The sequence below is a fragment of the Bubalus kerabau genome, chromosome 5 (genome assembly GCF_029407905.1).
Source record: "Bubalus kerabau isolate K-KA32 ecotype Philippines breed swamp buffalo chromosome 5, PCC_UOA_SB_1v2, whole genome shotgun sequence".
Taxonomy (NCBI): Eukaryota; Metazoa; Chordata; class Mammalia; order Artiodactyla; family Bovidae; genus Bubalus; species Bubalus kerabau.
The window spans coordinates 14,589,653-14,658,350 of record NC_073628.1 but is presented as its reverse complement, the minus strand read 5'-3'; the positions used below and the strand labels follow the sequence as shown (position 1 = coordinate 14,658,350).

At 49.8% G+C, this 68,698-nt stretch overlaps 4 protein-coding genes and 1 long non-coding RNA gene across 8 annotated transcripts in view; 2 read left to right on the top strand and 3 right to left on the bottom strand.

The window, feature by feature from the left end:
* Positions 1-6,020, bottom strand: part of PRPF19 (pre-mRNA processing factor 19) — a 9,422-nt gene extending 3,402 nt beyond the window's left edge. Inside the window, exons 1-10 of the mRNA XM_055581145.1 lie at positions 5,767-6,020; positions 3,943-4,092; positions 3,669-3,745; positions 2,776-2,917; positions 2,607-2,680; positions 2,404-2,466; positions 1,501-1,542; positions 1,300-1,374; positions 875-950; positions 594-703 (exon numbers count right to left, since the gene is read on the bottom strand). Coding sequence (XP_055437120.1) covers positions 594-703; positions 875-950; positions 1,300-1,374; positions 1,501-1,542; positions 2,404-2,466; positions 2,607-2,680; positions 2,776-2,917; positions 3,669-3,745; positions 3,943-4,092; positions 5,767-5,785 — 828 coding nt within the window. The 5' untranslated portion in view covers positions 5,786-6,020. The remainder of the gene's footprint in view (positions 1-593; positions 704-874; positions 951-1,299; positions 1,375-1,500; positions 1,543-2,403; positions 2,467-2,606; positions 2,681-2,775; positions 2,918-3,668; positions 3,746-3,942; positions 4,093-5,766) is intronic.
* Positions 6,021-14,257: 8,237 nt separating this feature from the next.
* LOC129652481 (uncharacterized) lies at positions 14,258-25,168 on the bottom strand. Of its 2 annotated transcripts, XR_008714558.1 has the most exons (4): positions 25,138-25,168; positions 24,247-24,341; positions 22,362-22,407; positions 14,258-14,514 (listed from the first exon to the last, which is right to left on the bottom strand). It is a non-coding gene; the product is annotated as an uncharacterized LOC129652481 (long non-coding RNA). The 2 variants fall into 2 exon arrangements; XR_008714557.1 differs by lacking the exon at positions 25,138-25,168 and having other exon boundaries at positions 24,247-24,382.
* On the top strand, positions 24,391-32,991 carry TMEM109 (transmembrane protein 109). Its single transcript, XM_055581143.1, has 4 exons — positions 24,391-24,542; positions 29,964-30,208; positions 31,099-31,201; positions 31,400-32,991. The coding sequence occupies exons 2-4, from the start codon at positions 29,972-29,974 to the stop codon at positions 31,789-31,791; spliced, it is 732 nt and encodes a 243-aa protein (XP_055437118.1). The 5' UTR covers positions 24,391-24,542; positions 29,964-29,971; the 3' UTR covers positions 31,792-32,991.
* A 994-nt stretch (positions 32,992-33,985) lies between these two features.
* TMEM132A (transmembrane protein 132A) lies at positions 33,986-47,044 on the top strand. Of its 3 annotated transcripts, none has more exons than XM_055581140.1 (11): positions 33,986-34,206; positions 36,769-36,983; positions 37,191-37,409; positions 38,318-38,649; positions 40,660-40,809; positions 41,811-42,006; positions 42,090-42,233; positions 43,745-43,947; positions 44,458-44,734; positions 45,142-45,333; positions 45,756-47,044. In XM_055581140.1, exons 1-11 carry the CDS (start codon positions 34,107-34,109, stop codon positions 46,812-46,814), a joined length of 3,087 nt encoding a protein of 1,028 aa, XP_055437115.1. In that variant the 5' UTR covers positions 33,986-34,106; the 3' UTR covers positions 46,815-47,044. The 3 variants fall into 3 exon arrangements, with proteins under 3 accessions (XP_055437115.1, XP_055437114.1, XP_055437116.1); XM_055581139.1 differs by having other exon boundaries at positions 41,808-42,006; XM_055581141.1 differs by lacking the exon at positions 45,142-45,333 and having other exon boundaries at positions 41,808-42,006.
* SLC15A3 (solute carrier family 15 member 3) lies at positions 47,040-61,944 on the bottom strand. The gene is made up of 8 exons (XM_055581142.1): positions 61,386-61,944; positions 57,680-57,969; positions 53,737-53,884; positions 51,976-52,086; positions 50,990-51,158; positions 48,722-48,880; positions 47,741-47,896; positions 47,040-47,264 (listed from the first exon to the last, which is right to left on the bottom strand). Exons 1-8 carry the CDS (start codon positions 61,941-61,943, stop codon positions 47,110-47,112), a joined length of 1,746 nt encoding a protein of 581 aa, XP_055437117.1. The 5' UTR covers position 61,944; the 3' UTR covers positions 47,040-47,109.
* Between the last annotated feature and the right edge of the window lie 6,754 nt (positions 61,945-68,698).

The following is a 68,698-nucleotide window of genomic DNA, read 5'->3' as shown; positions in this document are numbered from 1 at the left end:
TAGGCATCCCACACTTAAGAATTCAGGGGCAAGTTAATTCTCAGAAAAACTGGTAACAGGGAGAACTCACATAGTGTCACGAACCTATTATTTTGGTTAGTTAGGACGTTAAAACTCGTAAGGTAAAACTACCATCTTCCATCAACACAACTGCGTAAGAGAAATAACATACTAACACGCTCAGCATCAAGTTTCCATCCCCCGGCCTGGAAGACTGTGGGAAATCTGGACCTATCCATCCCCCTCAGACACATGGGGCAGAATTTTGTTGAACTTTGTGCTCTGCAGTCTGTATTTTAAAATAGTGTAGAGATTCTTCCTTCCCTAACATAAAACTTTTCAATATGCTTTTCAAACTATATATTTCCTTTCTTCCCTGGTTTGAAGGCCACTGTTTCAGGAGTTTTGACAGAATAGTGGGCAATCCCATGACCCGAAACCTGGCCCTGAACCGCCAGTGCTGAAGAGCTGGCACTCTCAGGCCCGTGTCACTTCACCAAGAAGGCAACGGGGGTGGGGGCCTGGTTCTGGGACCTCACACCATGGGAACAGGGCTCAGAAATAAGGGCTGAGGGTGCTAGGGGAGCGCTTACCTGGGACGGGTGAAAGACCACGCTGGTAACCTTCTTGGTATGGCCTTTGAGGGTGGCCAAAATCTGCTCAGAACTCTTGTCGAAGACGACGACATTCTTATCTGCCCCACCTGGAGGGGACCAAAATGAGATCCAAAAATGAGTCAGGCTCCCAGGCCCCTCTGCCAAAGGTTCTTTTGTCCCCAGATCCAGAGAGGACAGGAGTGGGCACCCTCCTTGCTGTCCTTCTCCTACCCTTCCCCCACCCCCTTCTCGGCTTGCTGGGCTGGGCCCACTCTTACCGGTGAGGATCTTGTTGGTGTCGGAGGGGCAGAGGTCCAGGGCGAGGATCCCGGGAATGCTAGCACTGTGCAGCCCCTATGCAGAAAAAGCCACATCAAACCCAGTCACGGCTGAATCAAAGCAGGCCACAAAGCCACTCAACGGCTCCAGCCCCGGCCCTGGCCCCAGCCCCAGCCCTGGGGAACAAGAGTGACTTCTGTTCCTGGTCCACTGTGCTTGGCTTTCTGCCCGGATGCAGCAACTCCCATCAGTGATGATGGGGAAGGCCACAGCTGGGCAGGAGGAGAAACCCTGACAACTCAGCAGCCAAGGTGAAAAACAGTGAGGGCCAGAGGCCCTGGACAATGCTTCATGCTGGCCTGTCCCACCCTGGAAATAGCCCGGAGGACCCTGACTCCCAAGTCTGTGGGACCGAGCCACTCACCACATGTGATGCCACCTGCCGGTATTTGCTGAGCTCTTCGGGCTTCACCAGCTCCTCAGGCACAGTTTTCCCTCTCTGAGAAAAAGAAAAATCCCCCAAGAAGTTACTGCGTGCAGGAATTAATTGGCCATCCCCTCTCCTCCTAAGGGAACCACCAGCTCCTCCAGGTCAGCTCTGGGCCCTGGCCCTGGGAGGACTCACCTTCTTCCGCTCTGTGGTGAGCACGGTGGCCTTGTCTTGAAGCTGGGGGAGAGAGGGGAATAAGCTCAATGTGAGACAAATTAATTTGCCAGAAAAAAGCACAGTGAATGCTCGTCACATCTACGCTTTCGCAAGCCATCACCAAGAACTCATCATCGGCCAGGCTCTGTGCTAAAGGCTTCTGTGCAATATCTTTTTTCACTTTCACTCCAACCTTATGAGGTGGGTGTTGATGACTTTGTTTCTCAGAGGAGGAAACTGAGCCCCAGAGCAGGTGCAGTCACTTGCTCAGGGCCACAGAGGCAATAGCTGGCAGGGCTCCCAGACCACGCCTGTGCCACTATGGTGGGAGCTGAGATACTGACAAGCTACATGGCTTGGAAAAGACACAAACTATCAACTGGTACTAAGGAGGATCCCCAAGTCACAGAGCACAGACACAGAATCAGGGGCCAGCTCTGCCTCTTGTGAGCTGTGCTTTTGACTCTGAATCTACAGATTCTTCATCTATAAAATCAAAGTGATCACTCCTATCCTGTCTCCTTCAGAAAATAAAAAATGAAAACATGTAACAAAATGCTTTAATATCTGCAAAGAACCCTAATAAGAGCAACAAATTGTACTTAATAATTAAAATCTTTAAAATTCCCACAAGTCCATAGAGTAGGTACTATCATCCTCACTTTAGTAGCAAGGGAAATTAGACATAGGATTAGTTAAGTCAGCCCAAGGTCATAAAGCTGATAACTGGGGACATCAAAACACAAAGCCAGGCAGCCTGGTTGAGTGTGTGCTCTGTACGACTCCACTCCATCTCCAATTGGATGGGGTTTTTACTCATATTGGACTCCAGGCAAAAGGGAGAGTCCATCAGCTTTCCCACCAAGCGAGAGCATGACGTACCTTCTGAATAATCTCAGGAGTCATTCCCACCAGTTCGCCCAAATCCATTGGCTCGCCTGCACCCTGAAGAGAACAAGGAGGAAGGAAGGTGAGAGGAGCACGGAATGCCAGAGGAGCACAGAATGCCCTCCTCCTCCCTTGCAGAGGAGGCTGATGGGCCACCACGCACACTCCACTGCTGGCGGGGCTGCGGGGACACTCACCACAACACTTGGCTGGGAGCTTGGCACAGCCTGGGGCACAATGAGACCGGCCTGAGGTTTCAGGGTCGCCAGAGCTGAGAGAGAAGGCAATGTTAGGAATGGGCTATTACAAAACAGGCCTGCCCCAGAGTGGACCCCAGAGTGGGGGATGGCAGGCCGGAGGCTGTACCTTCTCGGGCAGCAGTGACTTCCTTGGTGAGACGCGCAATGACACGGCAGGCGGCATCGTGCTGGTACAGAGCGTGGGACAGCTCCTGGCGGGTGGTCTGCAGCTGCTGGCGCAGGGTGAAGCTGTGGAGCATGACCGCATCCTGGGAGAGGGAGACGCCACAGTGAGGGGGCAGGGAGGTGTGGGGAGCACCCAGCAGTGGAGTCAGCCCTTGATAAGAGGACGCTCTTATCTTAGGCCAACCCCACGGCCTAGACCGGTATCAGTGACCCAAGCAAGATCTGAGTGACCCTGAACTCGCGAGCAGACACTCCCAAGCTCCTCATCGTGCCAAACCTTGGGCATACAGACAGGAACAGGGGCCAGCTCTTCCCACCCGTCTTCTCTAATTTACCGGCACATCTCCAGCATCATGCTGTCATCTCACCAGAAAGGAATAAAACCACTGGAGCTGCTGTTTATTGACTGCTCTCATTGTGTCAGGCACTGAGCCAGGCAGTCCTCAAGATGCAGTCCTTGACTCATTCATATTTACAGCACTTACTATGTACCTGGTTCTCACTGCTGGGGCTCTAATGAGTAAAACAAGTCCCTGACACCATGAAGTTTATCTTACTCCGAGTCTCTGAAAACCCTGAGACAGGTACTAATCCATGCAATATGGTCAGGAAAAGCAGCACTTGGATACTTGCCAAGGGACATGGCAAGTGGGCAACGGAGCAAAGGGTGGAGCCCAGATCTGTGTGACATTAACAACCGAGCTCCTCCTCTGCTTTCATCCTCCCCTCAAAACAGAAAATAAGGCTCCATCCCTCCCATCCCCACCCATGTCCTAGTCCAGTGATCCCCTCTTTTCAAGTGGCGAAAATATAAATTCTCTTCCAGGGACTCACCCACTCATCCTGCAAGGCTTTCAGAATGGCTGGGATGCTGGTGGCTGAGGGAGGCTTGGGCCGGATTGGGTGAGCAACTGCCAAGAGAGACAAAGTGGGCATGAAAACTCATGACCTAGGGCGTGCTGGCCCTCCCACACTCTTTCCCCTTCAGCCTGCACTAACAGACCACCGTCTCCTCCCCCGACTCCCACGTGCTATGTACCCGCCACCCTTCCCACCTTCCCAGGCTTTAGGCTACGACTGCCCTGGACTGAGGCTGGCCAGCAGGCACCTTTGATATCAATGAGCTGCTCCTCGGACAGAGGCTGGTTGTTGATGGGATCTGTGCCGTTCTCTGCAATATACTTCTCAATGAGCCGCCGCTCATACACATGATTAGAAACGGGGGACACACAGGGGTGTTCTGGCACTTCATTGGAGACTGCGGAGAAAAGGCAGGTGGTGAGCCTGGCGTGGTGACAGGGACCCTGGCCAAGGGGACACTTCACCTTTGGCTGGCCTCCACAAGACCTTGCCTCCCTACACTCAGCTAACAGGAATCAAGACCTGAGACCAAGCCAGTTTTGGACGGTACCCACAGTGCTTTCCAGCCACTTAACTAGCTTCTCCATCAGTCTCTGACAGTCAGGTAGTCAACAAATAATTGCTGCACGACTACTAAACGCTAGGCACCTAGGGAGCAGTCAATAATTCCTGCCCATCTCATTTCTGAACAAAAACGCTTAGGCACCCATTATACAGCAGGACAGGAAGATACACACAAAGCCCTTCAAATCTCAGACTAGGGCCTAGATGGATTCTCAGACAAATTACAAGGCGATGTGACAAGTGCTATGATAACAAAGTATTTATTTACATAGTGTTTACTAGGTGCCAAGCTCCAATGAAAACACTTTCCATTGATGAAATCATCCTCACCACACCCCAACAGAAGTATCCATTTACACCCCTGAGGATTGGGACTGTAGCTGCTCTCTGACTTCCAGTACAATGCAGGTGCTTGGCAAATGCTCAGTAAACATCTAACAGACCAGCGAATGGCGTGGAGCTGATGGATACTGAAAAGATGTTCCTCAGGACTGAAACAATGAATGTGAAAATACTCTGCACACTGTCATTTCTTTAACGCTTAAGGACTCTTTTTCTAGTCACATTTCCTTTCACTCTTTCTCTCCTTTGTTTTGGGTTTATGGGGAGGTTCTGAGAAGAGTCAAGAGCTTGAGAGTTAGGAAGCCGAGAGAGAAAAGGATGAGCAACTAATAACCAGATGAACAACCAGAATGCAAAACACCCACTCTCCTCAATAACACATCCAAAAGACAGGACAAAGCATTTGAAATAAGCATGGATTCAGGGTCAGAGAACCTGGCTCCGTCACACAGCTCTGCCACTAACTAGCTGTACTCTGTTTTACAAAAGCCACATTTCTCCTTGACCCTTACATCCTTATCTGTAAAACCGGATCTTTATTTCTGCTTTGGAGAATTCCTGTGGGGACATAACGACTTTGCAGTCTTGCAAGCACGCTGTAAACCAACAGAGGCTTTTCCAAATGTGCAGCTGTTTTCATCAGCCCTACAGGGTGAGGCTGGTCTGGCTCCCAGGCCTGTCACCGCCTCCAACTTACTGTGCGACCTTCGCAAACTGCAGAAGCGCTGCCTACCCAAGCGGGGCCTCAGACAACACATCCAGTGCCAAGGCCATTATTTTTGCAGTTTGGGAAACTGAGGACCTCATCCCGGCGCCAGATCACAAAGCCAACTGGAGGCGGATCCTGCACAAGCCCTCTGGCTTCCTGCTTCCTATAGAGACCTCTTTCTCCTGCACCACCAGCTCCCCGCTATCCAAGCCTCAGATCCACTGCGCAAACGAGGTGGGTTGCCTCTGTGCAGCCTGCGAGAATGCACTGGAGACGTTATGTAAACTATGAAGCGCTGCGCAAACTGACCTCACGCTGGAGGAGGAAGACCCCCACCCCCACCCCCCGGGCTGACAGGCCGCCGCCCTGCCTTCCCGGAGCCGCAGAGGCGCGCAGATCCTCACGCTCGGCTCTCCGGCCTCCGGCGCCCCGCGAGCGGCAGCAGCCGATACTCACTAGAGCAGATCAGAGACATGGCGCCCTCGCTGCACTCCGAGGCTCCTCACGCTGGGCTCCGGGATCAGCTTCTGGGCCCCCGCGGGACACTTCCAGTTCCCTCGCTGCTTCCAGACACTCAGCTGTGAGCGGGGAGCTGCCCCGCGGAGCGATGCTCGCGAAAGGCTTCACGTGGGAGTGTGGCCAGTCGCGCGCCTCAGACTCCAGAAATTAACGGAAACTGTCCTTTCCCATAATGCAATCAGGCAGGAAAGGGCGCGCCAGGAAATACTCGGCTATTTCCGGGACCTCTCGGCTAGTTTCGTAAAGCTCCAATGGCTGGGAGAGGAGATTCGAAACTACATTTCCCTTAATGCATGGGACCTTAAAGCCAATCAATTTAGCTACACTCTTTTGAGCCAGGGGCGGTGGAACGACCGTCTTGCAAATATTGGAGTATATGAGAATTAAAAAAAAAATGCTATTAGTCTTTTATTTCGTGAGCATGGTATACTTTGATTTACTTAGGTCTTCTGTAATATTTTTTCAGTATAGTTTTATATTATTGTCCATAATGGTTTTCCATATTTTATGTCTATTTTTGAGTACTTCATAATTTTTTATTCTATTTTCAAAATTTTAATTTATTTTTAATTGGAGGATAATTGCTTTACAATGTTCTGTTTCTGTAAGAATTTCTTAAAGAACTTTAAAAAATGCATTTTTCTGGGGTTTAATTTAGAGAGTCTGCATTTTCAGTTCATGCCCCATGTGTTTCTCTGGCAAGTGTTTCTCAGAGGACTAGCTTTGGAAGACCCAGTGAAGATGAAGATACACATGGGTAGAGAAGCTAACACTGGCTAAGAAACTCTTCTGTCTTGCCCGTACTACCAGTTTGCTCTGTGATTTTGGGCAAGTCATCTGCTTCTTGGACACATTGGCCTTTCAAGCCCTCAAACTTACCCACTCTGACTGGTTCCAGATCCTTCACCTGGAACACGTTCCTCAGTCTCTGCCCTTCTCCCCACCCCTCCCATCCTTTCCAAAGTAAATCCAATCTCACTCTAAATCGCACTTCCTCTGGAGTCTCTCTTATTGACCCCTGACTGAATTTTAGTCCCCATGGCACCCTGTAATTTTCCTTTGAGTCACTCTGGGATAGCTATAATAATTTAGTTCAAAGAATTTATGATTTATTTTTGCTTGTGCTGGGTCTTCACTGATGTGAGAGGGCTTTCTCAGTTGCAGTAAGCAGGGGTTACTCTTTGTTATGGTGTGTGGACTCTCATTACAGTGGCTTCTCTAGTTGCAGAGCGCAGACTTAGTTGCCCCTCTGCAGGTGGCATCTTCAGGAACCCGGGATTAAACCTGTGTCCCCGGCATTGGCAGGTGGATTCTTAACCACTGGACCACCAGGGAAGTCCCACTATAATCATTTAATTATGTACAAGTATCTGTTTGCTGTCTGGGTTCTCTGGCAGATTATAAAGTCTGTAATGGCAGGAACCATGATTCTTCTGGTCACTGCTGTTTCTCAGGGTTTAGCACGGTGCCTGATACATAGCAGGAATATCATAACTATTGTTGGTTGAATGACAGGCTGCCTGACAATCCAGGCATCTTAAGCATTTGTATGTGGTAGGAAATAAAATCAATCTATTTAGAGGGGAACTTGAACCAGAGGTGGTTAGACTTGATTGGATTGACTTGATTGGATCTACAGCAGATAAGCTATAGAATCATAACCACATTTCCAGCAGATTCCTCTGGAAGACATTTATTGGATGGGTTGCAGAGGGAGGCAGCAAGACCCAATCATTCACTTATTGGATAAATCTTTATGCTAAATGACTTTAGTTGTGACTGACTCTGTGTGACCCTATGGACTGACTATAGCCTGCCAGGCTCCTCTGTCCATGGGATTCTCCAGGCAAGAATACTGGAGTGAGTTGCCATGCCCTCCTCTAGGGGGTCTTCCCAACCCAGGCATTGAACCTGCATCTTTTACCTCTCCTGTATTGGCAGGCAGGTTCTTTACCACTAGTGCCACCTGGGAAGTCCCATCTTTATTGAGTACCCACTATGTGCCAGTCAGACATTATACTTGACATTGGGGATAGCACTTTGAGCAAAACCAGAGGTGTCCCCATGAAAGTGAAAGTGAAAGTCACTCAGTCATGTCTGACTCTATGTGACCCAATGGACTATACCATCCATGGAATTCTCCAGGCCAGAATACTGGAGTAGGTAGCCATTACCTTCTCCAGGGGATCTTCCCAACCCAGGGTTCGAACCCAGGTCTCCCTCACTGCAGGCAGATTCTTTATCAACTGAGCCACCAGGGAAGCCCATGTCCCTATGGTAGGGAGCTTACAGCTGTGACAGAAGAATGGAGGAAACAGGGAGTTGTTTCCAGGCTGTTGAGTTTCAAAAGCCAGGCCCTCATGAAATAGAAAGGATTCAGGGCAACTGATCTTGGAGTAACTATTAGAGGTGAGAATTTTATCTCAGTTTCCTCCTCACTTCCCCCAGTCTCAATCTCTGCACAAAGGAGATAAAGATTACCTAAGGTTGGGAAGCAAAGAGGTGGGGGGAATGGCTATAAGATAACTGTCAGTGGGTTCTCAAGATTGGAACTCTATGCCCTGCTTCCCTAGGCCAAGACTGCTGCTGCTGCTTGAGAAGCAAGGGTACACTCAGGTCAATAACCCAGAAGCTCCATTTCGCAGGTAGATTAAGTTACAACCTTGTGGACAACTGATAGAGGATTAAGCAGGACAGTGCACCTCAAACAACTAAGGATTAGGTGGATTCTCCCCCTTCACCCTGTTAATTTTCCAGAAGGTTTATACAGACTGTAAAACAAGGGTGGAAAGAGCCTTGAACTGTCTAAGAATGTCCCTCCACTCAGATAGAAAAGAGAGTTGAAAAGAAGTTTACTTGGGACTTTCCTGGTGGTCCAGTGGCTAGGACTCTGTGCTCCAGATGCAAGGGGTCCAGATTCGACCCCTGGTTGGGAAACTAGATCCCACATGTTGCAATTAAAGATCCTGCATGCCACAATGAAGACAGAAGAGCCCAAGTGCTACAGTTAAGACCCAATGCAACCAAATAAATTAAATATTTTTTTTAAGAAAGAAGAAGAAGAAAGGTGGACTTCTCTGGTGGCTCAGTGGTAAAGAATCTGCCTGCCAATGCAGGAGATATGGATTTGATCCCCGGTCCGGGAAGATCACACATGCCACGGAGCAACTAATCCAATGTGCCACAACTATTGAACCTGTGCGTTAGAACCTAGGAACCACAACTACTGAGCCCACATGCCCAACTGAGCCTGAGTGCCCTAGAGTCTGTGCCCTCAACAAGAGAAGCCACTGCAATGAGAAGCCTGTGCACTGCAATGAAGAGTAGTGCTCCCCCTCGCCACTCACCACAACTAGAGAAAAGCCTGGGTAGCAATGAAGACCCAGCACAGCCAAAAATAGATATACAAATAAATGAACTTTAAAAAAATTAATTTTTCATAAGGGGAAAAATAGTTACATTTCCTGCGCAGGAAATTCTGTGACATGAGATTGATAATCCTACGAATCAGAAATGATCTCACAAGCAAATGTGAAGATGCAACTGTTAGAAAGGCTGGCAGGTGTGACCAAGGATGCTATCAGAGTTTGTTCTGGAAGAAAGAGATCCTTAGCCAAAGCAGAGGGTCCGGGGGAAAATGAATGTGTCTGAAGGAAAGAAGCAATTTGACATGGGGACAGACTGGTTGCTACTCATGTGTAGTCTGTGTACAACAAGGAATGTCACTTACCATCCAGTCCTACAAGGAAGGATTAAGTCATTAGCCACTACAGTCCCTGCCCTAGGTACTTCTTGAATGGAATTCAGGACAAAGAACAGGATGAGGTACACTGTGCTTTGGAAAAGTGCACAAAACAGGCCCTTAGATAGTTAGCTATAAAAAGAAAATTTTTTATGAACCTCAATTCTTCTGTCCTCCTATACATAGAAAAGCACTAAAATCACAAACTGAGATACCTGTTCCTCATGACTAGTAGTAACCTACTGAGATGTATGTGAGATTGTACACACACACACACACACACACACACAGAAGTCACTCAGTCGTGTCCGACTCTTTGCGACCCCATGGATTATAGCCCACCAGACTCCTCGGTCCATGGGATTTTCCAGGCATGAATACTGGAGTGGGTTGCCGTTTCCTTCTCCAGAGATTGTACATACTCTTTGGCCAAAATCACAGGTACACTGGCCTCTCTCCCTCCCTCTCATCAGCAGTTCCTTAGAGCTATCGGAGAGGCTGTCTCTCAGGCTACAGTCCTCAGTAAGATAAGGCATAGAACTCAACTCACAGCTCCTATGTCGTGCACTTTTTTCCAGTTGACAGTTGGTGACCACACAGAGAGGGACCCAGAGCAGACTTCCCTCATTTGCCTGTACTCTAGAATGATCCAGAGCCCTGGTACCATCAAGGGCTCCTTGTGTCCATCCACCTCCTTGGTGTGTCCCAATGAAATTAGATGAGTCTCTCTTAAACTCCAGATCTCCCATCTCTTTTGACAATCCTGAGTTTTACTCACAGGTTGTTAAATTCCTTGGTATGAGAAGTGGGTTATCCTTGAACTTAGGTTCAAGAAGAGATACCTGTATTTCCTGTATTGAGAGACACTGGGGAAATTTTTCTCAGGTGAAGCATACTGAGGAGGACTTCCCTGGTGGTACAGTGGATAAGAATCTGCCTGCCAGTGCAGGGGACACAGGTTCATTCCCTGGTCCGGGAAGATACCACATGCTTCAGAGCAACAAAGCCCATGGGCCACAACTACCGAGTCCATGGGCTGCAGCTACTGAAGCCCCTGTGCCTAGAGCCCACGCTCTGCAAGAGAAGCCACCACAAAGGGAAGCCTGTGCACCACAATGAAGAGTAGGCCCCGCTTGCTGCAAATAGAGGAAGCATGTGAGCAGCAACAAAGACCCAGTGCAACCAAAAATAATAAATAAATACAATTATATTTTAAAAAGAAAGACATTGTGGAGGTTTGGACTGGGTGATGAGGTTGAAAGCCGACAGCTTCATAAACTCTAACAGAAAGTGAAAGTGTTAGTTGCTCAGCCATGTCTGACTCTTTACAACCCCATGAACTGTAGCCTGCCAGGCTCTTCTGTCCGTGGAATTCTCCAGGCAATAATACTGAAGTGGGTTGCCATTCCCTTCTCCAGGGGATCTTCCCAACCCAGGGATCGAACCGGGGTCTCCTGCATTGTAGGCAGATTCTTTACCATTTGAGCCACTAGGGAAGACCAAACTTTAACAGGGTTAGTTGGAATTAAAGTGAAGCTACCACATGAGAGCTTTCAGCTCCAAAGATAAGGGACACAGTTCCAGACACAGTTCCTTCTGGCTGGTTTCAGCTTTCTCAGGTGAGACATTTATGGCAGTGGGGAAGGTGAGTCCTTATACCAAGCAGCAGTCCCGTAGGGAAACCCACTCATTAATGTTCAAAAGTTGCTCATTGAAAGATGAACAGATAAGGATTGGCCATCCACTGCTGTGAGAAACTGGGGGGTGGGGGTGGGGGTGGGGGGTTAGATTGCTGGAGGGAGAAAGCAAGGCAGGTAAAAGAGCTGCAATGACTCCAGGGTGACACCTAGAGGAATTAAGCTCACAAACAGCACGTGTGTCCACCAGATGGTTTTCAGTAGTAATTTTATCTGGGCAAATGAACTTTAAAATGGGGAATCAGTTCAGTTCAGTTCAGTTCAGTCACTCAGTCATGTCCGACTCTTTGAGATCCCATGAATCGCAGCACGCCAGGCCTCCCTGTCCATCACCAACTCCCGGACTTCACTCAAACTCACGTCTATTGAGTCGGTGATGCCATCCAGCCATCTCATCCTCTGTTGTCCTCTTCTCCTCCTGCCCCCAATCCGTCCCAGCATCAGAGTCTTTTCCAATGAGTCAACTCTTCACATGAGGTGGCCAAAGTACTGGGGTTTCAGTTTTAGCATCATTCCTTCCAAAGAAATCCCAGGGCTGATCTCCTTCAGAATGGACTGGATGGATCTCCTTACAGTCCAAGGGACTCTCAAGAGTCTTCTCCAACACCACAGTTCAAAAGCATGAATTCTGTGGTGCTCAGCTTTCTTCACAGTCCAACTCTCACATCCATACATGACGACTGGAAAAACCATAGCCTTGACGAGATAGACCTTTGTTGGCAAAGTAATGTCTCTCCTTTTTAATATGCTGTCTAGGTTGGTCATAGCTTTTCCTCCAAGGAGCAAGCGTCTTTTAATTTCATGGCTGCAGTCACCATCTGCAGTGATTTTGGAGCCCCCCAAAATAAAGTCTGACACTGTTTCCCCATCTATTTGCCGTGAAGTGATGGGGCCAGATGCCATGATCTTTATTTTCTGAATGTTGAGCTTTAAGCCAACTTTTTCACTGTCTTTCACTTTCATCAAGAGACTCTTTAGTTCTTCTTCACTTTCTGCCATAAGGGTGGTGTCATCTGCATATCTGAGGTTGGTGATATTTCTCCTGGCAATCTTGATTCCAGCTTGTGCTTCTTCCAGCCCAGCGTTTCTCATGATGTACTCTGCATAGAAGTTAAATAAGCAGGGTGACAATATACAGCCTTGAAGTACTCCTTTTCCTATTCGGAACCAGTCTGTTGTTCCATGTCCAGTTCTAACTGTTGCTTCCTGACCTGCATACAGATTTCTCAATAGGCAGGTCAGGTGGTCTGGTATTCCCATTTCTTTCAGAATTTTCCACAGTTTACTGTGATCCACACAGTCAAAGGCTTTGGCATAGTCAATAAAGCAGAAATAGATGTTTTTCTGGAACTCTCTTGCTTTTTCCATGATCCAGTGGATGTTGGCAATTTGATCTCTGGTTCCTCTGCCTTTTCTAAAACCAGCTTGAACATCAGGAAGTTCACGGTTCACGTATTACTGAAGCCTGGCTTGGAGAATTTTGAGCATTACTTTACTAGCATGTGAGATAAGTGCAATTGTGCGGTAGTTTGAGCATTCTTTGGCATTGCCTTTGTCTGGGATTGGAATGAAAACTGACCTTTTCCAGTCCTGTGGCCATTGCTGAGTTTTCCAAATTTGCTGGCATACTGAATGCAGCACTTTCATGGCATCATCTTTCAGGATTTGAAATAGCTCAACTGGAATTCCATCACCTCCACTAGCTTTGTTCGTAGTGATGCTTTCTAAGGCCCACTTGACTTCACATTCCAGGATGTCTGGCTCTAGGTCAGTGATCACACCATCGTGATTATCTGGGTTGTGAAGATCTTTTTTGTACAGTTCTTCTGTGTATTCTTGCCACCTCTTCTTAATATCTTCTGCTTCTGTTAGGTCCATATCATTTCTGTCCTTTATCGAGCCCATCTTTGCATGAAATGTTCCCTTGGTATCTCTAATTTTCTTGAAGAGATCTCTAGTCTTTCCCATTCTGTTGTTTTCCTCTATTTCTTTGCATTGATTACTGAGGAAGGCTTTCTTATCTCTTCTTGCTATTCTTTGGAACTCTGCATTCAGATGCTTATATCTTTCCTTTTCTCCTTTGCTTTTCACTTCTCTTCTTTTCACAGCTATTTGTAAGACCGCCTCAGACAGCCATTTTGCTTTTTTGCATTTCTTTTCCTTGGGGATGGTCTTGATCCCTGTCTCCTGTACAATGTCACAAACCTCATTCCATAGTTCATCAGGCACTCTATCTATCAGATCTACGCCCTTAAATCTATTTCTCACTTCCACTGTATAATCATAAGGGATTTGATTTAGGTCATACCTGAATAGTCTAGTGGTTTTCCCTACTTTCTTCAATTTAAGTCTGAATTTGGCAATAAGGAGTTCATGATCTGAGCCACAGTCAGCTCCTGGTCTTGTTTTTGTTGACTGTATAGAGCTTCTCCATCTTTGGCTGCAAAGAATATAATCAATCTGATTTCGGTGTTGACCATCTGGTGATGTCCATGTGTAGAGTCTTCTCTTATGTTGTTGGAAGAGGGTGTTTGTTATGACCAGTGCATTTTCTTGGCAAAATTCTATTAGTCTTTGTCCTGCTTCATTCCGTATTCCAAGGCCAAATTTGCCTGTTACTCCAGGTGTTTCTTGACTTCCTACTTTTGCATTCTAGTCCCCTATAATGAAAAGGACATCTTTTTTGGGTGTTAGTTCTAAAAGGTCTTGTAGGTCTTCATAGAACCATTCAACTTCAGCTTCTTCAGCGTTACTGGTTGGGGCATAGACTTGGATTACTGTGATATTGAATGGTTTGCCTTGGAAACGAACAGAGATCATTCTGTCATTTTTGAGATTGCATCCAAGTACTACATTTCGAACTCTTTTGTTGACCATGATGGCTACTCCATTTCTTCTGAGGGATTCCTGCCCGCAGTAGTAGATATAATGGTCATCTGAGAAACGGGGAATAGGGTTTTCCAAAAAGAAGAAAAGAGGAGCCAACAAATACTTCCATAAGTATTTATTTAATTGGGAACTCAAGGAAACCCCACCCTGAAATGGCCAAGATGGGGTTGTTTCACATTCCAAAACTGGTTTTTGCATAGTTAAAGAAATTGGTTTGATAAAACATCTTTTCAAAATTCTGAACCTAGGGGAACAAAAGTCCTTCTAGGAGGAGCTTGCATTTCTCTCCTTGTGCCTTGAGATATAAGATGTTCTACCACGACTCTCAGGAACTCTTACATACATCACCTCCAATTTCTGAGACAGAGGGGAAAAAACAGAAAAGAGGCCTTTTTAAACTCAAGCAAGTAAATTTAACTTATTCTGTTCACTTACTTACAAAGAAATGAGTTTTATATTGTCATAACTGATTAATGACTAAGTTTTTAGTTTTTATTTTATTTTTTAATGACTAAGCTTTTCAGTGAAGCTATGGGATATCTGGCTGTGTATGTCTATATGTCTGTGTATATGTTATAGATATATTTCTACCTCTGGGTAGTAATGCCAAAATTAATTTGTAAAGGAGCTCTATATAATTGGCTTAAATGAAATTGAGCATGTATATAAATGCTCAGAAATATAAAAGAAACTAACCCAAATGGATTTCAGGTTCACATGAATCTGGGAAATATTCAGTATTACATTAATATCTGGTGGTAAACAAGTTTAAGCCTTTTGATTTGAATAATATTGAGATGACATAATCCTTTTATTGTATGCAGGGTTGTTAAAAGAGATCTGATTATCTGTAATCAGATAATCAATATAACCAAATCAGATAATCAAATAAGATCTGATTATCTCTTACAAAATCTGTCAGCAAGATAAAAAACTTGCTATAGTGAGATTTTTACAAGTAAATTAAGTATAAATGAGATAAGAGTTTTTAGGTAAACTCTTTAGGAATGTACAAACAAGACCAAGCACTAAATTTGAAGAATGATCACGTTTGAATATGGAAAGAGGAACTGCCACTGAAGGAGAGGAACAAGGCAAGCAGTCAGAGAAGAGATTCTCTTTAGTTGCTAAGTCGTGTCCGATTCTTTCGACCCCATGGACTGTAGCCTGCCAGGCTCCTCTGTCCATGGGATTCTCTGGGCAATAACACTGGAGTGGGTTGCCATTTCCTTCTCCAGGGGATCTTCTCGACCCAGGAATTGAACCCGGGTCTCCTGTATTGCAGGCAGATTCTTTACTGACTGAGCTAGGAATAATAATGTTTTACAGTATGTTTACTTAAAAATAGTTTCTGCAGATTTTTGGTAATTTGAAACTTTGGAGTTTCGCTAAGTTAAGTTAAATGATAGAAGTTTATTGAATATCTAGGTCATTTACTGGAGAAGGCAATGGCACCCTGCTCCAGTACTCTTGCCTGGAAAATCCCATGAACGGAGGAGCCTGGTGGGCTGCAGTCCACGGGGTCGCAAAGAGTCGGACACGACTGAGCGACTTCACTTTCACTTTTCACTTTCATGCATTGGAGAAGGCAATGGCAACCCACTCCAGTGTTTTTGCCTGGAGAATCCGAGGGACGACGGAGCCTGGTGGGCTGCCGTCTATGGGGTGCACAGAGTTGGACACGACTGAAGCGACTTAGCAGCAGCAGCAGCAGCAGGTCATTTACAAATAAAATAATATACTTCAAATTAATATAAAGATTCTTTTACAGAGAAACTAATGATATTTAGGACTATTAGTTAATATGAGACATTTTCTATAAGAAAGTACATGATTTTAGAAATTATAGCTAATAAGTTTGTCATTCTACAGAATGCTAGTTTAGTTCATAATTGCTTACTTCTTAACTTTTAATAGAAATTAGGTTTTAATGGTTTAAGATTATAATTAAAACATATAACTCAAACTTTTAAAAATTAATAAGGAAAATATATATTTGTATGCAAAGGAAAAATAAAGTATAAAGAAAGGAAGTGAATTTTGTTAAGGGAAAAGGAAATAATTTTGTCCTAAAAAAGGTTAAAGACAGAGAGAGAAAAGGGACAGGACAGGACAAAATCTGAAGGTAAAACAAGAAAGTTACAGAAGGTTATGGAAAAGAAATTCTAGGAAAAGGGTTTTGTATGTGAGCAGGACTGGCTAAGATTAGAATTAACTTAATTAGTTGAGTTTTACTATTAAAAATAAGCTGGTACAAAATTAGAATTTGTTTTTCTCTCTCTGTTAAGAGGGACAAAGTTTTTGGAATATTGATCTGCTTTTGATGGCAGATTGTCAAGTTTCTTTACCTTTTAAACAACCTATTGTAAACTTTTGTATTTGCCTCTGAAATATTCTTTTGTCACTTGATTGAGGGCAGGAGGAGAAGGGAGTGACAGAGGATGAAAATGGTTGGATGGCATCACTGACTCAATGGACATGAGTTGGAGCAAGCTCTGGGAGATAGTGCAGGACCGGGAAGGCTGGCGTGCTGCAGTCCATGGGGTCTCAGAGTTGAACATGACTTAGCAACTGAACAACAACAATTGTCACTTAGTCAAATAAATATTGTTTCATAGTGACCTATGATCCTATTTGACCGAGTGTTTTAATTTTTTTTCCTTTTTTAAAAATTATTTATTTATTTACTTATTTATTTTTTGGCTGCACTGAGTCCTCACTACTCCCTGTGGACTTTCTCTAGTTGCGGTGAGTAGCAGCCACACTCTGGTTGCGGTGCCCGGGCCTCTCACTGTGGCAGCTTCTCTTATTGTGGAGCGTGGGCTCCAGGGGCATGGGTTTCAGTAGTTGTGTCACATGTGCTTAGTTGCCCCTCGGCGTGTGGAACTGACATGGGACTGAACCCATGTCCCCCAAATTGAGATGTGGATTCCTAACCACTGAACCACCAGGGAAGTCCCTAAAATTTTTTGACATCTTTGACAAACTTCCTCAAACCAATTTTAAAATGAAGTTCTCTTGACCTCTAGCTAACCTGGGGATACTTCAGAGGATACCAAAACATCTCAAAGAAAGATAATAAGTTAATTATGCTTATTTGGTATGTTAAATTACAGGGGAAGCACTGTCAAATTCCTTAGGTTATAGTGTATGTTGTGTTAGTTGCTCAGTCATGTCTGACTCTTTGGGACCCCATGGACTGTGGCCTGTCAGGCTCCTCTGTCCACGGAATTCTTCAGGCAAGAATACTGGAGTGCACTGCCATTTCCTTCTCCACTATGGGTAATTGTTATTAACATAAATGTTCTGGAAATTATATGAAATGCCTAAAATCTGACTGTGTCCTGATAAAATGTTATCAGTCATAATTCTAGTTATTAATATTCTATGTCACAAAAATAACGAAATATTTTTGACAACTACATTGTAATCAGGTCTTTAGCCATGCCCTTTAAAATCTTTTGTCATTTATAGACAATTATTATTTCGCTCTGATGCTTCATAAAAATGCTTCATCTTCAAGAAGACTCATAGAAAGGGCTTTCTGATAAGTACAGGTTTCTGAAAATGTTTAGATTATATTGCTGACTGGGTAAAAAATTAAAAGAATTCTAATGGAAAACCTGATGGCATCAAACCCATGAAGTATCAAGATTAACAAGTGTGGCTTTTTGTCTGAAATATTACTGAATTGTAATCTTTGCTTTCCAGATGTAAAGAAACCTTTCCCCTTAAGCTAACTGTGATTTACAGCAATCTGATGAATTATATCTTTGTAAGCAGAACTGAAACATTTATCTTTTCTCTCTACTTGATCCCTCCAGAATTTGGAAACTCTTAGTGAGTATTCTTATTTTCATGGCAATACTGTTATTTGCATAAATTCAGTAAGAACCTATTCTCCTCACAACAGCACACAATTGGAAACATTGGTTATACTCTCAAGGCTTTGATTGGAATGTCATAATTGAGAGACATGTGCATAGACTCAGATATGACAAGACAGCATTAAGGAACTAAGACTGACTTTATGGAGCCATTAACTCCTTGAAAAAAATAGTCTGGTACCTTGCAACCTTATCAGGTGAATAATTCAAGCCATTTCCCAGCAGGTTCAAGAACCTCAAGACATTTTGGATCCTCAAGAAGGGAGTTATGCACCCAAATTTATAGGTATCTCAAACAGAATCTGATGGCAAGTCCTTAGCATGACTTTCCTGGCCTTGAGAAACCTTTTAAAGTTCAAATCTGAGAATCCTTATGAAAAGTTCTAGCAAAACCAATTTAAAAGAGCGTTTGTTGTTGTTCAGTAGCTAAGTCATGTTTGACTCTTTGTGACCCCATGGACTGAGGCACACCAGGCTCCCCTGTTCTTCACTATCTCCTCGAGTTTGCTCAGACTCATGTCCAGTGAGTCCATGATGCTATTTAAACATTTCATCGTCTCCCACCTGCTTCTACTTTTGCCTTCAATTTTTCCCAGTATCTGGGTCTTTTCCAATGAGTCAGCTCTTTGCATCAGGTGGCCAAAGTACTGGAGTTTCAGCTTCAGCATCAGTCCTTCCAATGACTATTCAGGACTGATTTCCTTTAGGACTGACTGGTTTGACCTCCTTGCAGTCCAAGGGACTCTGAAGAGTCTTCTCCAGCATCACAGTTCAAAAGCATCAATTCTTTGGCACTCGGCCTTCTTTGTGGTCCAACTCTCAAATCTGTACATGACCACTGGAAAAACCATAGCTTTGACTATATGGACCTTTGTTGGCAAAGTGATGTCTCTGCTTTTTAATATGCTGTCTATGTTGGTCATAGCTTTTCTTCCAAGGAGAGAGCATCTTTTAATTTCATGGCTGCAGTTACTGTCTGAAGTGATTTTAGAGCCCCCCAAAATAAAACCTGTCACTGTTTCCACTTTTCCCTTTCTATTTGCCATGATCTTGATGGAACCCCAAAATTTTGAGTTTTAAGCATGTATGGTCAATTATACTTATATATATAATCAGGTTAAGTTTATTGAAACTGGACTCATTTTGCAAGCAAATTAGTCTTAATCTGGCTATATTTTGTAGCGACAAGGATAGTTTTCAAAAGAAAAATTATGTTTCAGTAATATACCTTTGTAGATATTAAGTTCTAGTGCTGTTAGTTGTCTTTGAGTTTTGGTATTTACTGCCTAAGACTTACTTCCCAGATGATTCCTTTTTACCAATTTGCATTATTGTAAGGTTTAATGAACTATTGAAAGGACAGTCTAAAATTGATTCTGATGTTTACCCTAGTAATCTATCTTTGGATGAAGATCAGATGTGCCATGACCTGAAACAAGGAGATTTCAAACTGGAAAATACATCATTTAAAGAACTGTCTCCAAACCTAGATGAAAGGATTTTTATCATATTCTTAACTAGCTCGTGTGCAGTGAAACCAAAGAGAATTAACTCCTGCATTCATTCCTCCCACTTTAAAAAGGGCCCCTGTACCAGACTGGTCTAAAGATAGGACTGCTGACCTCAATATCACCTTAAAAGAATACCCACACCAAGATGAGAAGAAGATGACATGAGAAGTGAACAGCTATTCCAAGATGCTGGGCCTGACCTGTGTGATCATTTATAGTGTTTTCTTGGTTTCTATCATGGATACACAAATCCTATGCAGAGTTTAAAAATCAATCCAATTGTTGTATTTATGGTCAATTATCCATGTTCAGTACTTTTGGTTTACTTTGGTGGATTTTTTCCACTCCCATGCTTGCTTGGATGGCCCTTAGGAAATTTATTCTAGAAGAAAAAAGTTATATAGTTCTGTTCAAGTCCTTATTGATATTACTAGATGGGACTCCCTCACTTGGCTAATCAGTCATACCTGCTCTGACCCTGGCCATAAATACAATTTTTCTTTAAAAGTTAATCACTCAAGCTCAATCAGAACAATGAGCTAAATGTTAGTCAAAAATCATAACCTCCTGCTTACTGGGAGAGACCGTCCCTCAATTACGGGATGGATTTATATTGTTAATACCAGGCTATAGTCATTTAAATTTAAAGGCTTCCTTATGGTGGGAACAATTAAATTATACTAGAGATAAGGAGCTTAATAACATTAGGAAATTGGGCAGAGTGCCTTATGAACAACGTCAACTTATCATTACCCTTAAAGATAGCAATTGGTATGGAACAGATGGGTCAGGTGACCAGGGCTCACATCCAACGGAGGTTCTTGGTTTAAATGCTAACTTAAGGGACTTCCCTGGTGGTCTAGAAGCTAAGACTCCACACTTTCAATGCTGAGGGCCAGGGTTCTGTTTCTGGTCGGGGACCTAGACCCCACATGCTGCAACTAAGAATTTGTATGCCGAAACTAAAGATCCCTCACTCCACAACTAAGACTCGGTGCAGGCAAATAAATAAATTAAAAAAATCCTTACTTAAGACTTTTAAAAATGCTACTAACTGTACTACCTGTATTCTGCTTACTCTACAAGATTTCTGTTTTTCATATTACCCAAAGTACAACTGAGATTCTGACAAATATTTTGATGACTAAGCAGCTTGAAACAGTCGACGAAATATACAGCTGTTTAGTCCCTAAGTTGTGTCTGATTCCTTGCGACTCCATAGACTCAGTGCACCAGGCTCCTCTGTCCATGGAATTCTCCAGGCAAGAATATTGGAGAGGGTTGCCATTTCCTTCTCCAGGAGATCTTCCCAACCCAGGAATTGAACCTGGCTCTCATGAGTCACTTGCATTGGCAGGCAGATTATTTCCCACTGAACCACCAGGGAAGCCCCGGCCAAATATATAGTTCTATATAAAATTAAAATAATTGTAATAATGTAACTCTGGACAGAGAAGCCTGGCATGCTGCAGTCCATGGGGTCACAAAGAGTCAGACACCACTTAGCGAGTGAACAATAGTGTAACAGAAATGGCAACCCACTCCAGTGTTCTTGCCTGGAAAATCCCAGGGACGGGGGAGCCTGATGGGCTGCCGTCTATGGGGTCGCACAGAGTCGGACACGACTGAAGCGACTTAGCAGCAGCAGCAGCAGACATGGGAAGAGGCAACAAAAGGGAATCATTTCTTGAAATATAGCAGACTAGTGAGACAAGTGGTTCAGATACTTTTACGCTACTATTAACAGGGACATTAATAATGCACTGAGTGGCATATCAAGGGAATCCTCACCTGACCTAGGAATAAGCCTTCCTGGCACCATGGGACAATTTGGTTATGAAATGCCTCCCAAACCTTGGTTAAATTTAGGACCACAAGGTGGCACTGTAAAACAAGGAATGTCACTCATCTTTCAGTTTCACAAATCTTCTAGATTAAGTCCTCAGCACTGACCTACAATACACCCTGAAAGAAATTCAGGATGAAGAACAGGGTGAACCACTGTGCTTTGAGAAAACAGGCAAAACAGACCCTTAGATAGCTAGATATGATAGGAACATTTTTTGTGAACCCCAATTCTTGCATTTTCCTATACTTAGAAAAGCATTAAAATCATGAACTGAGATACCTGTTCCTCTCGACTAGCAGTAACCTTCTTCCAAGATGTATGCTGGATTGCACACACCACTTACCAAAGTTACAGATATACTGGCCTCTCCCCTACCTCTTGGGAGTAGTTCCTCAGAGCTATGGAAGCTGCTGTTAAGTCACTTCAGTCGTGTCTGACTCTGTGCGACCCCATAGACGGCAGCCCATGAGGCTCCCTCATCCCTGGGATTCTCCAGGCAAGACCACTGGAGTGGGTTGCCATTTCCTTCTCCAATGCATAAAAGTGAAAAGTGAAAGTGAAGTCGCTCAGTCGTGTCTGACCCTCAGTGACCCCATGGACTGCAGCCTACCAGGCTCCTCCGTCCATGGGATTTTCCAGGCAAGAGTACTGGAGTGGGATGCCATTGCCTTCTCCCAGAGCTATGGAAGGCAGAATTAAAAAGCTGATTCAGGGAGGGAGGGGAAAAATAGATTTCTGTTTTAGAGTGTTGAGTTTCAGAATTGTTTAAGGAACATCAAAGGAGAACTTGCCTACATAAAAGCATTTGGACAGCAACTTAAATTGGAGGGGGAAAAATAGATTTTTGTTTTAGAGTGTTGAGTTTCAGAACTGTTTCAGGAACATCAAAGGGGAACTTACCTACATAAAAGCATTTGGACAGCAACTTAAATTTAAAAAACAAAAAACTCCACTTACTTCATCAGAAAAAGTTCACTCCACTTATTTCCTTGAATCTCCATACCTGCTAAGAAGTGAAGATGTATGTTAGGATCTTCTGATGTAGTCCAAAAATCTTGGCTTTCTCTGCCCACTGAAGCCAAATAAAATATGCAGACAAGGTTTGGAGGAAATAGAAAGGTGGCTTCAATCCTCAGGTGGAGGAAGGGAGACACAGCAGGCTCCTGCCTCAGGCACTGGGCCTCCCTTCCTCCAGAAATCAGAGGATTATATAGGTTGAGGGCACAGAGTCAAGGGTCAGTGACAAAGAACAAAGGTTTAAGGATCTTATATTATTTTTCCTCTTAAGTGAAAGTGGTGAAAGTGGAGTCGATCAGTCGTGTTCGACTCTTTGCGACCCCATGGACTGTAGTCTACCACACGTCCATGTGATTTTCCAGGCAAGGGCACTGTTGCAAAAACAGTTATAGACTGGAGTCAAGCAGCCTGTTAGTTCGGTCCATTGTCTTTCCTGGAGCCTTCCCCTGGTGACTCAGTTGGTAAAGAATCTGGCTGCCATGCAGGAGACCCAGGTTTGATCCCTGGGTCAGGAAGTTCCCCTGGAGGAAGAAATTGCAATCCACTCCAGGATTCTTGCCTGGAAAATCCCATGGACAGAGGAGACCATAGGGCTATGACCCACAGGGTCGCAAAGAGTTCCAACCGACAGGACTGAACGAATTTTGCATGCATGCATGCATGCACTGACTACAGATAGGAACATTCAAAGTAAAAAAAGTGCTCAGAAAAGGGCAAAAGAAAAAAAGAAAACTTTTTCCTTTTTCTCACTGGAACACTTTTAGTACTTTATAGAATTAAAAAACAAAATTCAGCCGAAAACATTTCAAATATCTAATTAGTTATAGAAGATTCATAAATTAGGCAGCATCCTATATCTCCAAAGAGCTATAGTAAACGAAAGGTTTTCAAACGCAGGACATGAAATCCATAAACAGAAGAAAAGATTACTTTAGGCATGAAAGTGAAAGTGAAAAGTCGCGTAGTCCTGTCCAACTCTTTGCTACCCCCATGGACTATACAGTCCATGGAATTTTCCAGGCCAGAGTACTACAGTGGGTAGCCTTTCCGTTCTCTGGGGGATCTTCCCAACCCAGTTCTCCCGCATTGCAGGCATAGGTAACATATTTTACGGGGAATGGAAGGGATCTATATCGCAGATTATTTCAGTTTCCTTTGGGGACAACAGAGAGCCCGTGTGACAAATGGCCTCATTGGTGCTGACCAAAAAATTCCTGACTAACTTGTTAAGACTACATTTCTGAATGACGTTGAAATTTAAGCTACGACAGGTATTAATTCCCGGATTAGGGATTTGTCCTTACAATAAGTGACTCCATTTCAAGCCTACAGTTTTCTTTCAAACAATAGTAAAGTTGAAATAAGGACATCCAGAGAGATGAAGTGACCTGCCAGAATAACAAAGCAGGAAAAAGACCTCTTCATTTCAAATCCCGCGGCGTTCTCCCTCACAATGCTGCCTTTTTGACTGAAATGGGTCTGGAAGTTAGTGCCCTTCCCTCTCTAAAACTGAGAGAACATTTAGGAACCATCTGCAGAGTTAAGGAGTGGAGATGATCTCAGAGGGAAAGGATGCATTTTCCCGGTTGAGCGCCTCTTACTGCTCCTCTAACACCCTTTCCCCTTTGTGTCTTTTAAGCGCGAAAAATTTTCTCAAAAGACCAGGTGCGCTCAAGCTCCTCTTTCTTAGAACTACATTTCCCACAATGCCTCAGGAGGCCCCACGTAGCTGGAGAACTACAATGCCCGAAATGCCAAGGGTTTTTTTTTTTTTTTAAGAGGCAGATAAGCTTCCATTCCAAATTAAAAAATGAAGTTTACCCACTCTATAGTCCAGATATAGTCACTTTCCCCTTTCCTGCCAGAGACTTCCGTTCCCAGCTCGAACTTCCGACTCCATTATTCTCCCGGTGGGAATGCCTGGGATAAATACGCAAGCGGAGAGTAGAGCGCATGCGCTGACCGGCACCGGACTTTGGGCTTTTTGGGCGGCCCGCAGGTCCGGGCGCGTCCCGCCTTGCGCGTGCGCAGACGATAAACCAACGCCCCGGAGTTGAGGCGCGGGTGTAGTGCCGCGTTTTAGTGAAGTCGCACGTGAAGAGCAGCGGTGGCCAGAGCCCGGTGAGTGCAAGCTGAGACCGGGACTCGGGGGCTGCACGCGGGACTGGGTGGCGGCGGCCGCTGCAGGTGTGAGCCCGGCGGCCGCGAGGCCTGACGAGCGCCTGTGGGGAGGGGTCCGAAGTCGCGCGGCGGGCAGTCTTAACTGTGGACCCGGATCCTCGTTGCTATGCAACAGGGGGCGTCGTTACTAAGTAACAGGGGAGGCGCGTGTTTCCGGGGAGAAGAATTCGCGGTGCTGCTCCAAGGTCCGGTCGAGGACACGCGGCTGTCAGGTTTGCGGGACCAGGCCAGCGCTGAGCCCCTCGACCCCGACTCCCGCCTACGACTCGGCCTCCCGCGGCTTCGCTCCCAGCCGTTTGGGGGTACCCCGAACCCCTGGGCCGCGCCGCGTCCCTTGCCGGCGACGTCACTCAGCAGCCTTGGCAAGGGACACGCTGTTCGAAATAGCACAAGCATGCCACTGACACCCTGTCTCGGGAAGGCCGGGCCCTGGGGAAAGCGCCGTGCGCATGGGAAGCTGCCCCTTTGCTCGTCGCCCTGCCCCCAAACAGTTGCTGGGCAGCAGCTGTTGGGGTTTAGCGGGGGCTGCCCCCACCTGCCGGGACGCTGACTTCATACTCCCGAGTAGCAGCCTCACCCGGTTTAGGAGCTTCCTTTCCACGCAGCTGTGCTTTTCGAGTGGCCGCTGCATATTTGTATCAACTTTAAAATAATCCTCTCTGTACCTCTCCATGGCTCTCCGTTGTCATTCTCACCGCTCCTTGGGCTTCTGACACTCATTTAACAAGCATTTATTAGTCATTGTTCTGTGCTAGGCACTGGGAATTCCAAGGAAGGTTAGCTATCAAGTCTGAAGGGGAGGTGCTCAAAGTTTTTTGGGGAAGGCAGGCATAAAAACTGCTAAATTATGCTACAGTGCAATGAGTGGTATATTGGCAATTTGTGGGCTACAACTTTCCTATAGATGTTTATAGTTTACAAAGTTCTTGTAGAAACATGTTAACTACTTGCATTAACTCTTAACCTCATTTGATCCCATTTTAGATTTGAGGAGACTGAAACTCAGACAGTTAAGTAATAAGGTAGAAGGTAGTGGCTTCTAAATTTTATTTTTTTTGGCCGCGCTGCAGTGCATGTGGGATCTTAGTTCCCTGGTCAGGGATTGAGCCCACATCCCCTCCACTGGAAGCATGGAGTGTTAACCACTAGACTGCCAGGGGAGTTCAGTAGTGGCTTCTAGTGTGTGGCAGAACTGAGCCTGGGACAGAAAAGTCTAGAGTGCTTTGTACACTGCTGCATTTGGGCGACTTTGCCCGAACAGTAGACTTTCCCCTGTGCTGCTGATCATTTGTGGCAGTTGTCCTGTTATGCATCAGAAATCCCCAAGGAGCTCTGAAAACAAAAGCCTGAACCTGACTCTGGGGAGAGTCCGAGTAAAGAAGCCCCGGGGGCTGGAGGGTGCGGGTGGGACAGACACTCCAGATTGAGGAGGCTCAAGCCCTTCTCATGGCAACCGCAATTGAGAACTGCTGCTCCACAGGGGCAGTTTCGACAATGATGGGGAAATCAGGACCGGCAGAAGGCACAAAATCAGCTGCCCCTCCTGCTGTGTTGTGATTTATAGTGCGAGAGGAAGCGACAGGAGGAAGGAGCCTTGGCAGGGAGTCTGGGGACCGCCCCACCCTACCCTCTTAGCAAACCACAGCTAAACATATAGTGTCTTCTCACTGCTGCTGCTAAGTCGCTTCAGTCATGTCCGACTCTGTGCGACCCCATAAGACGGCAGCCCACCAGGCTCCCCCATCCCTGGGATTCTCCAGGCAAGAACACTGGAGTGGGTTGCCATTTCCTTCTCACTACCACAGTTAAATGAAGCAGTTTCCGCAGTTCAGCCTGTCCCTGCCCAAGCCATATTGCTGCTGCCTAAACAAAAGTGGCAGGTCTAGTCCCGGCTTTTTGCTGCAGAACCATGACCTGTGAGTCCAGCAGGTGGGTCATCATCTGGTGGGTGGTCTCCTTGTGGGAATCTGGGTGTCCTCTGTCTGTGAGGTGGTTGATTTGGGGGCAGAACTTTAAGCTCCTTGAGGGCAGCGACCATGTCTTAATGAGGCAGGGTGGGTGGGGTGTGGAAGGAGCAAAAGGGCAAGGTTTAGACCCTGGGTTCTGGAGTTAGGTCCCCATCCTGCTGTGTGAACTTGAACAACACTTGATCTCTCTAAGCCATAGTTTTCTGAGTAAATGTGGAGAAATAGCAGTATCTTATAAGATTGTTGTGGACTTAAATGTGATGGTGAAAGAACAAACACTTTGTAAATTATAAAGCAACACACACACGCACACAATTTGTTGTTGTTGAGTGCCTGCTATTTGCTGAGACATTTAAGACATCCTTCCTCTCAGAGCTCATGGCTGCTGCAGCCCCTGACTCGCATGGCTTCATTTTATCAAAAGTATTTGGTTGGGATGAAGTGAGGAGGTATCATGGTGATGGATTAGACCCTTGCTGAAGGAGAAATGAGGAGGAATCCTGTTAAAGAAAACAATTTGAAGAGAAAGGGAAAAGTAAAAGTGTTAGTCGTGTCCAACTCTTTGTGACCCTATGGACTGTAGCCCGCCAGACTCCTCTGTCCATGGGATTCTCCAGGCAAGAATACTGGAGTGGGTAGCCAGTCCCTTTTCCAGGGGAATCTTCCCAACCCAGGGATTGAACCCAGGTCTCCTGCATTACAGGAGGATTCTTTACCATCTGAGCCACCAGGGAAACCTTTGAAGAAAGGGAGTAGCTTTCTTATCTGCAAAGGGCTCACTCTGGAATCGGGTTAGATTTGGTTTCTGGTACATTTCCGAAGGTTGACTGGCAGGCAATGCCAGCCTCACTGTGGAGAGTTTATTTCAAGGTCCCCCAAGTTTCCTCAGATTTCCAGGTGGCTCAGTGGTAAAGAAAACACCTGCCAATGCAGGAGATGTAGGAGCTATGGGTCCGATCCCTGGGTCAGGAAGAACCCATGGAGGAGGAAATGGCAACCTGCTCCAGTATTCTTGCCTGGAGAATCCCATGGACAGAGGAGCCTGGCGGGCTACAGTCCATGAGGTTGCAAAGAGTCAGACCCGATTGAGCGATTGAGCACACACAACTCCCCTGGACTGAAGCAAATGGCTGCCTGAAGGTTGAGGCTGGCACAGAACGCAGGAGGCTTCCATTTGGGGGTGGGGGTGGGGAGCAATTCACGTCACCTTGACCTTCAAGATAGGAGGAGATGTCATCGGATCCCTCTGGGTGGAGGTCCTTGGATATAGAATCCAACCCAAGATAGCAACCCTGCTCGTTAAGTCCTCAGTGCGGTCATGACCCAGATAGACCAGGAACTGACCTGTGCTTTCCTCATCTCTGACCACGGGCAGGCAGGAACCATCTGGTTCTTGATTTGTGCCAGAAAAAGAGTAGAAGACTTCCCAACCTGAGGTTGTTCCCTCTGAACTGTCTGTTTTGCAGCCTGCGTGATCCTACAGGTCTCAGGAGGGATTTAGAGCAACTGTTTCTGTGCCAGAAAGTACCCCAAATGTGATATTTTTATAACTGGTTCTTGGACCCTCCTTCCCACTAAACAAAAATGAGAGTATCTTCTCCTCCTCCTTGATTTCTGGCTGACTACCTGAGGGCCCTGGTAGCTACAAAAACTTCAAACACCTGACTGCTCCTGCCTCAGGGGCCTGGCTAAGCCTCTGCTCCTCAAGTCTAAATCTCTGACACTCCCAGGAGCTGCAGGTTCATTTCTGAGCCTGGAGGAGAACAGGGAATTTGCCGGTGCTGTTTGACTTTTCTCAAGCACGGTAGCAAATAGAAGTTGGAACTGAAAATGTTTTTCTTGGCTAAATCCACTGGTACTTCAATGAGTTGATACTTGTTGGGTCTTAACTTGCCTACAGCATCACATTACAGAGGAGATCAGAGCATAAGACACAAAGCAGTTAACTGAATTATCACTAGTAATTCATGGATTGGACTGGTAGATGCCAAGTCTATTTTAGCTCATGAATAATCTCTTGGGTGACTTTCCAAATCACTTGTGAGATTTAAGTTGGAGAGGATACAGCACGGTGGTATATGCGAGGGTGCTGATGTCACGTGCATGCATGCTAAGTTCCTTCAGTGTCCAACTCTTTGTGACCCCATGGACTGTAGCCCGCCATGCTGCTCTGTCCATGGGATTCTCCCGGAAAAAATACTGGAGTGAGTTGACATGCCCGCCTCCAGGGGATCTTCCCAACCTAGGGATCAAACCGGTGTCTCCTCGTCTCCTGCACTGCAGGCAGATTCTTTCCCGCTGAGCCACCAGGGAAGCCTGATGTCAGGTATACCTGAATTCAAATTCTGGCTCACGTACTTACTTCTTATCCTTCCTCAGTTTCTTCATCAGTTAAATGGGGGATAAGAACAGTACCTACCTAATGGGTTGTAGTGAGGATTAAATGAGATAGGTGGCCCATGGTTAACTTTTTATTATTAATAATATTGTTCCTTAAAAGTTATGCTTTAACTCTTTGCCTCCCTTGGGGGCTAGGGAGTTGAGGTCATTCAGTGTGAGTGGATCTTGACTTTGCACAGTGGAATCCTCTGGAGGGCTTTTGGAGGTCTAAGCCCGGGCCATACTCACCGTGACATCATAACCTCCTGTCTTTAGGGCAGAGGCATCAATAGTTTGTGAAGCTTCCAGATGTTTCCAGTGAGCAACCACAGTTGTGATCCACCTTCACTTCTGTGATTTGGAAGCAGAAGTTTAGGTCCAAATCCTGGCCTTTCTCCTTAGCCCCAGTGACCTTGGGTGGATGACTTAAGTCCTAAGTCTCAGTCTCTTCTCTACCCATAGTGGTGAGGAGGATAAGGACCATCTCACGTGATACTCCTGCAGAACAAATGGCCTGTGTACAGTGTGTTCTTGTGTATTTGAGCACCCAACCAAGCATGTTTCTTTACATCTTTATGCAGTGGTAATCCTATTTGAGTGCAATTTTTACGTTTGTAAAATATATGTATTAGCTTTATCTAAAGTAGATTATAACTTCCTTGGGGACAAAGCTTTATAGTCTTAAAATTTTTTTTTTTTTTAATGCCCAAAGCACCTAATACACAAAGGCAGGCCTTCAGGTTTTTAGAACTGGAGTAAGCCTCAGAGAGATCTTCTCATCCACCTTAAGGCGCTGACGTATACTTACTGGTTTATTAATATGCAAACAGTAAAGAACGTGAAAGAGGAACCTGTGAATCAGATGGTTGTACCCAGCTGAGGCTGAAAGTCTCAGTTCTGCGTTTCAACTAACAGGGAGGGGTGGAGGAGGGTGCTGGGGCAAGTCACACCCAGGACAGTGGGTTTCTCTGCCAGTTCGGGCCCTCGCTCATGCCATGCTTCTCAACTCTGACAGATCCAGCCATGGCAGGCTTAGGCAGCGGTTCGCCATGGGGCAAGTATCTGTTCAAAGTTGTCCTGATGGTGCTCGTGGCCCTCCTGCTCCTGGACTCAGCGTCTTCCCAGTCACATCGAGACTTTGTGACGCCGGGCCAGCAGAAGAGGGAGGCCCCCGTTGATCTCTTGAGCCAGATCGGTCGCTCTGTGCGGGGAACCTTGGATGCCTTGATTGGGGCAGAAACCATGCACCTGGTTTCCGAGGTAAAGAGAGTGTTCCCTGCTGTGACCACACATGTTGAGGACAGAGGAGCCGTTGTTCACGGCCACCTGTCTTGACTCCACATCCTCTGTATCATAATCCGTGGGGCCACGGAATGAAGCCAGACAGCCCCTGCTTTTTGCACCCCCTTTGTTTCATTCCTATCCCAGAGCGTTTAGCTCCACCCCCATCTTTCCCTTATCCCTGCCTTTTCTTGCCAGATAGACTGGGAAATGAGCCATCTTTGTAAACCTATGTCACTGGTGACAATGTGTCTGACTTTGGTCTAAATCTGACCTTAAGTCTTAAATTGGCCAGATATCAAGACCTGAGTCCATACTTTTACCTGGAGAGGCAGGAGTGGGGATGACTCAGGGCCTTAAGGCAGGGCTGTCTCTTCTACCCAGTGGCATCCCAAGCATGTTGTCATATATTTTTGATAGGTCTTATTGAATACCTGAAACAAAGATCTTACCATTTATAAGATCCATGATACAGAAGAGCCGATTGACTTCGTTGTCACTGAAACAGCCTAGCCCGTCAGGGATGCTGCTTCCCAGACCTTCAATCCTTGGGAGGCTAGGAGGACCCCCCCACCAAATTTTACAGGGTGACTGCTTCAGGGATTTGATGATTCTCCCACACAACCACATTCACGCACTACCACCACCAAAGTATTTGAGCACATCAGTTGAATTAGGGCCCCAGTGTCATGGGTTCCAGCTCAGGAAGGAGAAATGGCCTGTCCCCATGCACTGGAAGGTGGCTGTGGAAGGGACCCCTCGGCCAGGCCGAGAAGCAGGTGGAGGCGTTCCTGGCCGGTGGTGGTGAAGCTCGGAGAAGAAGAACATCATTAATTATGGACTCATCTCGTGCCCTCCTCTTCCCACAGACCTTGGCGCAGATAATGTGGGCCATCTCGTCAGCCATTTCTGTGGCCTTCTTTGCGCTCTCTGGGATCGCTGCTCAGTTGCTGAACGCCTTGGGGCTAGAAGGTGAGTGGCAGAGAACTGGTTAGGTCAGCTGGAGCTTAACCTGTAGATGCTGGGATTTAAGCTCCATGACCTGAGGGGAAAGGATTTTTCCTTGGCGAAGGGGGTTTGGCTCTTCCCCTTTTTATTGGTCCTTGACAGCTCCCCCCACTCCCTTCACCGTGCCAGGGTGGCTGATTCTATGACTCTCTCCCCTTCTAGGAGATCACCTCACCCAGGGCCTGAAGCTCAGCCCCAGCCAAGTCCAGACCTTCCTGCTGTGGGGAGCAGGCGCCCTGGTTGCCTATTGGCTGCTGTCAGTGCTCCTCGGCTTGGTCTTGGCCTTGCTGGGGCGGATCCTGTGGGGCCTGAAGCTTGCCCTCTTCCTGGCTGCCTTTGTGGCCCTGGTGAGGTCCGTGCCCGACCCCTCCACCCGGGCGCTGCTTCTCCTGGCCTTGCTGACCCTCTACGCCTTGCTGAGCCGGCTCACTGGCACCCGCGCCTCGGGGGCCCAGCTGGAGGCCAAGGTTCGGGGTCTGGAACGCCAGGTGGAGGAGCTGCGCTGGCGGCAGAGGCGAGCAGTCAAGGGGCCCCGGAACGTGGAGGAGGAGTGAGAGGGTCGTCGGACGCTGCTCCCTGCATCATACCAAAGAGCCCAGCTGATTCTGGGTCGCACAACCCTCCTTCCAGCCCCCTGCCCCTTTCTCGCCCTGTCTCTGAACCTTTCAGACCTTTCTCTCTGCAGCCCCTTAGCCGAGAGAGGAAGACCATGCCCCAGCTTGTCCTCAGGGGCCCTGTCCTCTGAGGTTCTCTTGTTTGGGCTTGGTTCTCCCCACTCTTTCTCTGCTCCCAGCCTGTCTTAGCAGGGCAGGTGGTTGGCGGGGGGCTCCTGCCAGCTTCTGCACCCGCTCTCAGCAAACACCCCAATCACTGCCAATGGCCTCCATGACTCAGCCACGACTTGCCTTTCTCCAGTGCTCTTTCCCTCCTGTCCTTCTCTACCTCCCCCTTTGCCAAGTCCCCTGCTTCCATCCTTGTTTGTCTTCTCCTCCCAGCCCTGTACTCCAACCAAACCCCAGTCCCTCAAGGCGTGCTCCTGTCCCTTTCATTGCCCAGTGGTGGGGTTGGGGAGAGGCAGTGCCTGTGGAGCCTGAGGGCAAACAGAAGTGAGGAAGTTCCCACCTGGGGCCGGGGCTGGAACGTACCTTGAGTCTGTTACAAGTGCCTTAATCCGAGCCAGCGGGGTCCTCCGTTTGCCTGCTGCTGCCATACTGTATGTAAGAAACTTCCCTGTGGCTGCTTTGTGTCAAGAGGAAAGTGGTTCCTCTCGGATTCTTGATTCCCCTTCAGCCAGAGCAAAAGATGACTGCTTTGCAGGCTTGTGCCTGCAAGTAGGACCCTGTGATGGGACCCCCATGGGGGTTTCAGAGACCCCGAAGGAGGAAAGAGGACTCATCTTCCTGTCTGCACAGCTCCAGATGGTTCTCCCTCTCTCTCTCCGTCATTGCCACTGAGGAGTCGCTGATCAGCGGCCCAGGAGGAGAGCAGCACAGACAACAGAGATGTACCACACAGCCCCTTCTCATGCCCTGCAGCTGAGATGTCCCCACTGTGGGGGGGCCACTCATTTCTTCCTCCAAGGCTCTGGTGGAGGTGGGTGGCCTCCTCTGCCAGGCCCTGCACACGATGTGAAGAGTAAAGAAATGCCCAGTTCTTACTGTTGAAGTTGAAATGGAATCACAGCTGCAGTGATATATATATATATTTTTATCGGCGCTTGGTTGGTTTTAAATAAAGTGCACGCTATTTTATTATCTCTTTCTGGATAAAATGTATTTGCTAAAAGTCTGGCTTGCCTTGATTGCTCCCTCTCCAGCTAAACCCATTTCTGCGGAGCTGCTTAGTTTCTCCCTGCAGGTGCCAAATAGGGAGAAAGGGAGTGAGAAAGACAGCTGGTACCAGGGACCCTTCCCTCCTGGGCTGAGGAATGAGGAGGGCATGCCCCATTCCCAAACTTCCTGGGACTGACCAGCTTGGAGAGAGTAGTGTGCCTGTAGGGGAGGAGGGAAGGGACTGCTTCCATCCCTGTGTGCAGGAGCGGTAAAAGCTGGCCTCCAGCCAGAGAGAGACTGGCTTGCCCTCCCTGCATCCCCACCATGGTTCTCAACCCAGCCCATGGAATGGATCAGTTATTTCCTGGAGGGGTCCTGGTGTGGGTGTTCCTTTTTAAACTGCCCAGGAAAGGCTAATGTGCAGCCAGGTGCCCTGCTCTAGACCGCTCACTCCCAACACTGCTTGGCGGAGGAAGCTGGGCCAGGAGACGACCTGGGAGGCAGGCCTTCTCCCTGGGGCTCCTCCCTCACACTTCTAGGCCCACAGGCTCCCCGCAGGGATGGGGCTGCATGCACCCAGGCAGTGGTCCCCTGGCCCTATGGGCCCTCTTTCATCCCCTCTCCACCCCTGAGCTCCGTTCCTTATATCCCTGAATTCTGGTTCTGGTGTCAGATGCCTTTACAGGTGAGCTGCTTGTGGAGTGGGGATGAAGCAGAGGACGTGGCTCTTTCCTCCTTGATCAGGAGCTTCCCAGAGAGGGATCGAACTGAACACTTCGTCCTGTCCCTTGGCACAGCCAAATCAGCCCCCAGGGAAGTGGCCTTCTGGCCAGCCTCTATCAAGGAGGCGCTCTGGGGTCGGGATCCGCGGGGCACTAGGACCCGGCGGGGCCGAGGGGCAGCCCGCGAGCCGCGCTCGCTCCCTCCCACCCTCCTGCTCCAGCTCTGGCTCCCGCTCCATTGTCTGGGAACTGCAGCCGCCGGGCGGGCGGACCTGCGGACGCGCAGGCAGCACCGGGGACTCACCCGGCCTGGAGATGCCGGGCGGACCGCGGCCACCTGAGCCGCCCGCCTAGTCCCCGCCTTCCTTGGGAAGGATGTGCGCCTGGATGGCGGGGCGCACGGCCGCGGCTCCCCGGGGGCCCTGCGGCCCCTGGCTCTGCCTCCTGGTGGCCTTCGCCCTGGACATCGTGAAAGGTCAGCGGGAGGGACAGGGCGGGGCGAGGGGCAGCCGGGCCCAAACTGAGGCCGGGGACGAGGGATGCTAGGGAGCCGGGAGTCTACGAGTTCTGGGACGAAGCCCCGAGCTGAGTCGCCCGGCAACCTGCCCTGAGGGTGGCGAGGTCTCATCCCCGGGATCTGGCCCCCAGCCGCGGGCCTCTGTTGCTTCCCTCACTTGCATAACCTGGCGATTCCTTCCTGGTCCAGGACCAGCACGGTCCCCGGGCTCTCGCGCGTCATCCTCCCACCCTCGCCGAGTCCCCGCACCTTCCGCGAGCTTCCCCTCCAGCCGGGACGTCTAACCTGGTTGCCCCCTGCCCCGCACGCACCACCTCCCTAATTGGCCGTCCAGAGAGCTGTAGCCCTGTGGCTCCTAGCCCCCTCCCCTCTGCCCAGAACCTGAGAGATCCTCACTGCCTTCCCCCTGCGCCAAGGAGCTCTCTGACCTTGGAGTCTCCAGGGGTTGCCCCATCCATGCCTTCCTGAGTATGGGGATCCCTGGAGGAGGGGCAGAGCCTCCCCTGGACCCCATGGGTGGGAGTCAGGCTGCCCCTGGCGTGGACTGAGGCTGCTAGGTGGATGATGCCAGAGAGAGAGGGGGATAGTGAGACATTTTCTGCCCCCGCCCCCCCTCCCTCACAAGAGAGCAGAACTCTGAGTGATGGGAGTCCGTGGGAGTCAGGCCACAAGACCATGTTGTAATTATCCAGGCAGTGGAATAGACAAGAGGACCAGAAGCCAGGGTCTGACCCCAGGGAGCCACAGTCACTCACCTGTTACACTTGGGGAGGGGGGAGTGAAGCTTCTCACCACAGGCTGCTTGGAGGGAAGGGTCTTGAAGGAGGTTGAAACCATCCAGTCCCCCAGACCAGCAGTGGGGCTGAGAGTGAACTGGCTCTAGGGCTCCTTTCAGCCACCTGCTCCCCTCCCTGGGGACCCAGCAGGAGCCCTAATAACCCCTCACACAGAGAGAAGAGGAAAGGCTTGTCACATCTATTATGCAGCAGCAACAACCCCTCCTCCAGACAATGTGCCACCAGTTTACAAAGCCCTCCTCTGGCTACCGTGTCACTAAATGCTCCTTCTACAGGTGAGGAGCATACTGACCCAAGCTTCATCAAGGCAGAGTTAGGACGTAAATGCAGGTCTCCAGGCTCCCAGAGGGCTTCCCTTGTGGCTCAGCTGGTAAAGAATCCTCCTGCTGTGCGGGAGCCCTGGATTTGATCCCTGGGTTGGGAAGATCCCTTGGAGAAGGGAAAGGCTACCCACTCCAGTATTCTGGCCTGGAGAATTCCATGGACTATAGTCCATGGGATCGAAAAGAGTCAGACACGACTGAGGGACTTTCACTTCAGGTTCCCAGATCATCCTCTCCAGGAATGGGGGATTCTGGGATGAGTGTGACAAGCCCCCTGGTCAACAGACAAGAAAACTAAATCAGAGGAGGAAGCCAGGGTGAGAGGGCAAGCAATCAAGGAGGGCTTCCTAAAGAAGGAGTCAACATTCACATTCAAGGAGAAGGGAGGCGAGGACAAGAGACCTATACAGTCTAGGGAGTGAAGCCCGCAGGGGCGCAGTGGAAAGCAGCCCAGGGTGGAGAGAGGGGGAGGGTGGAGAGACAGGGTGTGTAATGGTGGGTAGCTGGGCTCTTTGACTCCCAACTCTACCACACTCCAGATATGGAACCCCAGGCCAGTCCCTGAACCTCTCAACTTCATTTTCTACAACCATAAAATGGCATTAATAGTAATAAACCTAGTTCTCAGAGCTATTACAGAACACGGAAGCGTTAACATATGCACAGCATTTAAAATAGTAACTTGCACACAGTTAACTTTCAAAAAATTATTATTAGGGCTAGCTAGTAGTCAGTTGATACAAACCAGACATGCTCTGAGGGGTCCTTTGCCCTTTTGAGTGTTGACTACTTTGACTCTCTCCCCAGGCTTCCGTAGGGTTCCTGCCCCCTACCCCATTCTGGACTTGTACTCCAATACCCGGTTGGGATGGCATAGAAAGGAGCAAGTTTGGGAAACCAGTGCAAGGTTGCCATGGTGATGACGCAGTGGTAGCGAGGGTGGATGCCCAGCCAAGTCTTGCCAAGGACCCAGGGGGCAGAGGAAGGGTCTCTAATTCTACAAAGCTCACCTCGTCACCATCTTTTATTATCACATGGACCCTGTCTGGGGAGGGCTTGGTGTCACACAAATGCCTTGGTGTCAGAGGCAGGTAGGTAGAGGGCAGGAGCGGGTAGGGGAAGAGGAGACATTGAGAAGGTTCTGCTGGTGGGAGGAAGGCCTGGGTCTATGGAAGGCAGGAGTGAGTCAGAAGCTGGCAGTCAGTCCTGGATGGAGATTCAAATCCTGGCCCCCGTTACCTGTGAAATGGGGAGATCCCCACTCCAACATCCTGGAAGAATGGGACTCACAGCCCTTTTCTTCCTCCACCTTCCATGACTGCTGTGCCTTGGGACAAAGCTGGATTCAGCCCCTGCCCGCTCTGAAGCTGCCACGACCCCTACCCCTTCTCCCTCCTTAGTGGACTGTGACCAGGACCCCCTGGACCCAGTCTACCTGCCGGCAGCCCTGGGACTCCTGGATGCCCCTGAGCACTTCCGTGTGCAGCAGGTGGGCCGCTACCCCCCTGCCAACTCCTCTCTGGGCTCCCGATCTGAGACCTTTCTGCTCCTGCAGCCCTGGCCCAGGGCCCAGCCACTTTTCCGGGCCTCCTACCCACCCTTCGCCACTCAGCAGGTAAGGAGGTGCCACCAGAGACTCCTGGGCTACTGGGACTCAGAGCCGAGGTCTGCTGTGTGTGGCTCAGGGCCCTTCCACAGCCCTAGTCGCGCTCCCTCTTTTCCAGAGGGGGAGAAGGAGACCCATCAAGGCTCTCTCTTACTAGCCTGAGATTTCGCTTCCCCCCACCCCCTGTTTTGTTGAGCACCCCCATTCTCCCTCCAGGTGGTCCCTCCTCGGGTCACTGAGCCACACCAACGGCCAGTCCCATGGGACGTGAGGGCCGTGTCAGTGGAAGCGGCCGTGACTCCAGCAGAGCCCCACACCCGTGTCCTCTTCCACCTCAGAGGGCAGGATTGGCCCCCAGGGCCTGGCAGCCTGCCCTGCGCCCGGCTCCATGCCACACACCCGGCAGGCACTGCTCACCGAGCCTGCCGCTTCCAGGTGAGTGGGGGCCCCCACCTGGTTTGGCCCTGCTGCTGTGCCCGCCAGAAGGTGATCCCAGAATAGGAAAGAGAGGGCTCACCACTTCTGGGAGGTTTGGGGGTCACAGACCACCTGATTCCATTCCTACTCTGCTAGCTCTCACAGGGCCCTGTTATTTGGGGCCCCTTGAGGAGTTCAGTCTATTGTACATGACTTTGGGCAAGTAACTTAATCTCTCTGAGGTTCAGTTTCTTCATCAGTAAAAGGAGATAATAGCAATTCTTACCTCATATGGAGCTGGAATAAAGAAATGAGATGAGGACTTCCCTGGTGGTCCAGTGGTTAAGACTCTGCCCTTCCAATGCAGGAGGCACAGGTTTGATTCTTGGTCAGGGAACTAGGATCCCACATGCTGTGAAGTGTGGTGCAGCCAAAACAAAACAGAAATAGTAATTAAAAAAAAAAAAATAAATGAGACAGATGCAAGAATAGCTTTTGGCACAATGCCTGGCACAAGAGCAATCCTTCAGCGAGTGTTTATATTATTGCTAATATTGCTTTTACTGTTGCAATTTCCCCTCTTTCGCAGCCTAGCATGGGATTCCACTGGGGAGAGGTGTTCTGTGGGCTGTGGGTTCTGAGAAACCTGAGCTGTAGTCAGGGCAGTCCCGGGGTATGATCAGGGGGAGGTATTGAGGCTGGTTCACTTTGGAATAAGAATGTTCCCAAAGGTAGAAAAATGGCCAATGGGACGTGTTCTAAGACCTAGCCTGTCGTGTCACCAGCTGGCATGTCACCTGCTTGCGTCTCTGGCCCATGCTGGCCCTGTATTTGTGGACCCCTTCAGCTCTGGGTTTCCTGCCAGAGGATGGGTGCTGGGGCTCCCCTCCCCCACCACTCTGACCATGGCTGTTGTGTCTTGGCAGCCATCCCTGGGCGCCTGCGTGGTGGAGCTGGAGTTCCCTTCACACTGGTTCTCCCAGGGCTCGGCCACCCGGGCAGAGCTGGCCTACACGCTGGAGCCAGCAACTGAGGGTCCTGGGGGCTGTGGTCCTGGTGGGGAGGAAGACCCCAGGGAGCAGGCACTCCCAGTGGGCAGTGTGGAGCTGCGCCCAGCGGACCCCCCACAGCACCAAGAGGTGCCCCTGGATGAGGCAGTGACTCTGCGGGTGCCTGACGTGCCTGTGCGGCCCGGCCAGCTCTTCAGCGCCACCCTCCTGCTTCGGCACAACCTCACAGCTGGTGTCCTGACCCTGCGGTGAGCTGCCTGTGTCCCTGGGGATGGGTCAGAGGCAGGGAACTTCTGCAGGAAGACTGGGCAGGTGCCCCCTCTTCTTGGGGTCCTTATGGAATCCCTGACCTCTGCAAAACATGGGTCCATCAGACCCCCTCCAGGCTAGGCACTGGTAGCAGGCAGGACGCTGCCATTGGGCAGGACCTTGAACTTGGAATTGGAAGTAGGAAGCTCCCCTCCCCCCAGCACTTTTCTGAGACTCCTTGGTCCGGTGGGGCTAACGTTGCCCACAATTGTGTCTCCAGGGAGGGGAAACAGGAAGAGGACTTAGAAACTGGGAAGTGTGGTGCCTGGGGGTAGTTAATGCTTGGATGCCCCAGTAGAGGTATTTGCCCCAGTCCCATTCATCTACATCTTTTCCCGCTGGCCACCCTCACCATGGTCCTTAGCCTTTGGACAGAGTTGGTTCCTTCCCATACAAAGGCCCTCCTTTTCATTTCCCTTTCTTTAGGAAGGCCTCCCCACTCCGCCCCAGCCATTCCCCCACCCCACTGTTACTGTTTGTGTGTGTCCCACCCCTGTGTCTCTCCCTCTCTTCTGCTTACTGGCACCATCATTAGATCTTTCCTAGACTCTTAAAGGATGCCAAGCCCTGTGTCTCCACTCTGGAGCTCAGGATAGAGCAAGGCCTGGTTCCCCCGTGTCCTGAGGGACCCCTAGTGGTAGGGAAGGGGGCTGCATGGACATGGATTGGATCATACCATACCCAGCTCTGCAGGGGCAGGGGTTAGAGGGTGGCTGCTGCTGCTGCTGCTGCTGCTAAGTCGCTTCAGTCGTGTCCGACTCTGTGCGACCCCATAGACGGCAGCCCACCAGGCTCCCTCGTCCCTGGGATTCTCCAGGCAAGAACACTGGAGTGGGTTGCCATTTCCTTCTCCAATGCATGAAAGTGAAAAGTGAGAGTGAAGTTGCTCAGTCGTGTCAGACTCTTTGCAACCGCATGGACTGCAGCCTACCAGGCTCCTCTGCACATGGGATTTTCCAGGCAAGAGTACTGGAGTGGGTTGCCATTGCCTTCTCCGGGAGGAAGGGGAAATTCATCCTGTCATCAGGAAAGCTTTTTAAATAAAACAGTATCTGTGTTGCTGGAGGCTTGAAGAATGAGCAGGTGAAAAGAGGAAGGGCAGGGACTTCCCTGGTGGTCCAGTGGCTAAAATTCTATGCTCCCAATGTAGGGGGCCTGGGTTCCATCCCTGGTCAGGGAACTAGATCCCTCATGCCACAAGTAAAAGAGATCACAGGCTGAAACTAAAGATTCCACATGCCGCAATGAAGATCGAAGATCCTGCATGCTACAATCCAGAACCTGCTGTGCTGTGCTTAGTCGCTCAGTCCTGTCCGACTGTTTGCAACCCCATGGAATATATAGCCCGCCAGACTCCTCTGTCCATGGGGATTCCCCAGGCAAGAATACTGGAGTGGGTTGCCATGCCCTCCTCCAGGGGATCTTCCCAACCTAGGGATCGAACCCAGGTCTCCCACATTGCAGGCAGATTCTTTACCATCTGAGCCACCAGGGAAGCCCAGCTAAGATCCAGTGCAGCATAAATAAATAAATATTTTTTTAAAAAAAAATTAAGGAAGGAAGGAAGGGCAGACCAGGCTGAAGGCACAGCTTGAGCAAAGGCTAGAGGCAGGAAGGGGTATGGTGGATGTGTACTTTGGGAGCAGCTGAAGCTAAGGGCGCAATGGAGAGATGTCACAACCGAAGATGAGACTGGACTGACCAACCCTAGAGGGCCTCAGATGCCAGGCTAAGACTTGACCTTATGGACCGTGGGGAGTCATAAGTGCTCTGTGAATGAGGAGAGTGTGTGACAGACAGGACCTGCATGGAGATGGGTCCCCCTGGGTTGGAGGGTGGTGAGGAGAAGATTCAGACCAGAGCTCCTTATCTTCCTGCTCCAATCCAGCCCGCACTTCAACATACACCACCCCACCCATGACAAATTGTACCTATGTCCCCTCCCCCAGGATCAAGGTAAAGAAGGGGCTGCACGTGATGGCTGCCCGCCTAGCCCAGCCCACCCTCTGGACTGCCAAGCTGGAACGCTTCAAGGGCTCCAAGCACCACACCACGCTCATCACCTGCCATCGAGTCGGGCCAGTAGAGCCAAATTCCAGGTGGGTACTTTCTTTCCATGAGGGGAGGGAATGGTCCTAGAGTGCAAGTGGGCAGATTTATGGGGCTGGAGGGGAGGAGGCTGCCACGCGGCCCCCTGTATTTACATGTAGTCAGGCACAAGAGCAGTCAGTCTCCTTCAAGGAAGCAGCACAAAACAGATATCTTTCCTTCACTCAGCTACTGTTTATCCATCTTTTGGCACATGCCAGGTACAGTGTCTGAGTCTTATTCCAGGTGACATCAACCTGTCCTGGTCACCCAGTCACAACCCTCACAGCCACTACCCCATCTCCCACTCCCACTACATGTGTTCATTTTTCCAGGCTGTTAATATTTCCCCAAAAGCCCAGCTGCAGTTCTTAAACACTTATGAACTCCTTATTCATGCCCTGCATCTGGGTCAAGGCCTTGGACTTTGTAGCCTCTGTTTGAATTCTAGTTCTGACACTTTTTGGATAAATATCTTAGGCAAGCTGATGAAACCCACCTCCCCCATTCCCACCCCAGCCTCTGTTTCCTCACCTGTGAAATGGACATAACAATGCACCCCTTATAGTTTATGAAAATAAAGTACTGCACAGCAAGTTTCTAGGCCAGTTTCTGGCACATAGTAGGTGCTTGATCAAAGGAAGCTGTGAGGTTCTTTATAATTCAGGAGTCGAGTGCCAGTCCTGGAAGTGAATCTTCTTCCTTGGTGTTTTATGCCACCCTGACAGCTATGGAAGGCAGAGGTTAGCAAGCCTCCCTGGGGTTGGTAAAGTGGCTACTTGGATCTTGAGCAGATAAGAACTGGGACTCTGGAGCCAGGATGGTTAGGTTTCATTCCAGCTCTGCCACTTTTCACTGCATGACCTTGGGCAAGTTATATAACCTCTGTACCTCAGTTTCCTCATCTGTAAAATGGGGATAATCACAGGAATGACCTCACCAAGACAAGAAGTGCTCATGACAACACCTGACTGCTAGCAAGCACTCAGATTCTCTCTCTTTTGGCCAGCAGCCCCCTTGAACTGTCCGAGTTCCTGTGGGTGGACTTTTTGGTGGAGAATGGCACTAGTGGGGGCGTGGCGGTCACTCGCCCTGTCACCTGGCAGCTGGAGTACCCAGGCCAGGCCCCCGAAGCAGAGAAGGACAAAATGGTGTGGGAGATCCTGGTGTCAGAGCGGGACATAAGAGCCCTCGTCCCACTGGCCAAGGTAAGGGGTCCACAGCTCTTCCTGGCCAGGCTGGGGGTGAAAGAGGTGGAGAGCTTGGGGCTGAGCCTCTGCTGCACCCCCAGGCTGAGGAGCTCGTGAACACGGCACCGTTGACTGGAGTGCCGCGGCGCGTCCCTGTGCGCCTTGTCACCGTGGACAGTGGTGGAGCTCTGGTGGAGGTGACAGAGCACATCGGCTGTGAGTCGGCCAACACACAGGTCCTGCAGGTGAGTGGCACGTGGGGGCTGTACCTGCTTGATGCACACGCAGCGTTCCTCCTTCCCCAATCAGGTCCCCAAGAGAACAGCTTCTTTTTCTTTTTTTCAATCTTTTGGCCACACTGCACGGCATGTGGGATCTTAGTTCCCTGACCAGGAACTGAACCTGTGGCCCCTGCATTGGCAGCGTGGAGTGTTAACCACTGGGCCACCAAGGGAGTCCCAGAGAGCAGCTTCTTCTTGATACCAGTGACCTCCTTAGGGGAACCACAGCTTTGGTCCCACCAACTCTCTCCAGAGTTAAGTGGGAGCTGTACCACCCCAAAGCCCCCAACTCAGGCATTTTCCCATTCATTATTACATTGGCAGATGAACTGACCTGGGAGGGTTAAGAGCATGTACTTTACAGTGGGAAAGTTTTCGCTTGAAACCCATCTTTGTTATCAACTAGCTGTGTGACTGTGGGCAAATCTCAACTTCTCTGAGTCTCCGTTTCCTAAGTTTTAAAATGAAAATATATTTTAAGGATGTTGTAAGAATTAAAAGCACTCTACGAGGGACTTCCCAGGTGGCCCAGTGGCTACGACTTCTCTTTGCAATGCAGTGGGTGTGGGTTTGATCCCTGGTCAGGGAGCCAAGATCCCACATGCCTCCCGGCCAAAAAACCAAAATATAAAACAGAAGCAGGATTATAACAAATTCAATAAAGACTTTAAAATGGTCCACATCAAAAAAGAAAAAAAAAAAAAAAGGCACTCTAAGACTGTATTCAGCAAAGCAGGGGCCGAAACACTAGCGGCTGCTGCTGTTACATTCGTTGTTGTTCTTCAGTCGCTCAGTCGTGCCCAGCTCTCTGCCACCCCATGGACTGTAGCGCACTGGGCTTCCCTGTCCTTCACCATCTCCCAGAGTTTGCTCACTCATGTCTATTGAATCAGTGATGCCATCCAACCATCTCATCCTCTGTTGTAGAATAATTATCATTATTGGAGCCTTGAAATAATGCGTGAGGCTTTAAAAAAAAAAAAAAAAAAAAAAGGCAGGGCAACATTCCCCAATCAAAATTCTAAGAGGGGGAAGCCCAGAGGCTTTGCTTCCTAAATCCTGGCTGCCTGAGAGAAGGTGTCCTTTGCTACCTGTGCCAGGTAGCATTATGTAAGTGGTTCCTACCTGAGAGTCCTTGGGTAGATACGCCTGCCTTGCCCTTACCCTTTGTCTACCAACGCACTAATGAGGAGCCAAACTTGTGCATTCAAACCCTTACCTGCTGGCGGAAAAATTTTGCTGTATGCAAAAAGCCAGTTTCCCCAACAGCCCCAGGTAAACTCAGGGAAGGGCGGTACCTCCCTGGGCAATGGATCTTGGCTGCTTGGGAAAATCTCAGGGAAGCCATACCTTATAGTAGAATACAGGATGAATTTCAGCCTTACCCTTTCTTACGGGTAGGAGTCAGGAATACTCTCTGGTCTGCACCTGTCCGCTGTGGCTAAGCCCACCCCCTGCCCTCTGCCCTTCCACAGGTGTCCGAGGCCTGTGACGCTGTGTTTGTGTCTGGCAAGGAGAGCCGGGGCGCTCGAGGGGTGCGGGTGGATTTCTGGTGGCGCCGGCTGCGGGCCTCGCTGCGGATGACTGTGTGGGCCCCGCTGCTGCCCCTGCGCATCGAAGTGACTGACACCACCCTCGAGCAGGTCCGAGGCTGGAGGGTACCCGGCCCAGCGGAAGGGTGAGTGGAGCCCTGGGGAAGCTGGCTGGCCTTGGCGAAGTCCCTCTGGTACTGAGCTTGCGGGGAGGGGGGCGGGATACCGCCATAAACCCGAATTGGCAAAACTGCCCTGTGGTCTGCGGTTCCTTCTGCCCCTTCCTGCCCTTCACACAGTCTCTGACCGCTGTTTGTAACTGCTGACCTCCACTCCTCTCCTCCTTCCCTGCCTCTTTAATAGTACATATCACTTCTAACATACCGCGTGATCAGGTTAATTTTGTTTGTGGTCTGACTATCCCCCTCCGCACTCCTCCCCTCATGCATAGTCAAAGAGTTCCAATTAGGAGCCAGAGGGGACTGGAACTCAGCGCCAGCAGGTGGAAGGACCTGACCACTGAGGCGCGACTGTGGGCAGGGCTTGGATAACCTGTCCCCCACCTGGAGGCGGGGCCTCTCGTGGGCGGGGCCCTCGGCCAGCGAGGGGGCGGAGCCCGCGCTGACGCCCCTCCCCCGGGCCGCCCTTTCCCTCAGGGCGCCGGAGCCAGAGGCTGCGGGGGTAGAGGAAGCGGAGCGGCGCGCCCGCGGCTGCCGCCTGCAGTACCAGCGTGCCGGCGTGCGATTCCTCGTCCCCTTCGCGGCCCATCCGCTGGACGGCGGCCGCCGCCTCACCCATCTGCTCGGCCCGGACTGGCTGCTGGACGTGTCCCACCTCGTGGCACCGCACGCTCGCGTGCAAGACCCGCGCGTAGCCTCGCTGGAGGGAGGCCGGGTCCTGGTGGGTCGGGAGCCCGGTGTCACCTCCATCGAGGTGAGCAGACGCCCCGAAAAGGGTGTATGGAGGTGACTCCCAGAATATTAATGGGCAGGTGCGAAGAGTGTCGGAAGGGCCCAGAGTGCACCTGGGGAAGTATGAGCCCGGGGGATGGGGGATTGGGTCAAAATAGGGCGGCCGTGTAATGAATGGGGGCGAAGTCCTCAAAGTATGAAGGGCGGGGGTTGGGTGTAGGGGGCCAGGTCTTGAGAGAGGAGGTAACTGTCTCTTAGGAGTGGGATTGTGGTCCAGGTATGTATAAGGTGTGTGGTTGGGGTGCAGAAAGTGGGAAAGCTGCCTAGCTCATAAACCAGATCCCTCCGTAGGGGTGCTGGGCTCTCAGAGGGGAGAGTCTGTCTGTGGGTGATAACTCTACCCCACTTCCAACTCCCTCTCACCCTCAGGTGCGCTCCCCATTGTCTGACTCCATCCTCGGGGAGCAGGCGCTGGCTGTGACGGACGACAAGGTCTCGGTGCTGGAGCTGCGAGTGCAGCCGGTGATGGGCATCTCACTGGCCCTAAGCCGGGGCACTGCCCACCCGGGGGAGGTCACAGCCACGTGCTGGGCGCAGTCCGCCCTTCCCGCCCCAAAGCAGGTGACACGCTGCGGGGTCAGGGGGTTGAGGTCGACATCTCCAGCTGGGGGTTGATAACCAGAGGGATGGGAGGTACCTCCACCCTTCACCTTAGGGTTTTCAGGATGAGGACGGACTCCCTGTAAGGTAGTGAGCACTCTGCGGCTGGTGGTGATCAAGCAGTGGCTGGCTGGAGTGTGGCAGTGGGAGGTTATTAGAGGGCTCTAACTGAGGACCCTCCCGATGACTCAGACCCTGAGCCGAGTAGCAGACAGGTGATTGACGCATGTCCCCTCTCTCCCTGTGTCTTGTCCCTCTCTGCCTGTGTCTGTTTTCTCTGGTCTCTTCTCCTCCATGTGGCCTGTGTCCGTGGGAGTGGTCTCTGTGTGCATGCGTGCGTGCGTGCCCTCGCATGTCTCTGCCTGTGTCTGTGTACCCCACAGGAGGTGGCCCTCTCCCTGTGGCTGTCCTTCTCTGACCACACCCTGGCCCCTGCCGAGCTCTACGACCACCATGACCTGGGACTGTCCGTCTCGGCTGAGGAGCCCGGGGCCGTGCTGCCAGCCGAGGAGCAGGGTGCCCAACTCCGGGTAGTGGTGAGTGGGGCGGGCACCGAGGGGCTGCCCCTGCACGTGGCTCTGCACCCCCCAGAGCCCTGCCGCCGCGGCCGCCACCGTGTGCCCCTGGCCTCTGGCACTGCCTGGCTGGGGCTGCCCCCTGCTCCCACCTCAGCCCCTGCCCTCCCATCCAGCCCAGCTCGGAGCTCATCGCCAGCCCCAGGAGCCAGCGTGGGTGGAGGACGGTGGGCAGCAGGCAGCATGGGGGGCAGCGGGGATGTGAGGGGCAAGTTCGAGCAGACAGAGGAGGAGGCCAGGAAGGAAGAGGCAGAAGCTAGGGAGGAGGAGGAGGAGGAGGGAGAGGAGGAGATGGTCCCCACCCCTCAGCGGGTCACCGACCTAGAGCTGGGCATGTATGCCCTTCTGGGCATCTTCTGTCTGGCCATCTTCATCTTCCTGGTCAATGGCGTGGTCTTCGTGCTGCGCTACCAGCGCAAGGAGCCTCCCGACGGTGCCACTGACCCTGCCTCCCCCCAGCCCCACAACTGGGTCTGGCTGGGCACCGACCAGGAGGAACTGAGTCGCCAGCTGGACCGGCAGTCCCCTGGCCCGCCCAAGGGGGAGGGGGGCTGCCCCTGTGAGAGTGGGGGAGGAGGGGAGGCCCTGACCCTGGCCCAGGCCCAGGCTCCTCCTACTGGGGGCACCACCAGCTCCTCGGGCACCCTGGCCAGGAAGGAAGCCGGGGGGCGGAGGAAGCGTGTGGAATTTGTGACGTTTGCGCCAGTGCCCCCGGCCCAGCTGCCCGAGGAGCCGGTGGGGGTTCCTGCCGTGCAGTCCATCCTGGTGGCAGGCGAGGAGGACATCCGCTGGGTGTGTGAGGACATGGGGCTGAAGGACCCTGAGGAGCTGCGCAGCTACATGGAGCGGATCCGGGGCAGCTCCTGACCCTCCCAGCCTGCCTGGCCCTGCGCCGTGGGCCTCCAGCCCGGGCAGCCTCCCGTTCATCCTCTGGTGCTTGTTGATCCGAGTCCCTGCCTGGTCCCTTGCCGGGACTCCCACCCAGGCCCCCTCTGCCCTGCCCCTTGTCATGGACCGTGGTCGTGAGGAAGGGCTCGTGGCCCTTATTTATGAGAACCATTTCATCCTAACGTTGGAATAAACTGAGAAGGAAACTCCAGCCGGGGACTGCCGCTGTCTGTGTTGGGGGAAGAGAGGCGAGGGTGGGGGATGGGGGCCCTGTTCAGCCACTGTCTCTCCTGGGACAGCTTTGGGGGGCTGGGCCCTTGGCTGCCCTCTCATAGCGATCAGCGATCATGATGAACAGCAGGGCTGCTGCAGCCTGAATGCCGGCCAGCAGGAAGAAGTAGAGGTCCATTCGGCATTTGTTGATGTTCCCTGGAGAAAGGAGGGGTTGGCGTTTGGGTCAGGGTGGGGCTCTCCTGGGGCTGGCAGCTGAAGCCACAGTGGGCAATGGGTGGGATCTGAACACACTGGGCAGATGATCCTCTAGCACTGGGCTGCCCTGGGTGTTTTCTGTGGCGTCTACAATGTCCTGTTAGCTGGCTGTTCTTTCAGGGGCTTAAAACAGACCAAGAAAGGTGACCCTTAACTAGACTGGCAGGGTTCCAGAAGCAGGAAGGCGCCTTGGAGGTCTGCTGAGTTCAGACTCCTTTTGGATAGTTAGGGTCATGGAGGCCCATGGAGGGGAGGCCATACTGTGGGCGGTGGGCTAGGTTTGGGCTCCAACCCCGTTCTCCTGAGTCTAACGTGCCATTTCCTTCTGCCTGGGGTCAAAGCACTTCGTAGTTGACACCCCCTTTCTAAGCCTCCTTCCAACCGTGTCCCATTCCCGGGGAGCCCCCCAGACTCACCAGTATCCTCCGGGCAGTACAGCCAGCCCCCTGGCAGTGACAGTAGTGCCACCAGGCTGGAGCCCAGCAGCGAGCCCACCCCGGACAGGCAGAAGAAGATGCCCATCAAGGCGCCCTGCATGGAGCGTGGGGCCTCTGAGTATGCAAACTCCAGGCCTGCAGAGAGGGAGGAAGGGTTACCCAAGGGGCTGGGGGATGAGCAGAGAACAGGCTCAGGCCCCAGCCTGCTGGGCCACAGCCCCCACCCCACCCCCACCGAGCCTCCCTCCTGGCCTCCCCCAGATGGCCCCTTGCCTCTGCCCGGCTCATCTTCCCTGTCTGGACATGTCCTCCTGGCTGCTCCCACACGGCTGTCTCCCCTCTGCCCCTTCCTCCTGGGTCTCCCACTTCAGTGATGGCACCGCTGAGCCAGCCCGGTCTTCACCCTCTCTCTCCCCCACCCTCTCTGCCCAGCTTTCACATCATCACCACATCATTTTGATTCAACCTCAGAAGTCTCTTCCCAAAGTCTGTCCCCGCCCCTGTTCCTTCTGCCCTGGGCCACATGAACAAAGGGAGGGCAGAGAGGACCCCCGTCTGCCCAGGGGCCTTGGAGATGGACTCGTGGAGGACATGGCAGTTAGACAGGGAGGGGAAGTCTAAGTCCCCTTAGACTGAAGGGGAAATGGGAGTTCACATCCAATCTGTGAAATAGGGAGGTAGAGGGGACAGCAAGTGCAAAGACACAGAAGGTGGGGAACATGGCACCAGGGGGACTGGGGGGAAGTTGGGTATGGGAATGTCTTATTCACCTCTAATCCCTACTGGGATTAGTGCTGACAAGTCCCCACTGGGTAACTGCAGCCCTGCTCAGAAGATCCTGCCTGCCTCCATGAAGACAAGCTCCAGAGGCTGAGCCTGTGAAACCTCTTACTTCAAGGCACCACCAGGCAGAGCCCATCACCTGTGCAAGAGCAGGGCGGGGGTGGGGGTCCAGGGTACCTGCAATGCTGGCAAAAATCTCACTGATCCCGATGAGCAGGTACTGAGGGGTCTGCCACCAGATGGACAGTGGTGCTGCGTAGTACGTGTCCTGCCCAATCTGCTGGGACACAGTCTGGTTGTGATTGATGTATTCTAAACGCTTCATCTCCAGGACTCCTGGTGGCAGAGAGAAGGAATACAGTCAGATCCACCGTAGGCAGCTTGTGCTAAGTCTCTTCAGTCATGTCCAACTCTTTGCGACCCCATGGACTGCAGCCCACCAGGTTCCTCTGTCCGTGGGATTCTCCAGGCAAGAATACTGGAGTGGGTTGCCATGCCCTTCCTCAGGGAATCTTCCCAACCCAGGGATGGAACCCATGTCTCTTATGTCTCCTGCATTGGCAGGCAGGTTCTTTACCATTAGCACCACCTGAGAAGCCTTTAGGCAGCTTTGCCCATGACAGAGCTTGGCAGGTAGCGGGTATTCCCTAAGCAGCTAGTGATTGACCAGGCATCAGGTAAGGAAATTAATACTGGCCCTCCAACTATTCCCTTTTTGCCTTAGCTGCTAGGAAGCTCAGAACTAGATTTTGCACTCAATAACAGTAACAGCTCTTATTAATTGAGAGCCTGTTATGGGTGAGACACCTAGTATACATTCTTGTAAATGAGAAAGAGAACTTTAAGCAATCAGCCCCAAGTCACAAAGCTGATAAGTAGTTGAGGCTGTGCTTGTGCCTCTGTGTCTGGTTTCAAAGCTGGCCCGTTTCCCATGATATCACCTGACTCCTCTGCTGCAGCATCAAGTATTACAGCAGCATTTCTAACCTGGCTTTCAAGTTTATTTTCTCTCCCTTCATTGCTTAGGAGACAGCTGTGCTCTCATGGAATGAAAACCATTTATGTAATTAAGTGACTTGGGTTCCAGTCATGGCCCTGCCACTGGTTAGCTGTGTGACCTTGGGCCAATCACTTAACCTCTCTGAGACCCAGTACTTTCATGCAGGAGGCTCAGTGGCAATAAATCCACCTGCAATGCAGGAAACTGGTTCGATCCCTGGGTTGGGAAGATCCCCTGGAGAAGGTATTGGCTACCCACTCCAGTATTCTTGTCTAGAGAATCCCATAGACAGAGGAGCCTGGTGGGCTACAGTCCGTGGGGTCACAGAGTTGGATATGACTGAGCGACTGAGCACGCACACAGGAATAAAAATCCCAGGATTCTTGTGAGGGTGATATAGGACAAAATTTACCAAAGTACCTAGTTGAAAAACAATCTAGTTTGGGTTTCATCCTTTCATCCTCCAGTAAACAAACACAATACTGTTTACTGAGCTTTAATTCCTCTGGCTCCTACTTATGATCCAGGCATGATGCTGAGTGATTTACTGACTTCATCTTGTTTAATCCTCACAACACTCCTGTTAGACCACATTCCATGAGGGCAGAGCCCAGGCCCTGCATAGTGTCTGAATGAATTACTCTCTCCTTTTTAAAGATGAAGTTCAGAGACACTAAGAAACTTCAGGATCATTACGTCACAAAGTGAAAGGGTTGAGGTCAGTACAGTAGCATGCAAAGCTTCTTTTATCAGAGCCCTTTCTTGTAAGCAGCTTTGCAGCTTCAAATCCTTTTGAAATGGAAGAAAGAAGAGAATAAATAGTAAATACTTTTTGAAAAAAGTCCCCCAACCACTGAACAGCTGTGTGTCTTTGGAAAACACATTCTACACACTTATTGAGTACCCATGTTCATTATTCATGTTGTTGTTCAGTCGCTCAACAAAGTATGTCTGAGTCTTTGCGACCCCATGGACTGTAACCTGCCAGGCTCCTCTGTCCATGGGATTCTCTGGGCAAGAATACTGGTGTGGGTTGCCATGCCCTTCTCCAGGGGATCTTCCTGACCCAGGGATCAAACCTGGGTCTCCCACATTGCCAGGCAGATTCTTTACCATCCGAGCCACCAGAGAACCCCTCATTATTCATAGCAGTGAATAAAAAAAGAAAAAAAAAATTCCCTGCCTTCAGGGGGCTTACATCCCACTGGGGAAAATCTTTCTTCCTCTCTTGACCTGAGCTTCCTCATCTGTCAAAAATGAGAGGAGGGTGGACTCAAGGAGGAGGGTCTCTTTCAGTTCACATCTTCCAGAAACCAAGACTGGCACCCACAGGTGGAGGGTGTACTTGGCCCAGACCCACAGCTCCAGCATCAGCCCCTGGGGGAACCAGCCTCCCTCCAGCCCCAGACAAAGGCCATCCCACTCCCCCAGGCCCTACACTGCACCTGCCACAATGACCGAAGTGAAACCAAAGAACATCCCCAGGGCCATCTTCTGCAGAGCCGAGGGAAGCAGCTTGCAGCGCAGCAGTAAAGGGTCAAGCAGGTGGTCCTTTACAGGCACCAGGATCAGCAACACCACGACATTGGCCAGGAGCAGCCAGGCTTCTGGGATCTGCAAGAAGAAACCAAGAAAGGCAGGTGAGCAGAGCAGAAGGAGCTCGGACTGGGGTCGGCAGACCTGGACTCCATCCAGACTGTCCCTGCGTGACCCAGAGTCAGTTTGTTCCCCTCCCCTGAATGCACACTCCTCGGCTGTGCAACTAGGGGACGGATTAGATCAGGGATGGCAAACAGCTTCCTTTAACTTCTATCAATTGGCTGTGGCTGCCTGGAACATTCATGGGCTCAGCATGAAAGAATGTCGAGATTGATTAGTGATGTCTGCCATGGGCAAGGCGTGAGGTTTAGTAGCAAATATTCAGTTAGCCAAAAAGTCCATTGGAGTTCTTCCATAAGGTGTTAACAGAAAAACTTGAACAAACTTTTTATGCACCTAATATGTCATTTATCTGCCATATAGCTCTCATTATTATGAAGAGTCTTTGATTTTAAGAGTCTCTGAGGCGGCAAGGAACTGGTTTGGAAAGTTCTGGTGCAAGGCAGAGATCTGAGTATCTGGGGGTTCCAGAGAGGGAGCAAGTGAGGAAGAGATGAGGATGCCCCGAGTGTGTCTGATCTGAGGGTCTGGTGCAAACTGGGCAGTGAGGGCCACTTCAGAGCAGCAGTGGACTGAAGCTGGCCTGAAGTCTTGTACAAGCTACAGCTGAGCTTTGGGGCAGGATGCCTGGACCTCCAGGTGCATTTTCTATATTCCAAGGATGCTCTGCCACTGGGGGATGGGAGTGTGGAGGCCGCTTCAGTCTTCCTTTTCTCAGAGGAATCCCCCAGCCTGGCCTGAGATCGCGGCTGAACGCACATGTGTCTCTCACCTTGTAGACACTGCCCTGGGCTCTCAGAGCCTTGGATCTGTTGGTAGGGCAGTTGGGGAAGATGTTCGGGATTTGGAGGTGAAGACCTTGCAGGACGTAAGTGGACTGCATCTGTCAAGAGAGCTAGAGGTGAGGCTGGAACAGAGCTGGCCACCTCACCTCCACCCCAGGACACTCCCAGCTCCAAGTCAGGCACTCCTCTGCAGCAGTACAGGGTGGCCAGGCAGCTGTCCCCTTTCCTAGTCTCAGGGAGAAGAGACCATACCACCCTCCTCGCTCCTGGGGAGCTTCCGTCACTCTGTTCCCAGGCCTGAGGGCTACGTGCCTAGCTTTGCTCCAGAGCCGGGGTCCCAGCTGGTCTGGCTCATGTTCATGTCTCCAGGGCCAGCGTAGAGTACTCGTGGATAAATGTTTGTTGACATGGGGAAGATAATGACATGGTTGGCCCCATGGGGAGCTCTTATCTGACACTGAAGCCAAGCTGAGTCACACACGTTGACACAACTGGGGATGCGTAGCCACTGATCCACCAGAGTGTCCCTGGACACAGTGGCAGGAGCAGACTCCAGGGGGCCCTGCCATCCCAGGTGTTACCCTGTTAGTTGCTCTGTGAGGGAGGGGGATCTGAGAGAATCCCACAGAAGGGCCGGGGGCAGCAGAGGGCCCTTGTGTTGACCAAGGCAGCAGCTATTTGCTGACTGGTTATGGAAGGATGTCAGTGTTCTAACAACTGGTGTGACTGGGGATCACCATGGACACACACGTCCCATCACAGACAGTTTCTGCCTCTGTGCTGTCCCCAAGTAGCAGGCTGACCCCGAACGACCCCCATCTTCTGCATCTCAAAACAAGATTCCTAGAAAGCAGATGTGGGGCCTGGGGCTTAGAGATTGGAGTTAGTTGCCCACCCTCCACATACCCACACACTTTGCGGGGCGGGAGAAAGCAGTGGTTCTCAAACCTCGCTGAGAATTAGCATCATCTGAGAAGTTTATTACACTAGAGACTCCCCTGGCAATTCTCTTTCACAAATCTGGGGGTGACACCTGGGAATCTGTATATTTTTTAAAAACTTTGCAGGGGATTCTGAGGCAGAGCCAGGGCTGGGAACTTCTGTTGCAAAGCACTCGAGGTGCTGAGCTTGCCTCAGACTTGCTGTAGGGTCTCAGGTAACTGATCCACCTTCTCTGGGCTTTCATTGCCAAGTCGGAGAATCAGAATGCTTCAGAGCTGTCTGACCTCTAGTCTAACATGAGAAACTGAGGCTGGGAGGTATGGGGTGATTTATTCAGTTACTGGGCCTCAAACCCATCTCCAGAGCTCCTTGTGCACTCAGGGACAGCTTTGCATCAGGGCCCACCTGGCTGCTACAGGCAGCAGTTCACTTTGTGAGGCCCTCTCCCTGCAGTTCACTTTGTAAGCCCTTTCCCCATTCCACAGGGGGGATGGGGGGAAGGGCTGGTAGCTCAGATGGTAAAGAATCCGCCTGCAATGCAGGAGATGGGGGTTCGATCCCTGGATTGGGAAGATCCCCTGAAGAAGGAAATGGCAACCCATTCCAGGATTCTTGCCTGGAAAATTCCACGGACAGAGAAGCCTGGTAGGTTACACAGCCCATAGAGTCGTAAGAGTTGGACATGACTTAGCGACTGAACCACACCACCCTCATTCCATGTGCCCAGAGCATCTATGGTGAGAGATGAGACTACTAAGGGGCTTAGGGAGCCACTTCCTCCAGAGTGAAAGGGCAGGGGTGCTGACCTGGAAGTATACCATCCAATACGGCACCAAAGTCACCATGACGGGCAAGATCTTCACCAGCACCTGGAAGTTAGCGATGTCCTCTTGGGGGGAAGGGCCAGGCTGGGGAAACCTCTGGTCAGGCAGCAGCTGGGCACTGGGAGGGTCTCTAAGGGGCCAAAGAGGCAGCAGATTAAATGGCAGCTACCGTCACCACCACCATGGCTACCTTCCCACCTCCACCATCATCCCCTACTTTAATCCCATTCCCCTATCACCAATTATCACAGCCATCATCTCGGAAATCCCTGCCCTCCTCTCCTCCACTCCACCATCAGCATCACTTTCACCGACATTATCAACATTTGTACCCCTATCAGCGTCCCAGGGACGGGGGAGCCTGGCGGGCTGCCGTCTCTGGGGTCACACAGAGTTGGATACGACTGAAGCGACTTAGCAGCAGCAGCAGCACCGTCATTAGTACGGTGACCGCAGTCACCAAAGCCATCTTCTCCATGGAATTCACATTCCTATCACCATTAATTTTTTTTTTTCTTCTGGTGTTGGCATTGCCACTGTCAATACGATCACTATCATCCCTGAAGCAGAGGTGGTGATCAAGGCTCATTCCATCCTAGAGCGTCAGCCTCTTGGGTCCTGGGGGAAGTAAGACCAGAGGCTGTGGCAGGCAGAGTCTTGGGGGATTTTTTGGCTCATAGTGTTGATTTGCCTGGGAATCAGGGAAGCCCCCGTTCATGTCTGACTCAGGGAAAGAGGCATTACAATTTGAGACAATCCAGTTCCCCAGGTGTGGTCTCCAAGCCCATCCTCCTTAACAGGCAACATGAGAGCCCTCTCCCTACAGACCAAGGAATGGAGAGGTAGGGGTGGAGGGGACATTATTGGGAAGCAGGAAAGATCAACTTTTACCCTTTGCCCTTTGTCTTGAGAAGTTTCTAATCCCTTTTTACCTAAGAGCCTTGGCTCATCCTTTGAGATGCCCAAAGGGACCATACCAGTGCAGTGTGATAGCCATCGTGAGCTTCTCCCCTCCCAGTTAGTGATGTCGCTTCTTGGCTGAGAGATGGGGTTTATCTGCCCTGCCCTTGAATCTGAGCAAGCCTGTGACTGTGCTAACCAACAGACTGAGGAAGAAGTGACGCTCTGGGACGCTGAAACTCCAAAAGGCCTTCAAGGGACACGGAGCTTCCGCTTCCTGCCCTTTGGGACATTTTCTCTTGGCATGCTTCCTTTCTTTCCTAGCCCAAACACCTTGCTGCCCGGGGGTGAGGCCACACAAATGGGAACCAAGGTGTGCTTGCTGATTGTCAACGTCAACTGCCAACCAGGAACGTGAGCTATCTTGGATGTTCTAACCCTTACAAGCCCCCATGTGAATGCAGCCCCCATGACAACACAAGAAGCAGAACTACCCAGGTGAGCCCAGTGAACCACAGGATTTTGAGAGGCAAAAAAGGTGGTTGCTTAAGACACTAAGTTCTGGGGTGGTTCGTTAGGCAGCAATGGATCATTCAAACAAAACCTTACAGCAATGTACCAGGTTGGGAGAAAGCATGCTGTATACCTTTTCTGTCTAGATTCCATGGATAGGAGCTATAACTGGGTCCACGGTCTAGAGACAGGTTTGCTTAGCGTAAGTAGTCAATAAACTCAGGGAAGAGAGGGGCAAAAGGCAGCCATTGTGCATATGCAAGGTTATTCAGAACTTTCCTCCCTTCTTGTTGTTTACTCAGTCGTGTCTGACTCTTCGCAACCCCATGGACTGCAGCATCCCAGGTTTCCCTGTCCTTCACCATCTCCCGGAGTTTGCTGACTCATGTCCATTATGTAGTTGGTGATGCCATCCAACCATTTTGTCCTCTGTCATCCCCTTCTCCTCCTGCCTTCAGCATCAGTCCTTCCAATGAACGTTCAGGGTTGATTTCCTTTAGGATTGACTGGTTTGATCTTCTTGCAGTCCAAGGGACTCTCAAGAGTCTTCTCCACCACCACAGTTCAAAAGCATCAATTCTTCAGTGCTCATCCTTCTTTGTGGTCCAACTCTCACATCTGTACATGACTACTGGATAAACCATAGCTTTGACTATACGGATCTTTATTGGCAAAGTACCGTCTCTGCTTTTTAATATGCTATCTGGGTTTGTCATAGCTTTTCTTCCAAGGAGCAAGCATCTTTTAATTTCATGACTGCAGTCACCATCTGTAGTGATTTTGGAGCCCAAGAAAATAAAGTCTGTCACTGTTTCCATTATTTTCCCATCTATTTGACATGAAGTGATGGGACCGGATGCCATGATCTTAGTTTTTTAAATGTTGAGTTTTAAACCAGCTTTTTCACTCTCCTCTTTCACCTTCATCAAGAGGCTCTTTAGTTCCTCTTTGCTTTCTGCCATAAGGGTGGTGTCATCTGCATATCTGAAGCTATTGATATTTCTCCCAGCAGTCTTGATTCCAGCTTGTGCTTCATCCAATCTGGTATTTCTCATGATGTACTCTACATATAAGTTAAATAAGGAGGGTGACAATATACAGCCTCGATATTCTCCTTTCCCAATTTTGAACCAGTCTATTGTTCCATGTCTGGTTGCTTCTTGGCCTGCATACAGGTTTCACAGGAGGCAGGTAGGGTGGCCTGGTATTCCCATCTCTAAGAATTTTCCAGTTTGTTGTGATCCACACAAAGGCTTTAGTGTAGTCAATGTAGCAGAAGTAGATGTTTTTCTGGAATTCTCTTGTTTTTTCTATGATTCAACAGATGTTGGCAATTTGATCTCTGGTTCTTCTGTCTCTTCTAAATCCAGCTTGAACATCTGAAAGTTCACAGTTCATGTACTGTTGAAGCCTGGCTTCAAGAATTTTGAACATTACTTTGCTAGCATGTGAAATGAATGCAATTGTGCAATAGTTTGAACATTCTTTGGCATTGCCCTTCTTTGGGACTGGAATGAAAACTGACCTTTTCCAGTCCTGTGGCCACTGATGAGTTTTCCAAATTTGCTGGCATATTGAGTGCAGCACTTTAACTGCATCATCTTTTAGGATTTGAAATAGCTCAACTGGAATTCCATCACCTCCACTAGCTTTGTTCATACTGATGCTTCCTAAGGCCCACTTGACTTTGCACTCCAAGATGTCTGGCTCTGGGTGAGTGATCACACCATCATAGTTATTTGAGTCATTAAGATCTTTTTCGTATAGTTCTTCAGTGTATTCTTGCTACCTCTTCTTAATATCTTCTGCTTCTGTTAGGTCCATACTATTTCTGTCCTTTATTGTGACCATCTTTGCATGAAATGTTCCCTTGGTATCTCTAATTTTCTTGAAGAGATCTCTAGTTTTTCCCATTCTATTGTTTTCCTCTATTTCTTTGCTTTGTTCACCTAGGAAGGCTTTCTTAACTCTCCTTGCTATTCTTTGGAGCTCTGCATGCAGATGGGTATATCTTTCCTTTTCTCCTTTGCCTTCTGCTTCTCTTCTTTTCTCAGCTATTTGTAAGACCTCCTCAGATAACCATTTTGCCTTTTTGCATTTCTTTTTCTTGGGGATGGTTTTCTTCCCTTGGGAAAAGAAACTGATTTGGCTGACTTCTTAGTCTTTCTTATACTTAATATCAAGGTGGTATAGAATTCTGTCCCAAGTGCCTTCACTGTACTATCATCTCCACAACCACCACCTCTGCTGCCATGGTCAGCATTTATTGCCGGAAGTTATTGTCACCGATAACACCATCATCCCTATATCCATCACTTCCATCACTGTCAAGACTGTTAACATCCTCCTACCTTCTACAGTTAGTCCACTGTCAATATTACCACCCCCCTCATCTCCATCACCATCCTCAGGCATAGAGGTGCCCATCATCATGAAGGGCTACCACTGGAGCTGATCCAGAGTATCTTTAAACTGGACCACCCGGCCCCTCCCCCCAGAGCCCCCTCCTCACCCGGCAGAGTGTCGGTGCCACAGTCGGGGACAGCAGTTTTGGAGAGCAAGTTTGAGCATGGAGGACACTTGGCTGCCTGTGGGCGGTTTGATGATGAAGCTGGGGGTGGCAAAGAGGAAGATGAAGAAGGCCAGGCCCACACAGCCCACGACGATGCTGTAGCCCAGCAGGAAGCTGATGTTCTGTTGGATAAAGGCCACCACCAGCAACGACAGCATGGCACCCACATTGATGCTCCAGTAAAACCAGTTGAAGAAGCGGCGGCTGGCATGGCGGCCAAGATCCATCACCTGTCAAGTAGGGATAAGAGTGAGGGCCAAGGAGGTGTGGTGGCACCTTGCCATGACATACTCTCTGTGACTGCATGACCCTCCTACAGAGACACTTCTTCCATCAGTGGGTGGGCATTCTGGCACTTTCCTAATCCCTGATCACTAAGTAGATGCTCAATAATATTTGTCGAATGAATGAATAAACCCTTCCCTTGCGAGTCACTCGTTAATGATAAGGACATTTTGGCGCAGCTGTTTCTTCATGCCCTTGACACACGTTGCTTTTTTATTGTCACTAAGTGGTGCACACAACAGATGTCTCTGATGCCACTTTGTTCATTTCTAGCTGATTTATCCCTTTGTGTTTGAGCAGACCATAGTGTGCATAACCTTCATAGTCAGAAAAAAGCCAGTCAAGATCTCGGGTCTGCTCCACATTATTAAATATGATTCACGTGTATTACTGGAAGAACCAAAGTCCAATGGAGAATTTCCTCTGCAGTTTGGAGATGCAAATAGCGTTTTCTATTGTGCCCCCACCCCCACTTGCCTCCCAGTCAAACAAAGTTGGCATAATCAGGGAAAGCAGAAGTGATCCTAGATGCAGCCCCAAGAGCAGACTTTGGCCTGATTTAAAAAAAAAAAAAATTCAGGCCCCCCAGCAAGGGCAGAAGGGCTGAAAAATCTTTACCCAGGGTTTGGATCAATCTGCAACAGCCAAGCCCCAGGCCCACTTCCGGTCTGCTGGCTCGGATCAACTGTACTGGCAGCTGTCCTGCTCCTAGATCCTGGTCCACAGATTCTGACTCAGCAGGTCTGGGGCAGGGCCCAGACATCTGAAATCTGAAAAAGCAGTGAGCTCTGGAAGTCATCTCTCTAAATAAGCAATTCTGTACCCCATCACCCCTTCAACAACTCCCCAAATCTCAGAACCTATCATTCTTCTTCTACCCAGAGATACATATATCCATTAGCTAAGCAGATTTTGTCAAGCTTTAACTTCTGTGATTGCACTAGGAAAAAGATAACTAGGTATTTTGTTCCTTTTCCAAATGTAAGATTAGAGTTCACACAGATGCATTTAAAACTGCATCCCTTTGGAGATTTTGAGGGATCCTCTTGGCAATAAAGAGGGAAAGGCCTGTCCACTCACTGAAAATCCTTGCTGTAGACTTTCAAGCAGAAAATTGAATAAGTCCCATAACGAGCAGTCACTCCATTTATTAATTGGATGTAAATGAATATGACAATTGCAACTCTAAGGGGAAGAGCAGACAGCCCATTCAGGATATAAATGAGTTCTCCCAAAATGAGCAGCCACTTTGTTGAGAATGATGGATGGCCCGTTCTGAAACCAGCAAGTGTGTTAAAACACTGGGCTCCTGTGTATGGCTGTTCTGCCAGATGATGCCAACCCTTCCCACCCTCAAGCCCATCTGACTGCCCCCCTGAATTCTGCAACAGCCTCCTCACTGCTCTGGTGTGCCCACTCTTGTGACCCCCATCAACTGTCTACCTGTGGCCAGAGCCATTTTAAAGAACTCAAATCTAATCATGTCTATCCCTGCCTCATATCATTTTAGTGTTTCTGAACTGCCCTAGGGGTCAGGCCAGACCCCTAGGCAGTCTTTCAGCCTGGCCCGGCCCCACCCAAAGTCCATGCTGCCCAGTGGCCGAGCCTCTGAGAAGTCAGTTCTGCCACCAAAAGGTGGGAGAGACAGGAGGCAGTAGATGGCTGAGGCCCTCTGGAGGTCAATGAGGTCAAGGCACATATTAAGGGCACCTGGGGATGGGGTGGGATGTCAGTGAAGAGGAGAGTTAAGGGAAGATGAGAGATTCCCAGTGGCAGATTTTGGGAGTCTCCTGGTCTGAAGGAAGATCAGTGGGGGCTGAGAAATGGAGAGGGCTGTCCTGGGGGCACTGAATCCCCCATCACCAAAGGAATCCAAACAGGCTGGGTGAGTCACTCCTTGGCAAGGACACTGGAGACTATGTTGGATGCTGGACTGTGGATGACAGCTGGATGCAATGATGCTTTCTAAAATGTCCCCTTTCTGATTGTAACACATGTAATTAAAGAGCATTTTAAAATAGACAGTTAGGTAAAAAAAGTACAACTAACTAGTCCAGCAGCCTGTTTCCACTACTGTTACAATTTTTCCCAGTTTCTTCCTTTTGTAGACACCTGGTCTTTTCACATGGCTGTGATCATATTCTGTATGCAGTTCTGCATTGCTTTTGCTCATTAACATTGTAAGTGATTTTTTTCAAATCATGTTACATATTTTTAAAAATTACTGTCTAACATCCCACTGAGTAGAGCTATCAAAATACAGCTGTGCTATTAGGTATTTATCTAGCAGTCATGTACAGATGTGAGAGTTGGACCATAAAGGAGGCAGAGGCCCCAAGAATTGATGCTTTTGAACTGTGGCGCTGGAGAAGATTCTTGAGAGTCCCTTGGACTGCAAGGAGATCAAACCAGTCAATCCTAAAGGAAATCAATCCTGAATATTCATTGGAAGGACTGATGATGAAGCTGAAGCTCTAATACTTTGGCAACTTGATGCAAAGAACTGACTCATTGGAAAAGACACTAATACTGGGAAAGATTGAGGGCAGGAGGAGAAGGGGGGAACAGAGGATGAGATGGTTGGATGGCTTCACTGATTCAATGGAGATGAATATGGGCAAACTCCGGGAGATAGTGAGGGACAGGGAAGCCTGGCATGCTGCAGTTCATGGGGTTGCAAAGAGTCAGACATGATTTGACAATTGAACAACAATAAATCAGGTGATTACTCATTCAGTTAGCAAATATCTATTGAATTTCTCCTATGTGCCATCTTCTGTCCAAAAGGGTACAGAAAAAAGGCTCAGTAGTTAGGATATTGGCCCAAGTGCTGAGGGTTCGTGAGCGGCAGAGCTAAGATGTGAACAAATAGGCCTGACTCCACCTCTGGCACAGCTGGCAGGAAAAGGCTTGCTCCTCTTGCAGCCCCCAGATGGCTATAACACACAAAGCTGGGGCTCCTGACGGGGCCTGAAGTCCAGGTAGCCGTATCCTCCTTTTGAGCTGCTCTCTATGAGACCTTGTCAAGGTTGATTAATGTCCTGTAACCTCAGTGTCCTCATCTGTAAAATGGGCATAACGCACCTACCTACCCTGTAAGTAGTTCAGAGGATGAAATGAATTAAAACACGGAGTGACACATCGTCAAAGAAGGCCAACTAGGATTGTCGCTATTGTTGTCGTTTTAGTTGTTGGAATAAGCAAACTCCGACCCCCCACCCCCACCGCAGCTTCTTTCAAATAAGGAAACTGGACCCGGGGAGGGGAAGTGGTTTGTCCAAGGTCACGCCGGCAGTCGTAGCCTCCTGACTCCCAGATCCCTCCCTCTCCCCGCCACACTCCCTGGCACTCTGCCACTCACCTGGTCGGCCCCAAAAGAGGTGAGGTTGCTCCTGACGGAGCTGGCGGCCAGGGCGAGCAGCAGCAGCGCCGCGTAGAGGGTGGGCGCGCAGTAGGTGGCGCGCCAGGTGTACTGGCATCCGGGCGAGGGGCACGCGGGCTCCAGGCGCGCGGAGGGCATCTCTCCGCAGAAGGAGCTGCGGCCGTCGGGGAAGGCGGTGGCGGCCAGCAGGCCAGAGGCGGCCAGGTAGAGCAGCAGGCTGAGCACGATGGCGCGGTAGCGGCCCAAGTACACGTCGGCCAGCCAGCCGCCCACGGGCGCCAGCAGGTAGGAGGCGCCCAGGAAGACAAGCGCGGCGCGGGACGCCTGCTCGCCCGCCCAGTTGAGTTCGGCGCTGTTTAGGTAAAGCACAAGGTTGCCCGCGACGCCGAAGAAGGCGGCGCGCTCCAGCATCTCCACCAGCAGCACCGCGGCCGCCGCGGCCCGCCACCACCGACGGGGCCTCCGCGGCCTGCGCGCCAGGAGCGCCTGGCGTTCCTCCGACTCCCAGGGCGCCCGGGGGGCTCTCGGCCCGGGCATTCTGGGCCCCCTGCGAAGCGACTCGGACCCACCCCCTCCCCCGCCGAACCCCCGCCCCTCCCCCGTCCGAGTCCCTCGCCCCTCCCCTGCGGCCTCACTCCTCTCCTCCCTTCCCTCCTTTCTCACTCCCTTGGGGTCCCCCTTCCTCTCCCTTTCCCCTTCTTTGCTCCCGCGTCCCCTCTCCCGGTCTTTCTCGCCTCCACGGGGCCTGGGGGGCTACCCGGATTCTACCTCTTTGCTCCCTAACTCTCACCTCTCCCCTCCTGCCGCCCCTAACTCTTCCTCCTGCCTCCAGTCATCCTCACTGCCGACCCTTTTTCTCGCCTCTACTCTGCCCCTCCCCCTCCTTTCCTGTCAGTCTCCCCGGTTGGCTGCCTTTTCTTAACCGTTGTTCCTTTCCCTGGCGACACCTGGCCTGCGCTCCGGGGAGAGGGGTCCTCACGGGGCCTGCCTCTGCCTCCACCGCCCGCTGTCTCCTCCACCGCCTCCCGTCCCAAGACTGTAAGCCTGTCCCCTCCTCCCGGCCCTCCGGGCCCCTCTCCCTCCGAGCTCAGCCTCGGTCCGGCTCTCCGCTTCTTGAGAAACTCGGGGAGCCCCTAGCTTCCCCTTTCGCTGCTTCTGTGGCCCGGGATGCGTCACATGGTGCCCCGGGGCTGTTTAGGAGAAGCGAAAGCCCGGGTCACACGGACCCTGCCTGCCCAGCTTTCTAAAAACCTCCTTTCCCCGCCCATCACCCTCTCTCCCAGTTCTGCCCACTTTTCTGGAAGCTGGAGGAATGTTTTCCCATCTTTCACTTTCATTTCTCCCTCAGATCCCACTTTCGCTGCATCCTCTTCCAGTCACTTCCAAAACTAGAGATACAGAACCAGAAAGGCAGCCTGTATCGCTTGGTCCTACTCTCCCACTTAGTGGATGCGGAGACTGAGGCCCCCATGGAAGGGCGAGGAAGGAAGGTCTGGGAATGACTAATTATGGTAGCTGAACTAGGGGTAAACCACTGACCGGTCTCTTGAGAGACACAGGAAGCTCTCAAATGCAATTCAGATTGTGCAAAAGCTATTGTGGAAAAGGAAGTGGGGGCACCTTCAAGAAGCTTGTTGCGCTGTAGAGGGCCCACAAGTGAGTCGAGATTGAGAGAGCCTGGCCTCAGACTAAATCAAAATCAGGCCTCAGCCCTCCCCTCCTCGGAGCCCCGAGAACACTTGGATTAAAGGCCAGCCCTCACCCTGACCTAAAAGTCCACGGCATCTGGCCGCTGCCCTGCTCCAACATCGCGCAGCCCCACGTCCACTCACGTCCAGCCACACTGACCTTCTTTCTGTTCCTCTCAGGCGCTGAGCCCCTTCCTGCCTCAGAACCTTGGTCTCTGCTCTTACCTCTACCAGACTGCTTTTCCTCCAGCTCTTTGCATGACTGGTCTCTTCTCTTTATTTAGGTTTCAGCTGGAGTATCTCCTCTTCAGGAAGACCTTCCCTGGTTACCTGTCTAAGAAGTTGTCTACTGGATTCTCACCATCCTTTCTCTGTCTCATTGTCCCATTTTAATGTCTTCAGGGCACAGAATACTCGTTCAATGACTGGTTGTCTCCTCCAGTGGAGTAGAAGGAACCTGTTCCACTGGGTCAAGGAACTTGTTGAACCTCTTTAAAAAGACTGTCTTTTTAGAGTAGTTTTAGGTTTATAAGAGTATCAAGAGGATGGTACAGAAATTTCTTACACACCACTACTCTCACACTCACACATGCATAGCCTCCCCCGTTATCAAGATCACTCACCAGAATAATACTTTTTTTTTTTTTAAACCAAGGATGAACCTACATTGAAGTATTTTAGTCACCTGGAGTCTATAGTTTACTGTAGGGCTCATTCTTGGCGCTGTATGTTCTGTGGGTCTGAACAAATATATAATGACATGCATCCATCATTATAGCATCACACAGTATTTTCACTGTCTTACAATTCCTCTGTGTTCTGCCAATTCATCCCCACCCCACTCCTCAAGCCCTGGCAACCTCTGGTCCTTTTTATTGTCTCCATAGGTTTGCCTTTTCTGGTATGTCATATAGTTAGAATCATACAGTATGTAATTTTTACAGATTGGCTTCTTTCACTCAGTAATATGGCGTTCAAAGTGCCTCCATACTTTTTCAAGGCTTGATATTAATAACTCATTTCTTTTTAGTGCTAAATAATATTCCATTGTCTAATGGACCATGAAAGTGAAAGTGGAGTCGCTCAGTCGTGTCCGACTGTTTGCAACCCCATGGACTGTAGTCTACCACACTTCCATAGGATTTTCCAGGCAAGGGTACTGGAGTGGGTTGCCATTTCCTTCTCCAGAGTATCTTCCCAACCCAGGGATCGAACCCAGGTCTCCCACATTGTAGGCAGACGCTTTACCATCTGAGCCACCAGGGAAGGTACAATGAATAAGGTACAGTGAACTTATTCATTTGTGTACTGAAGGACATGTTGGTTGTTTCCAAGTTTTGGCAACTATGAATAAAGCTGCTATTAATATCCACATGCAGGTTTTTGTGTGGATGTACATTTTCAGCTTCTTTGGGTTAAAATTCAAGGAGCTCGATTGCTGGATCATATATCCAGCTGTTCCAGCACTATTTGTAGAAGACACTTGTCTAACTTTTCACTGTTTTAACCTAATGACTGTCCAGTACTTGGTACTGGGTTATATAGTCTTGCATGCTTTCGAGCCTGCTTGGTCACTCAGTCATATCTGACTCTTTACGATCCCATGGACTGTAGCTCGTCAGGCTCCTGTGTCTATGGGATTCTCCAGGCAAGAATACTGAAGTGGGTAGCCATGCTCTCCTTCAGGGGATCTTCGCAATCCATGGGTCGAACCCAGGTCTGCACTGCAAGCAGATTCTTTACCATTTGAGGCATCAGGGAAGCCTACTATAGTCTCAGGAAGGCTTAAAGCTAAAATAAATGGAGTCTTGCAAGAGCTGTAGATGCCACAAAAAACTGGTTGTTCAAATTTTCTATCAGGCAAGAAGCCAAGCTTGTGATGGATGGGAAAAGCCCATGCAGGGATAAGAGTAATGGAGGGTGATGGAGAGAAAGCAGCACTCTCCACCCAGGATTCAGCCACCTTAGTCAGGGGCAAGCGCTGTGGATGAGTTGGGCAGAGACTGGAGTCTCCTAGTCCCTCCCAGATAGTTGGACTCTTCTGCCTCTACCTGGAGGACACTCAGGATCACCAGGATGTGGTGACAACATGCATGTCACATTCAGACTCTGTCCTCTCTTGACAAGGTCACTAGGGTGGCAGGTGTGACAAATGCCATCTTGGGGGGCTGAGCCTTGCAGATGAGAGTGTTGACCTGCCACCTGTGACCTTCAGGAGGAGGTGGATGAAAGGAAATTTCCTAAAAACAGTGTGGCGGGACCTCCTTGGTGTTCCAGTGGTTAAGAATCCACTGTCCAATGCAGGGCACGTGGGTTCTATCCCTGATCAGGGAACTAAGATTCCACTTCCCATGGGGGCAGCTAAGCGCCCACACTGCAGCTACTGAGCCTGCGCACCTCAACGAGAAGCCCATGTGCTGCAACTAGAGAAAGCCTGCAAGCCACAATGAAGAGCCTGCAAGCCACAAGTGATACCCAGAGCAGCCAAAATAAAAACAAATAGAAACCAACAATGTGGCTAGCAGAGAAGAACCAAGAGAAGAAAGCAGCAAAAAAACACACAAAAAAAGTGCCGGTTTTCCCTTGCTATCCAGTCTCTGTCCCTGAAGTGTACAGGGGGCAGGAACTAGGATGGGGTGATGAGGGATCTAATTTGCTGGGTAGGGGTGATTTGTGTACTGCAGACACTGGAAGTAGTGTTCTGAAGACAACCGTGACTACTTTCCTGGCATGAGTCAACATCAATTACCTGTATAAAGGTCTGGAGAGCAGATTTTTAGTCTGAGGAGACTTAGAGCCCATGTCCATGCCCCATAAGCATATGTGGTTTGACCCAAATAGCATTTGGCCCCATGGTGCAAAGTTTTTGTTCTTGTTTTTTTTTTTTTTAATTAAAAAAAATGTTTAAATTGAGTTGCATCCTTAAAAAATTCAGAAATGGTCACATGAAAATCAGGATTTCTGGGGACTTCCCTGGTGGTTCAATGGTTAAGAATTCACCTTTCAATGCAGGGGACGCAGGTTTGATTCCTGCATTGGAATTAAGATCCCACATGCTGCAGGGCAGCTAAGCCCTTGCTTTGCAACAAAGAGCCTGTGAGCCCCAGCTGAGACCCCACACAGATAAATACATAAATTAACAGACTGATTTTTAAAAAAGAAAAGAAAATCAGGATTTTTGGCTGTTCTTGAAGTTAGGGAGAGTCTGGCAACTCTGGGCCCACAGGCTCAAATGGAGCCAAGTGGTAGTCCTCCACCCCATCTAGAGAGGCCACCACTGAATCACTGGAGTGGCTCAGCAGATGCCTCCATCGGGGACTGCTGATGGAGCCTTTCACCTACGCATGGAGCCACAGCTGCTGGTGAAGGTGACAAAGGGGAGGATGGCCGTGTCTGCAAGCTGGGGATATTTAGAGGCAGTGTCTTCACCTAGGCAACCCACTCCAGTATTCTTGCCTGGGAAATCCCATGGAGAGAGGAGCCTGGCGGGCTATAGACCATGGGGTTGCAAAGAGTTGAATATGACTGAGCATGCATGCTCAGGGAAACTTAGAACACACACAGGAATCAAAATAGACCTGGATGAAAGTGGAGAAGGGGCAGAGCAGAGGAAAGGACAGCAAAGTCCAGGGCGATTCCTGGATGCTGTGCAGGTGTCCACCCACAACAGCTTCCTATGCAGGGGTGGCCAAGCCCAGCACACCCTGGGGTGTAGCAGCACCTCAGGAATGGCCTGTAACCTGCACCTGACTTGTTCGTGCAGGACTCGCATTCCCCACTAAGTGGGTAGCAGCACATGGAAGGCCCTGGTTCTGTTGGGTTTTTTCAGGACAAGGTTGATAACTGCTGGTTTGTTCCATTCCCATGACCTCCAAGAGAGCCAGGGGCCTTTAAAGGAGTGGATGCCTTCCCATGGCCATGAATGAAAGCAGGACATTCCCAGGGCTGAAGGTCTGGCATGGATGCAGACTGGTCTGTGAATGGCCGTGGCCCCCAGGGGGCAGATGGAGTAGAGGATCCATCCTCCTGTTGTCTTCCTGTCCCCTGAGCACACATGAGTGTGAACATCCATGGATTGAGGTTTGGGTTGGGAGGCAAAGCATCACAGATGATGTGCTGTGCTGTGCTTAGTCGCTCACTAGTGTCCGACTCTTGAGACCCCATGGACTGCAGCCCACCAGACTCCTCTGTCCACGGCAATTCTCCAGGGAAGAATACAGGAGGGGGTTGCCATGCTCTCCTCCAGGGGATCTTTCCAACCCAATATTGCAGGCGAATTCTTTACTGACTGAACCACAATCAAGTCTCCCCTGATTTCCCGAGGTTGGTTTAACCCTCAGAGTCCCCTGCAATGACTGGTGCCATAAGTGCCTATTTACTTGCTTTTTGTCCCACTGGACTAGAGACTTGGGACAGGGATTGCGTCTTCTTCACTTCTGTGTTCCCTGGTACCCTGCCTGGCACATGGTAAGCCCAACCTCTCCAAGGGAATATACCCTGGGATTGGACACCTGAGAAAAGGCTCTACTTTGATCTCTTTTTTTGTTTTAATATTTATTTATTTGGCTGCACGGGGTCTTAGTTGTGGCAGGTGGGATCTTCAGCCTTCATGGTGAAAACTCAGCATGAAAACTCTTAGTTTCAGCATATGGGATCTAGTCCCCTGACCAGGGATTGAACCCAGGCCCCCTCCATTGGGAGTGAGAAGTCTTAGCCACTGGATCACCAGGGAAGCCTCCTGTCTTGTCCTCTTAAGAGCTGTGTAATCTTCAGTAAGCTGTTTAACTTCTTCAGTTTCTTTATCTGGAAAATGGAGGAGAATAACAATACTTCCTACCTTCTAAAATTTTTTTTTTTAATGAACATAAAATGAGATAACCTAGCACTATGTTCATGTACAGTAAGAGCTCAGGAAATATCTTCATTTTAATTAACTAATGAGATAATTAAATACACATTTGGAAATTGCTTACTACATTCTGGGTGCTGTTCAAAAGGCTGAGGATATAGCAATGAACAAAGCGGACACAAATCTCTGCCCTCATTGAGCTGATGTGTTGAGGGAGACAGACAACAAACAAATGAATAGAATAAAACAGAATAGGATGTATTTAGTGTCGCAAATAATAAAGGCTATAATGAAAAATAAAGTTGGATAAAGAGATTAAGTTGACCGTGGAGGCTTCTTAGAGCATAGGCAATAATAATAATTTATTATAAATCATGGAGAAGGAAATGGCAACCCACTCCAGTATTTTTGCCTGGAAAATCCTGTGGATGGAGGAGCCTGGCAGGCTACAAACCAGGGGGTTGCAAAGAGTCGGATACGACTGAGCGACTTCACTTTCACTTTCATTATAAATCAGGGTTTCTCAACCTCAACACTATTGACACTTTAGGCTGGTTAATTCTTTGCTTTAGAGTTGTCCTATGCATTGTGTCTCCTGCATTGCCGGTGAATTCTTTACCTGATGAGCCATGGGGTTTCTCAGGTGGCGCTGGTGTTAAAGAATCTGCCTGCCAATGCAGGAGATGCAACAGACAGGGGTTTGATCCCTGGATTGGGAAGATCTCTTGGAGGAGGGCATGGTAACCCACTCCAGT

Bases quoted from the DNA above. Each gene is read 5' to 3' on its own strand.
- TMEM109 (XM_055581143.1), top strand. From the start codon at position 29,972: ATGGCAGGCTTAGGCAGCGGTTCGCCATGGGGCAAGTATCTGTTCAAA. The intron at 30,209-31,098 runs GTAAAGAGAGTG...CTCTTCCCACAG, and splicing joins CCATGCACCTGGTTTCCGAG to ACCTTGGCGCAGATAATGTG. The intron at 31,202-31,399 runs GTGAGTGGCAGA...CTCCCCTTCTAG, and splicing joins GAACGCCTTGGGGCTAGAAG to GAGATCACCTCACCCAGGGC.
- TMEM132A (XM_055581139.1), top strand. From the start codon at position 34,107: ATGTGCGCCTGGATGGCGGGGCGCACGGCCGCGGCTCCCCGGGGGCCC. The intron at 38,650-40,659 runs GTGAGCTGCCTG...CCCCTCCCCCAG, and splicing joins GCTGGTGTCCTGACCCTGCG to GATCAAGGTAAAGAAGGGGC. The intron at 45,334-45,755 runs GTGACACGCTGC...TGTACCCCACAG, and splicing joins CCCTTCCCGCCCCAAAGCAG to GAGGTGGCCCTCTCCCTGTG.
- SLC15A3 (XM_055581142.1), bottom strand. From the start codon at position 61,943: ATGCCCGGGCCGAGAGCCCCCCGGGCGCCCTGGGAGTCGGAGGAACGC. The intron at 57,970-61,385 runs GTGAGTGGCAGA...CCTACTTGACAG, and splicing joins CCTCTTTTGGGGCCGACCAG to GTGATGGATCTTGGCCGCCA. The intron at 47,265-47,740 runs GTGAGTCTGGGG...TCCTTTCTCCAG, and splicing joins GTACTGCCCGGAGGATACTG to GGAACATCAACAAATGCCGA.